The sequence below is a fragment of the Quercus suber genome, unplaced genomic scaffold (assembly GCF_002906115.3).
Source record: "Quercus suber isolate HL8 unplaced genomic scaffold, Cork oak 2.0 scaffold_631, whole genome shotgun sequence".
Lineage (NCBI taxonomy): Eukaryota > Viridiplantae > Streptophyta > Magnoliopsida > Fagales > Fagaceae > Quercus > Quercus suber.
This window is the reverse complement of record NW_027070073.1, coordinates 150,449-216,107: the sequence shown is the minus strand read 5'-3', so window position 1 is coordinate 216,107 and position 65,659 is coordinate 150,449. Positions and strand designations below refer to the sequence as shown.

General features: G+C 34.1%; 3 protein-coding genes and 1 long non-coding RNA gene across 4 annotated transcripts; 2 read left to right on the top strand and 2 right to left on the bottom strand.

Moving 5' to 3' along the window:
- Window positions 1–8,494: 8,494 nt before the first annotated feature.
- On the bottom strand, window positions 8,495–12,703 carry LOC112025717 (zinc finger CCCH domain-containing protein 30). The gene is given in 4 exon segments (XM_024058395.2): window positions 8,495–9,399; window positions 9,402–9,418; window positions 9,421–11,296; window positions 12,417–12,703. Coding segments are annotated over 3 exon segments (2,100 nt in total). The 5' UTR covers window positions 11,189–11,296; window positions 12,417–12,703; the 3' UTR covers window positions 8,495–9,084.
- Window positions 12,704–13,083: 380 nt separating this feature from the next.
- On the top strand, window positions 13,084–15,012 carry LOC136064133 (uncharacterized). Its single transcript, XR_010625807.1, has 2 exons — window positions 13,084–14,516; window positions 14,672–15,012. It is a non-coding gene; the product is annotated as an uncharacterized LOC136064133 (long non-coding RNA).
- A 2,714-nt stretch (window positions 15,013–17,726) lies between these two features.
- Window positions 17,727–23,772, top strand: LOC112008316 (adoMet-dependent rRNA methyltransferase spb1). Its single transcript, XM_024040649.2, has 11 exons — window positions 17,727–18,351; window positions 19,109–19,156; window positions 19,247–19,405; window positions 19,526–19,572; window positions 20,120–20,276; window positions 20,406–20,467; window positions 20,728–20,923; window positions 21,597–21,686; window positions 21,869–22,011; window positions 22,110–22,239; window positions 22,492–23,772. Exons 1-11 carry the CDS (start codon window positions 17,878–17,880, stop codon window positions 23,515–23,517), a joined length of 2,532 nt encoding a protein of 843 aa, XP_023896417.1. The 5' UTR covers window positions 17,727–17,877; the 3' UTR covers window positions 23,518–23,772.
- Window positions 23,773–47,283: 23,511 nt separating this feature from the next.
- Window positions 47,284–56,122, bottom strand: LOC111999310 (beta-amyrin synthase). Its single transcript, XM_065765464.1, has 15 exons — window positions 55,922–56,122; window positions 54,094–54,279; window positions 53,439–53,528; window positions 52,231–52,428; window positions 52,054–52,138; window positions 51,659–51,825; window positions 51,242–51,433; window positions 51,040–51,153; window positions 50,696–50,815; window positions 50,495–50,617; window positions 50,302–50,400; window positions 49,891–49,947; window positions 48,927–49,117; window positions 48,671–48,848; window positions 47,284–47,388 (listed from the first exon to the last, which is right to left on the bottom strand). The coding sequence occupies exons 1-15, from the start codon at window positions 56,120–56,122 to the stop codon at window positions 47,284–47,286; spliced, it is 2,106 nt and encodes a 701-aa protein (XP_065621536.1).
- Between the last annotated feature and the right edge of the window lie 9,537 nt (window positions 56,123–65,659).

Genomic DNA, 65,659 nt, shown 5'->3' with positions numbered 1-65,659 from the left:
ACAGACAAGCATCGGGGAAGGTTTAGGTAACTGTCCTTTGTGATCTTTCTATGGATTGAAGTTGTGTCCTATGAGAGGGGAAAAAAAACATACATATCTTTGACTGTTGATACAATCGTTGCAAGCTCTTATTTAACCATCTTGATTTTTTTTTCTTCAAATCATCAATAAGAGAACCTGAGGATGATAAGGTTTGAGTAACTACCTCATCCAACTTCTGTTGATTATTGAGGATTTTTGAAAGAGCTTGGTTTTATGCCACAGTATTTTCTACTTGCCAATTTAAAGCTGCTTCTGTTGACGAAACATGTCTTTTGGTTTTATCTGGGTTGGTTCCAACAGGGTTTTTGATTTTCCAAACATACTTTGTGCTAGTCTGAAGATGTTCAAAACTTTCAAGAGAAGGAAAATCATGTGAGTAGGAAGGTGAAGTTTGGTCAAACATATAACAAGATAAGGGTTTTTGTGGGTGGGTTTGACTAGTAGAAAAAGGTTGACATCTAGGTATTTGAGGAAGAACTTTCTGGTAGTATGTGATTAGTGGAGGCTTAGGGTTTTGATCATGATCTTGTTTGAATTTGATTTCTTTACTTGGAGGAGAAGAAGAGATTTTTTGCTTTCTAGTTCTAAGATAAAGAATATAATAGTCAAATTTTCCAAAGAGTTCTCCAAGGAGATCAACTTCTGGATCACCTACTTCGTATCTTTCTTTGAGGATTTGTTAAGTGGATTTTTCCTTCCTTCTTCTTGAATAATCTTCCTCAAGAGTTTCTTCTTTTCTACGTTCAGCACAATCACGAATATCCCACCATATGTGGCCAAAGGGTGATTTGCCTTTATAGCAAGGCTTTCCATCTTCACAAAATGCATTAATCTTAAGGCCATCTTCTCAAACATATATCATAGGTTGAAGCATAGCAATCTGGGTTGGAAAGACTATCACATCTTTCTTTTTTGGTGGGGCCACCAAAAACCTTGTCTCAACTTTGCCATTTTCCTTCCTGATAAAAAAAGGATTATTCGATTGGACTGGCTTAATTGCTTGGTGAAGTGTCTCAAATTTCGTAATCCATCATTCTGGGAAAAGAGAAGCCATTTGGTCTCTTGTGAGTTATCTTGGAACAAACATACACATAATGGTCATTCCTAGATCAACTTGGATCAACAAAGCATCATTAGATTGGGCCATGTCTGGGACTGCCATATCAAAGCCATGATTTTAAAGCCTGTAAGCAAGCTGATAGTGAAGTGTAGTGGCATATGTGTCTTGTACTTGAGAGGCTCTTGTAATCTGAACTTGCATCGTGAGAGCATCACAAAGGTGAGGATCTTTGAAGGGCATATTAAAGTTTGGAAAGTGTTTGACAAAAATTGTTCCGCATCTAGAGTGGTCCGAACAGTTTCTATGATTGCATTTTGATATTCCAAAAATCTAGAGTTAGGGAGTGAAATCCTAGAGGCTACAAGGAGTCCTTTTCTTTCGTGGAAAGTTAATGCCAATCTTACCACATCAAAATGAAGATATGTGTACCCTTATTTTTGCCATGGAATTACAAACTCTCTAGGAAGAGCAAGGGTAATGAAAATTTCATTTTTACTTGCTGGGATATTAAATTGATCAAACTTGAAAGTTCGGACATATTCTTTTACAGTAAAAGGGTGAGAAGGACCAATAATTTTTTTTTTATTATTTATTTTATTTTTATGGTTTTTTTGAATGAAGGTTGGCATTTATTAAACACGGTATAAGGATTTACAATAAGGAAATGAAATTTTCATTTTTACTTGCTGGAATATTGAATTGATCAAACTTGAAAGTTCGGATATATTCTTTTACAGTAAAAGGGTGAGAAGGACCAATAATTTTTTTTTAATGGTTTTTTTGAATGAAGGTTGGCGTTTATTAAACACAGTATAAGGATTTATAATAGGGAAGTCGATAATAGGAATTTTACTATCTTCAAGTACATGAGAGATTTCATACAAATAGTTTAACCTATTTGTAGTAAATGTACGGAAGTAGTTTTAGGAGTATTAGTGATTGCAGAAAATGAACTGGCCATAATAGTTTCTTCAAGAAAGAGCTGTTTACCCAAAACCTAACAGGACTAGAACGCCAACTCAAGGCTCAAATGTCCACAATGTGACAATGGGAAACTGGATTCTTTGAGACTTTTGAAAACAAACTCTTTAGTGTTCTATTTAATTATCAAGTGTAGGGTTCTGATGTGACTAATACAGAGGATCCACATATTACGGCAACTGTAAATCACAAAGCATACTAATTAAGACAATAATCAAAATATACTAATCAAAAGAGGTGGAAACTATACAGTGTAAGAAGATTATGGGAACTAATTAAGAAAATATAACGATTAAAAAATATAGAACATAATTTTCCTCAATTTTCCTCATCTTGAAAGTTTATATATATATATATATTATACTCCAGTGGGATACACGTAAACCTAGAGGTTCCAAGATCTACCTACCATACTAGAAGTTCATGATCTATCCAAGATATCTTATAATCTCGTAGGGAGAAATAATTTTGTCAAAGATTGAAACACCATTTCATTTTAGTCTTCAAGCCGTCGCCTTCAGTCTTCAAGTCTCTGGCGTAGCCATTGTCGTCAAGAGAGACTAGCTGAGATGGAAAAGAGAGAGAACAATGAAAGAGAGGAGAGCGATGTTGGTTGAGAGACAGACAAGAGAAAGAGAGGAGGGTGATTTCTTTTAATTAAAGGAAGAGAAAATTATTGTGGGAGAATAAAAAATTATATTTAAATTTTAGAAATTAGCTACAGTAGTTGCTATTGATACTTATTTATTGTAGCTATGTAAAAAAGATTTAAATAAACCAACTCGGAAGTTTGTGGTTTTGGGCTTATGTAGAGCTAAAATAGCAATTTGGGAGGTTTTACACCATCCATTGCTAATGTGGATAGAAATCTAAGAGCATTTGCAGCAATGTTGGTATAAAGCAATAATGCTATATTTTAGCTCCACTTTCATTAAAATGATGCTCCAGCAGTGGAGCAAAAGCAAAAAAATTTAGATGATTCGCTACAGTGCACATCTATAGATAGATGTGCACTGTAGCTTGGAGCTAAAAATAAAAAATCATTTTTTATTCAACCGAACCACTCGTTTCTAATTTTTTTTTTTTTCATTTATCAAACTCGGTCATTCACTCTCACTCTATTCTCACTCTCTCTCGTTCATCTCTCAAGCCTCCAAGCCTCTCAAGCTCACACCCAGACACACACAGATATACCGTCATCCTCAACTCTGGTACGGTCACCGCCATCGTCAACTCCGATACGGATCTCTTATCTCAAGCCTCTCAAGCTCACTTTCTCAACGTCGCCGGCCCGACCATCGTTAACGTCGCCGCCATTGTCAAGTTCAGACCCACGCCGCCGATCTGCCTCAGACGCACTTCGCTTCCGCCGATCCACTTCAGGTCAGTTGTCTCTGTCTTCTTCATGTGGATGCGTTGGGTTTTTTATTTGGGTATTAACATCCTCTTCGCCGATCCGCCGATCCACTTTCGGTTTTTGATTTGGATCCACTTCATGTGGATTTCTCTGTTTTTTATTTTTGATATTTGATTTTTTATTGTTGTTCTGGATTCTTGGTAATTTTGGGGAAAAAGATTTCTTGGTAATACTTGAGCATTTTCTACATCATAATCATACTATTATTGTTATTATTATTTGATTGTTTGGTGTTTCTACTCTCTGTTGTGGATGCTTGAAAGTAGAACTACCAACGAATTGCAAATTTGGATGAGATAGCATTGATGTAGGGATTTTGTTTTAATGTTTCACATCTGATTTGGGCGGATTTTGTTGGATATATTCTATTGCACAAAACTAGAAACAGAGCACACATTTCTTGTGGTCATTTTAATGTGAAATTGTTAGTTTGGTTTTGAGATGCTCAAAAATGAATTTGTTATTTTCTTTATCAGTGGGATTAAGTTATATGTCAAATTAAGTATTTATGCATAATCATGTTCTATTGTTATAATTCTAAGTATTTTAAGTTTTGATATAAATGTTAGTTTGGGAATTTTCTGTGTGTAGGGAAGTTTGCAATTTTTTTTTTCTAATTTTATGGAGTCGCATAGAGGCACTGAGTTACATAGAAACCTACCATATTTTACGGGTATCATGAATGGGGATATAGAAATTGACTCGCAATTTTTGGGAACGGCTCAAAATACTCCTTTGTTAGTTTCTGATTCCCCACCTCCACCTCAACCTCAAGTTGAAAATGCCTCTTCTGCAAAAGGAAAACGAGGCTCTAACTTTAGTGTAGAGGAAGATAAACTCCTAGTGGCAGCATGACTCAATACTAGTGTTGATGCCATAAATAGTAATGAACAAACACAAAATACATTTCGTAAAAAAGTTTGGGAGTATTTCCAGAAGTACAATACATCCGGTACTTCACGTACTGTTGTCTCCTTGCTAAGTCGTTGGGGAGCGATTAGTAAAAAGGTAAATAAGTTTGCTGGGTGTATGGCTCAAGTTAATGCACTTCATCAAAGTGGTACAACCGAAGAAGATAAGGTATAAATTATATTGCAATAGTGTTAACATATCCATTCACCAATAGTTTGAAGATATTAATTATGTTTATTTCTTTTAATTTTTTTAGATTAAAGATGCAAAGGCTTTGTTTATAGAGAAGCATGAGAAACCTTTTCTTCTTGACCATTGTTGGCTCATGTTAAAGGACCAACCAAAGTTTGTCGATCCTAGCAATGCTAAATCAAGATTATCTGTACCTCTAACTCCAGAGTCAATATCTATTGGCGAAGGGGATTGTGGGTCCGGACTTGGTGGCTCTTCCAATTTTGAGAGACTTATTGGTAGGAAGGTGGAAAAGGCCATTCGAAAGAACAAAGCCACCGAAAAAGATGTAGGGGAATATTTGAACAAGAAATTGAAATTGATTGAGGATGTAACTCGATTGGAAGAGGAGAAAATGTTTATTGAGAAAGAAAAACTTGCGGTTGAGAAGGAAAAAAATGATGAAAAACTTAAGATTGAGAAGGAAAAAATCATGATTGAGAAGAAAAAATTTGAGATAACGGAAAGGTTAGAGGAGGAGAGAATCATGATAAAAGATACAAGTGGCTTGACTGGAGCAGAAAAAGTTTTTTATGAACAACTTCAAGAGGAAATCATGGCAAAACGAAGATCATGTAATTAATGGGTTTGATTGCATTTTGGATGTAATTTAGGCTTTAATGTATTTTGTAGTGGCTTATGTAGGCCTTTATGTATTTTGGTAGTAACTTTATGTATTCAATAGTGGCTTATGTCACTTGACTTTAATCTTAAACTAGATTTATGTATTTGTGTTGTGACTTGAAGTGCAATTTAACAAAGACTTTGAAGTGCAATCTTTATTTTTTCTTTTGTTAAGTTTCATTTGGTCTTGTGATAGGCATTGATATAATTCTTTGTAGACTGAAAAATGAAACTATTATATATCTTGCTGTTATAGCCACTATCAGTGTCTTTGATCCAATTATTTCTATTCATTGAACATTCTTAGTATCATAAGCTTGGTTTTGAGATGATAGGTCTTAGAATAAATCTATGAACAATGAGCATTCATAGTATTTTTTATTTTACTTATCTTTTTAATGCTTGAGAGTAAGCACAAAATTGTGTTTGTGTTGTGACTTGTGCGTGAATTGGTTATATTCATTTTGTTGTGGCTTATATCACTTGGCTTTAATCTTGCATTTATAGTAATAATTGCTTTCCAATTGTCTTGAAGGTTGCATTCATGGATAACTATTTGGTTCGCAAGTTTCTTTTTGATGATTCAGATGAAGATGAGATCATCGAAGAATTTGTTATGGAAACATCACAACCTAAATGTCGACGTTCTATCCAACGTAATCATTTGGCGGGTCATGAGAGGCTTTTTCTGAATTATTTTGCTCCCACACCAGTATATCCACATGCTTTATTTTGTAGGAGGTTTCGGATGAAGCGTTCTCTTTTTCTCCGTATTCAATCTAAGGTAGAAGCTCATGACTCTTACTTTGTTCAAAAAATAAATAGTGCCAACAAACTTGGTTTATCTTCATTACAAAAGATAACTGCTGCACTTAGAATGCTTGCATATGGAGTATCGGGTGATTTGATAGATGAATATGTGCGAATTGGAGAAACTACTACATTAGAAAGTTTGAAAAAATTTGCACTGCGATAATTGATGTTTTCTCTGAGGAATACTTGAGAAAGCTAAACAATGAAGACATTGCTAGACTGTTAGCTCATGGAGAACGCCGAGGTTTTCCAGGTATATTAGGTTCAATTGATTGCATGCATTGGAAGTGGAAAAATTGTCCATCTGCATGAAAAGGTCAATATTGTGGTCATATCCGAACCTACTATTATTTTGGAGGCAGTAGCATCATATGATCTTTGGATATGACATGCATTTTTTGGGTTACCTGGGTCAAATAATGACATTAATGTGTTAGAGCGGTCTCATGTATTTAATGACCTTACTGAAGGACGTGCTCTTGCAGTACATTACTCAATCAATGGTCATGACTACACAATAGGATATTACCTTGCTGATGGCGTATATCCAAAGTGGACAACATTTGTTAAAACAATCCCAACTCTACAAGGATATAAGTATAAATTATTTACAGCAGGCCAAGAGGCGTGTAGGAAGGATGTTGAGCGTGCATTTGGAGTGCTTCAAGCACGTTTCGCAATTGTCCGTGGACCTGCACGATTTTTCCATCTTGAAACACTCCAAAAGATCATGAAAACGTGTATAATTCTTCATAACATGATTGTTGAAGATGAGCTGGATGATAATGAAGTGGTAGACTTGGATTATGAACAAATTGATGGAGTGGATAATCCTCCTCTACAAGTGTTACGTGAACAAAGTGATGGATTTATGTCATACATTGAGAGGCATGGACGCATTAGAGACCGAGAAATTCATTTTCAACTCCAGTCGGACCTCATTGAACATTTATGGCAATTACAAAGCGAGTCGTAGGAACTTTCTTTTTTGTATGTTGAGAAGGATGATTAATAGGAATTTGTGCGAGTGTGTGAGTTTTATTGTAATTTGATTTGAGTTATATACGTGAGTAATGTATGGACTACATTGTTCTTGTTATAATATGTGTTCTATTTTATATGTTTTTTTTATAAAGTTCATGCATTTCATAGTTCACATTATTCCAAGATTGCTTCCGGACAATTGAGACGATAACAGGCTATCATGATGATTGAAAAATTGTTTTAGTAAAAAAAAATGTATTAAGTATAATTTGGGGTTAAAAAAATTACTTGTTAACACTAAACGATTATTTGCTATCATGTGGCGGCAACGGCAGTGGTGGAAGAGTCAATGGCGGCGATAGCAGGACGGTGGCGATGGGGTGGTGGCGGCGGCGGTGGTGACGGTTACAAATAATTATGATTGTTGTTTATTATAGTAAATATATTATTTTATTGTAGTAGATATATTATTTAATTGTGATGTTTATATTATTTTATTGTGTTGAAAGTTAAAATAGATCCACTGCTGCAGCATGTGTGTTATTAATTAGATAAAATAACTTTTAGTAGAACTAAAAAGCTAAATTTTTAACTCCACTGCGGTAGATGCTTTAAGAGAATAGACAAGTATAACAAGAAGAGTAACATAAAGCCGGGAAGAAAAAAAAAATAGAAATAAAAAATGAGGCTTGTATGAACGTAAACAACAAAAATCAATATTTTTGCTTTCATAATAATACTCCATTGCCAATGGCTTTGTGGCCTAATGGCATCTCCACCCTTGTGGTGGTTCAATCCTAAAAACTTCTCACCTATTAAAAAAAGAAAAGACAACCACCACTCGCTAAGTTCTATGATTTTATGCAATACAATGAACATTTTCTAAATTAGTTGAATGAAACAATTGATTCATAGAAGTGAGATTAGAAAATGATCATCACACAAAAAGAGACATCCATTTTATCCTAATATTTATCGTCACAATCCGATCCAATATATAGGGGTAGGCTCTAATCTAATATTAAAAGCATTCACCATTCGCAACCCTCCACTTTCCACAATCCTCAACCCCACTAAATGGATTTGGAATCCACATATGCATGAGGTCCCAGGCCATCCTGATAACCCACTAATCAAATACCACTTCCAGCATAAAATAGAGAGGGATTAAGAATGTGAAACTAAAGCAAAAAGGAAACAAAAAGCAACTATATGCAAACATATATATATATATATATATATTTTTTAAAAGGGTAAAGTTTTGTTGCATATGTTTATGCAGCAATTGCTGTATACAAGATGCAGCAGCAAAAAGAAAGTGATGAGTGTCTAAGAGTCTACCCAATCATGTGTGTTACACATGATACTTGAACACATGCAGCAAAACCTTTCCCAAAAATAATGAAAGAAATATTGCAGTAACAATAGAATTTTATCTGAATGTTGCATCATTATAGGATCATAATCTCCATAAGTCTATTTGTTCCCATCTAGTGGAAACAACATTATTGTTTCCAAATTACATCAGAAACATCGTGCTTTCATCCCCCAAAATTGGACCAGACCCAAAACATTACACTACAAAAGAGATCTTCATGACCCTCTTACTTTTTCCTAGAGGTGATAATGAATAAAGGGAATAGGCATGAACATAGGATATGAGTTTCATTCTAATAGAACATGGTGCTCTTCATGGGAAAAGGACAAAAAAAAAAAAAAAAAAAAAAACAATATAGACCTAAAAATTGAAAATAATGGAAGCCAAAAAAACACCTAGCCTGGGTTCTTGTTTCTGAATATAACCCAGAGGGTTTCTCACCCTACCTAACTTACCGTTGTAATAAATAGTGAATAAATCTTCTTTAATTTTCTGTTCTTTTTTTCTCAAACATCTCCCCTGCTTTCTTCCTTTGTTACTGTTACCTTCTCACACTCACCGCCAACAAAATCTGGAAAAGGCATATGTTATTTACCAAAACCTTTTTGTTGTTAATTACCTCGGGGCTCAGTGAAAATGATTTCAATTCTGCTGAGCCACAAGATGATCAAGCTGCATTTGTTCGAGCCATGCTCCCAACACAGCATGATCAACCGATTCAATTTGAGAGTTCATATTTGAACCCTCACTGGACGATGCAGTAGCTGCAGCACTAGAAACAGGTGTTGCTAGCTTTTCTTTAATATCAGTTGGAGATTCTTTGACGAGTGACTGAACCCATGACAGATCAGGCTCCTCTCCATTGTTCCCAAGCTCAAATGAAGATGACCTACGGTGCTTACCCAATTCATCTGTACTAACAGCCCAATCTGGCTTCCCATTGGAAGATCCCATTTGGACCAAGAATTTACAGGGATCCAACAGTTGAAGCAGAGTTGGAGCCAAGTTCCCGTGAGCTGAGGCTGCGGAACTGTTGCTGCTTGTCCCGTTGAGCTAACATGGACATTCGAGAGCTCATTGGGGAGATAGGTTCCACGTTTCGGGGAGACATCCTCCCTGATGATGGAACCCCAAAAGATGCCTGCAATAAAGGGTGATCAACATTTTTAGGGGAGAAGCTTGTATTGATTGGTGATAACATGCTCTGCTGCTGCTGCTGAAATTGATTGAGAACAGCTGATTTGTGTGTCGGGGAGAAAACGGCTGATGCCAAAGCTTGATCAGAATAGCGAGGAGATAAGCTCTCAGAAGAAAATAGATCATCAAGATTTGAAGGAGTTAGGGATTTAAACCGACCAGAACGGTTCAAAGAATTAGAACTCATAGATTGTTGAGAGAGGCAAGATAACTCATTTATGAGCTGCTGTTGCTGCACGTCAAAATCTATATCAAAGTCCTCTGCCGGAATGTCTCTTGCATTAAGGGAAGATCTCAATCGACTTGACTGAAAATTGCTTCCTGGTAGATGCAAAGCCGGAACATTTGGTTGGGGCCAACCTGAGTGTGACATGCCATTAGCAGACGGAGACATGGGTGGAGTGAATGCTGAAGGAGACATGACAGATACTGATGAAGGGGAGCCTGGTAGGAGGCTCATGGCTGCAGCAAAATCCATGGCAGTAGCACCAGAAGTACTTGAGCGAGGAGAGGGAACAGCAGAACCAGTAGAGACATATAATGGCCGGAGTTCCTCAGCAGTGTGGGCAAAAAAGCAGACCCTCCTCGCACAACTGGTACCATCCTTGCAAAGCCTGGTTCGATATTGCGCAGGGTGTAGCCAGCACTCAAAAACACCATGAGCATATTCACACATATCTCCGCGTCTACAAGCCCCCTTGCGGAAATCAGGACATGGGACACAGCTGTAATGGAACTTCCTTGGATCCCTTCTTCGAGCATTTTCCCCTGGATGAACAAATGGGCACTCGGTCCAATCATGAGAGTAGGCACGTGAACAAGGCCGCACCTTGAATGAATACATTCGAAATTCATCAGTTGAATAGATGCTATTCTTGATATCTGGGAGGGATGGGTCAACAGGGTATTCTTTCTTCTCTGATGCAGAAGAAATGGAGTAATCACTGAACTTCATCTTTGTTGGTGAAGAAATAAAATCTGAAGCAGATGGGGACCCATTATCTGGCGAAGATGAAAGAGGTGAAGAATTCATACTCAAAGTGCCTGTTAAGACTGTCAGATTGTGTTCAACACAGGGCCCATTAGTTGTAAGGAGTTCTCTAAGGCTCAATTTGACATCTTGGAGCTTTGGTGGTACAACAATTAAATCAACAGGACGATGACCATTTGCATCTACCAAATTTGGATCAGCTCCTGACACTAAAAGCAATTTCACAGCATCAATGGCATTAACAGCCCCACCAGAAGCAGCACAGTGAAGGGCAGTGCTTTTATCATGACCACAGGGCCGATTGACGTCTGCGGCAGACAAAGATAGTATCAGCTTCATAACATCAATGCTGCCATATGTAGCAGCAACCATCAAAGGTGTTCTACGCTCATTAACCATCTGCTTTGAGCCCTTCTTACGGCCATACCATAGGCCAATCTCATCAATACCAGAAGGATCACGCTCAATCAATCTTTTGAATCCCTCAATGTCATTGTTAGCAGCAAGATCAAGCAAACTAGCAAAAGTATCTTCCGTTTCAACAGTCAAGTGGTTCATGTCTAAGTTAGAGGGTCTAGTTTACTCAATGGAAACAATAGCTGAAGTCGAGACACTATGGGCTTTAAAAGCTCTGATCCAGAGCACATACTTTCATTTGCAAGACATCTAATGAAAAAAAAAAAAAAAAAGACCACAACAAATAATAGTCAGAGTTTGAGTAATCATTAATTCAGTACAATAAGCTTAAAAACTTAATAAAATTATCCACAAATGAAAATCCCCAACAAAAACTGGTTGAAAGCACTTCTTCAAAAAATGATAGCTGTAAAAATTTCCGATCAGGGTCATAATAAACCAACAAAGAAAGTGTTGGGTATGTCACAATTTCTAAAAGGGTACAAGGACAATATGCAACAAATAGTCTTCAAATACAAAAACAAGTTACAATTTAGAAGAAAGGGACTCCATAAGTAAACTCAATACTAATTTTGGACAATGAAAAAGATTCTTATCAAATTTGGAGGTTTCTAAGACATAATAAGCAAATCAAATTCTTGCGTTAGAGAATCCAGGAAACGTATAGATTATGATTTCAATTTCCTATCTTAAAATCCAAACTCATTCTACACTTCATTTTCAACGGACCTATATAGCAGAAACTAAACAAGGGAAATTAAACTGCCTTGGTGTGTTGGTTATTGGGTTTTTTTTTTTTTTTTTTTACCAGGATAAATGATAAGCATGAATTCAAAAGAAAGATCACAAGCGAAAACACAACTTGAGCTTTTTAGAAAAAAAAAAAAATTATACTAGGGTTTTTCATTGGATCCCAATACTTAATAGCATCACCCCCTAGTTTCTCGGCAACCAAGCAAAGCTTAAAGAAAAGTAAAGACTTAAAAAGGCTAAAAACAAAATAACCAAAGTGTTATACAAGGTGGGTTTGAGAGAAAGAAACAATCGCCGTAACAATCGTCTTACAAATATTTTTACTAAAAAATTAAAAAACAAAAAGCATGGAATAATAATAAATCACAATCATAGCAAGTGAACATAATTATCATGAAGCAGCATAGCACGGATCAGAAAGTGTGATTGAAACTAAATCTTTGTTTATTTTAAGACAAAGCATGAAAACTACTGAAACTACTACTACTACTACTACTACTACTACTACATGTGATCATCAAAGAGACAAAGACAGAAGATCAAGGTTGAGAAACATCAAGCGAAGTCAAAAAGCAATCTAGGACTGAAAAGAGGTTCTGTTCACAGAGATTCTTACCGGTTTTTTTGTTTTTTTTTTGGTTGATAGGTTTGAACTATGAAACTAAGGCAAGTCCCATTCAGTTGAGTTGTTAAGCAGATCTAAGAGCTTCCTTCAATACCGAGTGATAAGTGGTTTGAAGCAGAATTTTATCGGACAGTGAGAGAGAGAAAGAGAGAGAGTTGTTAAGGAAAAAAAATACAAAAAGCACAAAGTGAAACAATGAGGAGAGTCCTTCTTGTTCTTCCCCTTCTTCCTTCTCCAATTCCTATGTTATGTTCTACTTTGCTTTCTCATAAAAAACAATAAAATAATATATATCACCATTTTATTTTATTTTATTAAAAAAACATAAATTAAATTGTTATTTTTAATTATATACACATTTTTGGGGTTTGATATGATCCCCTATCCAACAGAACTAACAAGAGATTTTTCACATAAAGGCAAAAACGCACTGAGGATTAGCTTGGATATTCTCGTCATGTACCCCATCTTCCCTTTTTCAATACCTAATAGTGTCTTGCCACGTAATAAAACAAGGGGTAGATAGGTCATTCTGACATATGTGGTTGATAGACACGCTGTTGTACGATGACGTGGCGCATAATCATTGGAGAATTGTTGGTTTAGTAATATTGATAGGAACTAGACGAATGGAATGGTGTTGTNATATATATATAAAAAATGATGTCAATTACACTAGATGGTTGTTTTAAAATGATAATAACTGTTTTTGCTGCTCAAGTAAATTTTTTAATTGTCATTGTAAGAAATAAGTGACATGACATATTCGTTGCCTTATTGTTTGATACTACATCTTTACAATGGAGGATATTATTAAAGAATTGGACAAAAATTACCTTGCTCTGTCAGACCTTGATTCCGAGCCTCAGAAATTTCAGTAGCATGGCATTTCTAGCAGAGGCAGATGTCGGATGGGTAGTACCATATAAAGGGTTATGCATCCAGCATCCTTTTACATTTTTTTTTTTATCAAAACTATACTGGGTGTGAGGTGTAAGTTGAAATTTTATCTTACACTGAGTTCCATGCTCAGTTAAGCTCATTGTCCCTTATCTCAGGTCTGCAAACTATTCTCAATTCATTTTGCAGACCTGACTGGTGACAAAGGTCACATGCTAAGCTTGGGGTCAGTTGACAATAGGTCTGCAAAACATCACCTACAGCTAGAGTATACATCATTTTCTTAATATGCTACTCAACTATGACATGTCATATTTCTATTTGCACTTAGACGTGCATTATCCTGTCTTTTGTTTTGGAAAACCTTAAGTTTTATTGATGTGCTTGTTTATTAACAAGCGGACATGTTTCTAACCTATTATGTTCAGAAACTCCACTTGTTATTTACCCTATCTAGGCACTCTTCTGATCACCCGAACCACTTTGATTCATTATACTAGTTAAATTGTTCCTTTCAATTTTTTTTTGGCCTAACATATCATTGTAAGATTCCGTTGGGAAATCTATTAATCATGAGCGTGTTCCAATTTGTTCATTTTCACCTCCTTGCCTCATTAACTAGCTTGTGACTTCAAGTACAAGAAGACTATGAATGTTCAGAATATGATGTTTATTGAAAGGGATCCAATCCTAATGGGAAAATTTAAAATGATTTGTCAACAGAGAGTTTTAGCATAGAGTTGTATGGAAACAACTTAATTGATCAAGTTTAGTGGCTCTGAGCTGATGTATGCCATTCTTCTGCTCCCTTTGAAGTTGGAAAGGCTTGAAAATTTCACTAGTCACTCTAGTATCTCTTTATCCACTGGAAGCATGTGAACTTGCTAGATTGATAAGCTTGTATCTCAAGTCATGAAAGCCTTTCCATGTTTTCTGGGGTTGGCTTCATGCGTTCCTTCTTGATAATTATTCATTGGATAATATTTTCTGTTTTGCTGTCATGGTTCCAGGTACTCCTTCACAAAAGCTTTCTGCATTGCTTTTGTTATGACCTTCTTTTCTATGTTTGATGTTCCGGTATTCTGGCCTATATTACTTTGTTACTGGATTGTTCTGTTTGTCCTTACGATGAGGCGCCAAATTGCACACATGATCAAATACAAATATATTCCATTCAACATTGGGAAGCAGGTGAGATTCGTATGGTTATAGTTATCCTTGTGTATTTGGGCATAACCACCTTGGAAGCCCTTTTGTTGTCATAAGCTACTGTTGCAGTAGGAGCAACTGATCTTAAAATTGACTTCTGGTGCTTGAAAATTAACCTTGTTTTTAATCTTCGACAGAAATACGGTGGCAAGAAAGCTTCTGCAAGTAGCAGTGGTTCTCGTGGAGACTGATGCTCATCTAAGTTCATGATTAGAGCAAATTTAAATTTACCAGATTGTTAAAAAAAACATTTAGGCATTGTGAAGATTTAGGATAGTACAATTTTTTACTTTGGACGTGTATCATGTTATGGATTTAAATATGCAGTCACAAATATAAGTTCAATTGCCCGACTTTATGGTGCCAGGAGTGCTGGCGTTGCGGGGAAACTTTATTTGTTTATACACATTAAGATTGAATTATGCTTTAGATCACTGTCAATGTAACTGCATGATGCAGAATATTTTTCACGTCTCTATTATTGAGAGCAGAAGATTCTTGTGCTAATAAATGTTTTGCATGTGAAATTCTTCGCAACTGGAATTGCCATCCGATGGCATATATTGCAGTTGCAACAATATGACATTGCATATTCCTATCATTCCGGTGGAATGAATAATAGTACCCTGGTTAGGTGGTAATGGAGACAGCTATACTTAAACTATCGAAAAGAAAATGATTACTTGTGCAAATAAACTCTGAAGCGTATTTTACAACTTATAATATAAGAGCATCTGTAGTAATGAAGCTTAATAGCTATATAACTCTTTTAGCTTCACCAAAACACAAAAATACATGCTACAAAAGTGGAGTCATACCTAAATTTTTCTAGCTTCTTGCTTTATGGCTGTGCACTGTATGGCTGTGCATTGTAGCAAGAAGCTAAAAAAAAAAAAATATTAAATTTCTCCCTCTTCTCTCATTAAATTTAATTCTCTCTCTCTCTCTCTCTCTCTCTCTCTCTTTGGCTTCTCTTCTTTCTTTTGTTTTTTCCTTCTCATTTTTTTTCCTCTAGCACCTCCCTCATCTCCTCTCTGCTTCACCGATTAGCTCACTAACCGCGATGGTGCTCAGGTTAATCGACCTTTAGTTTTGGTGGCTGTAGGTTGAGCGGTTTTGGCAGGCCGAGACCCCATCTCCCAAGCCCTATCGCCGATCTGTTACTCGATCCCCATCGCCGCCGAGTTTGTGCTAGATTTGTGTATGTGTGCTGAGTTTGTGTTTGTGTTTTGTACTGGGTTTGTATTTGTGTTTGTACTGGGTCGGTGGATTGTGACTTGTGGGTCGATGGTGGTGGGTTGTTGATCTATGGGTTGCTGTGGTGTGTTGGTGTGATTGTTGCCATGGTGTGATTGTCGTGGTGTGCCGTGGTGTGATTGTTGCTGCGGTGTGGTGGTTTGCTTGCTCTGTATCAGAGAAGAGAGAGACGAAAAGGAAGAGAGAGAAAAAGATAGAGATGATGATGCTGTATATGATGAATATTTAATTGTGATGTTTATATTATTTTATTGTGTTGAAAGTTAAAATAAATCCATGCTGTACATGTTTGTAAATGATTAGTAAAATAAATAAAATAGTTTTTTATAGTGCCACATAGCTAAAAAAAATAGTTTCACTGTTGTGGATGCTAAGTAGCTAGCCCAAATTACATCCACCTTTAATATAAGTAGCTAGGCCAAATTACATCAACCTTTAATAAGCTTCAGTTCTTAACTCCTCATGAAAGTTCTACCTGAGACATATTGGTTATATTAATTAATTATAGGGAAGAATCTTTTGGTATGGAGTAGGGATGGCCATGGACTAGGTTTAGGTTGGGTATATTCAAACTCACCTAAATTTTTACTTAGGGATATCAGGTTTCTAACATTCATTAAGCACTTACTTAATTAAGGGTCTATTTGGGATCCGTTTATTTTGTTAAAATTGAAAACTTTTTGCTGAAACTACTGTAGATAAAGGTAAAAGTTAGCTAAAATAGTATAGTAGTACCAATGAATAGTACCAAATAATGCAGTGGAGCTCATGAATAGTAGCAAAAATAAGTTGAATAGTAAAATAAGCTGATTTTTTAAATTTTTGCCAAACACACACTTAGGGTCGGTTTGGAATTTGCTTATTTTGTTGAAACTGAAAACTTTTTGCTAAAAGTACTGTAGATAAAGATAAAAGTTAGCTAAAATAGTATAGTAAGACCTATGAATAGTATCAAAAAATGCATTTTTTGGTATTATTTAGAGGCTCTATTATTTCAGATAATTTTTACCTTTATCTACAATACTTTTAGCAAAAAAAATTTAGTTTTAGCCAAAATAAGCGAATTCTAAACAGACATTTAATACCTAGATATTTATCCATGGATATCCAAACCTAACTCGAAACTAGTTTTTTTTTTTTTGTTTTAGTTTATTTATTTTATTTTAATTTTTAAAATGTGATTCCATCCAAACTTTTATTTTATTTAATTTTATTTAGACTCTTCAGTTTTTGCATATAATAATTCATTTGTCACAAAAATTTAAAAATTAGATGAACAAGTAATGCAAAATTAGACTTAATTGAAATCCAATTTAGAATCTAATTGGATTTGGACTCTTTGATTTTTTATACTTAATAATTCACTTGGCACAATAATTAAAATTAGATTAGAAACCTAGCGCAAAATTGAGAACCAATTGAAATTTAATAGAATTTTTTTTTTTAAAGTTTTGTCTTTTATATATATATATATATATATATAGATAAAAAAAAAGAGAGTAAACATTTATAATATATAAATAAAACTGCACAATAATTGCAGAAGACACAACTTTTATTTATAATATATAAATTCTAAACTCCAATCTAATTAAAAAAAAAAAATTTGGAGTAAACATTTTATATAATTTAATTAATGTTTGCCATCAGATAAGAGTTTGGACTCTAGATGAACTTATTTGATTAAAAAACATAAACGATGTAAAGCTAAATTTACAATTTTTATTTATTTATTTGAATATTAAAAAAAATACTTTGAAAAATATATCCAACAAAATATATAAACAAAATATTTCATCAAAGATTAAAAAAAAAAAAAAAAAAACCTAAAACAAAAGAGTTCATATGTAATGCAAACTTTTAATTAACCTTAAAAATCACTAAAACCCTCCTAGAAGTTAAATATTAATAATAATAATAAAACACTAAAACCCTAATCCAACCTTATGAAAAAGAAAAATACAAAAAACACAAAACCCTAGCTCATCATCGAGCTGTTTCTCTCTCTCTCTCTCTCTCTCTGTGAAGCCAAAACCTCAAAATCGCAACCCCAACAAGCAAATTCACAGAAACCCAATAAACCCAAATGGGTAAAGTAAAGGGAAAGCACAGGTTAGACAAGTACTACCGCTTAGCCAAAGAGCACGGCTATCGATCTCGAGCTTCATGGAAGCTAGTCCAGCTCGACTCTCGCTTCGACCTCCTCCGCTCATCGCGCTCCGTGCTCGACCTCTGCGCCGCCCCAGGCGGGTGGATGCAGGTCGCAGTGCAGCGTGTCCCCGTCGGGAGTCTCGTTCTCGGCATCGACCTCGTCCCCATAGCTCCCATTCGCGGCGCCGTGGCTATACAGCAAGATATCACCAAGTCTGAGTGTAGGTCTAGGATTAAGAAGTTGATGGAGGAACATGGGGTTGCGGCTTTTGACTTGGTTTTGCATGATGGGTCGCCGAATGTTGGTGGTGCTTGGGCTCAGGAGGCTATGAGTCAGAACGCGCTTGTTATTGATTCTGTTAGGCTGGCCACACAGTTCTTGGCTCCCAAGGCTAATTTTGTTACCAAAGTAATTTTCTTTTTTCGGTTTTTGAATTGGGTACTGGGTTTTTATCTTGTTTGTAAAAATGGGGTTGCGTTGTTTGTGTTTGTTGTACTATATTTTGGCTTTTTGATGAAATTTGTATTGAATTGGGTACTGGGTTTTGATGGATTTTTGTGTTATTTGTGGTAATGGGGTTGCTTGGGGTTAGGTTGTTGATCTGGGAATTGGGTTTTGATGGATTTTTATGCTATTGGTGGTAATGGGCAATGAGGTTGCTTTGTTTGTGTTTTTATTTCGGTTTTTTTATCAGGTTGCTGAATGGGCTATTGGGGGTTTGGGGGGATTTTTATGTTGTATTTGGAAATGGGGTTGCTGTTTTGTGTTCTTGAAATGAATATTTAAAATTAAGGGACTTTGATGATCCTTGTTTTGGGAATTGGGTTTTTGATTCCATTAGTTTGGTTGTTTTGTGGTTCATTTGTTGATGTTTGTTATATTGTTTTGGGTTGAGGGATTGGATGAACACGCATATGAATGTATTGTATTCGTTTGCAGATGTAAGTTCTGACAAACTTATGAGTGGTAACAGATTGGGGAGAGGGGGGAGGGGATTGTTGTTGAATAATGAGACTATTTGTTTTCAATTTCATTACCGTAGGTGTTCTTTTGTACAATTTGTATCATTGGATTAACCTTTAAATCAAGTTTGTGTGTCTGATGCATATGGAATGCTACTCTGTGTCTATTACATGCTGAGTGCTTGTCTATTGTATTGTATCAGGTTTTTCGGTCACAAGACTACAATTCTGTCCTCTACTGCCTCAAGCAGGTGATCTTCTGCTTCTATATTGAAATATTTTGCTTATACGCATAGAACGCTGGATTTTTTGTGCTGATATTGGAATTTTTTTTTTTGCAGTTATTTGAGAAGGTCGAGGTAGATAAACCAGCTGCTAGTCGTTCTGCATCTGCAGAGATATATCTTTTAGGTCTTAAGTACAAGGCACCTGCAAAGATTGATCCACGTCTTCTTGATGTGAAACATTTATTTGAGGGATCTATAGAACCACAGAGGAAGGTAAATCAAATAGGAACTAACATTGAAATGACTTTTCTCCAGTTACATTTTTATTTTGCTAATTTTTAGTAATTCTATTGCATATGGTCATTTTTCTCACTGAATGAATCCTTGATATAGGTGGTGGATGTACTTAGAGGAACAAAGCAAAAGAGACATCGTGACGGGTAAGCCTTCTGTATATTATGTGTTTAATTACATTTGTGAATTTCTTCGACCGGCCACATTAAAAATGTAATTTGAGCTTCAACCATTTATTTTAAAGCAAGTTGACTGCCTGTGCTTCCTTGTGTAAACAGGTTTTTTTATTCATACCTCATATTGTTAGAATTGATTACGCTCATGGATTTCCACATCCAAATAAAATAGGTTTGATCATTATTGTCTAACCTGGTTGTGGGAAAGTTTTTTGCTTGGGATATGTAATAAGAGTTTTATTGAAAACGATGATGACATGTATTTTTCGATGTTCATCAAGATTGATCGTTCATGTATGGGCATTGTGGGTTAGTTTAATTTTTGGAAAGATAACTTTTTAATGCTCTTTTGCCCTTAATGGTAAGTTAGACACCACCTGATGGGTTTTGGACCCACAACCTCACCCTCCATCTTATAGGAGAAGGAACTGCCGTTTGAGTTAGAACTCATTTGTTTTAAAAACAATAGTGATATAAATGTTTATGTTATGGTTGTTGCTAATTATGTCTAATACAGGTACGAAGATGGAGAGACACTTATAAGGAAAGTGTCTTCAGCTGTTGATTTCATTTGGTCTGATTCTCCTCTTGAGATCCTTGGTTCAGTTACTTCCATAACCTTTGATGATCCAGCTTGTTTGGCAATTAAGGACCACGCCCTAACAACGGAAGAGGTAAATTATTGTATTTTTTATTTTTTCATTCTTTTGAAGTGTTATTGTCTTGGAATGCCTTGAGAAGTTTCAACTACGATGTAGAACGCTGTCAGCAGTTTCAGCTATTTATATGCTATTGTCTGGCAGGTTAAAAGTCTTTGTGATGATCTGCGTGTTTTGGGAAAGCAAGACTTCAAGCATCTATTGAAGTAAGATTCTCCCTTATAAATGAACTCTTTGTGATTTTCTGCAATGCCAAACCTTGTCTCTAGCATTTATTGGAGTTTGAGACAAGACACTGTAGACAGATTCTTTCTGACACTTTAAAATTGTAGCTTATGTAATGTGCTTTATTAGCATTCTTGCTGCTGTCGTTGGTTTGTATAGTTGTAAATTAGCCTCTCTGTTTCTAAGAGCATTATTGCTTATACATCAAGTAATATGTTGTCAATACTGTTTCTTAATGCAGGTGGCGTATGCATATAAGAAAGGCTCTATCTCCTATAGCAAAGGCTAAGTCTACTACTACTACAGATATTGAAAATGAGAATAAGGAGGATGTAGATGAAGATGATAAGATACTTAATGAAATGGAGGAGCTGACATATGCTATGGAGCGCAAGAAGAAAAGAGAAAAGAAGCTTCTTGCAAGAAGAAAAGCCAAGGTTTGTAGCCTTGTTCAAGTCTCTCTATCTTTCTCTCTCTCTGAGTGTTAAGACAAATGAATGCACACTGTCATAGAACTTGGTGTTAAAGCATATTAGGGTAGTAAATGAAATCTAGACACAGTACATTTAAAAATCTAAGCATTTTTCTTGTAAATTTGCTGAAGAGATGAATATTACATGGGTTTTTATTATAGGTTCAATCAATTTTTTGGAAATCAGTTTAATCAATCTTGATAAGAAAAGAAGCTTAAAATGTAATCTTTTATTTGGTTAAGATATTTCTTGCATAATAGCTGGGTACTCCCTCTCCTTTTCTTTTTTTTTTTTTTTGGGGGGGGGGGAATAAATTTTATCTTGTTAAGAAAAAAGATTGTATGCTTAGAGGTTATACAACAGCCTCTACCTGCTTCTAAGTAAATTCACACCGTCTTTGCTCTCTCTCTTCTGGAATTCATTAACTAGAACTCCCTAAATATGTGTTGTTCCAAACTCTTAAATTGCTCTAATTTCAATGTTGATATTTCAAATTTCCATAGCTATTTTATTTTGGTTTTGAAAGATTGCTAAAAATTCTGCTTCACTGTTATTCCAAAACATAGAATGCCCACTTTCTTGCCTGTTAGGAAATCTTCTGGCTGAGTTCTTTCTTCATTTCCTTTACATGTGGCAGGACAAGGCGCGGAAGGCAACTGGGATGCAAAAAGATGTAACGGAAGATAGTTATGTTGATCTTGAGTTGTTTTCTCTTTCTTCCATCAAGGTATGCATTCAACCTATGTCTTGGCTTTGGAAACAGGGAATTCAATGTCTGGTTTCCTAACCAGGATATCTCCATAATCTCAAGCCACACTCTGTATGGGCCATTGTTTCTCCAAACCTAATAACTTATTGTTACTTCATTCTTCTCTAGTTTATTTGTTGTGATAATTTGATGTTCTTCAGGGTAAGAAAGATCTGGTAGCTGTGGACTCGAATGAACATGATGATGAAAATGGTGACTTGAGGGATAGTGATAATGAGGATGTAAATGATGAAACACATGCACATTCATCCAGTGATATTGACTCTGAAGAAGAACGAAGAAGGTTCTTTCTTCTATCCATTATAACTAATGCTAAATTTGAGGAATACTATTGCTGATATCGTATTTATATTTCACTAAATGATGGTTCTCTGATATTAGATATGATGAACAAATGGAAGAGTTTCTTGATGAGGCTTATGATCGATTTGTGGCAAAAAAGGAGGGAAGTACAAAGCAGCGTAAGCGTGCAAAAAAAGAAGCCCAATCTGAAGATGCCAAACTTTTGGAGGTATGGAGCTCCTGTATTTCGAATATAGTGGAAATTTCAGTTTCTGATTTCTGCAAGATCTTTTCCCTTCCAAGTATTTCTCATGTTCTTTTCCTTCCTTCTTAGTATGTAGGTCATGGGTGATTTAAAATTGTGCCTAGTTATAATTCACAACTATTATTTTGTTGTGGAAATGCAGTATTGAGTCATAGAATAACTTTTGTTGTACAATTGTTTGTGCTTATAGATTTAGTTCTCCTTTTGTTGGTGCAGAGCGGTGACGGTGATGATATTATTCAGTCAGATTATGATTCAGACAGAGATCAGAATGATCAAGAGAAGAATCCTCTCATGGTACCGCTTGATGAAGAAGTGGCAACTCAAGAGGAGATTACAAACAAGTGGTTCAGTCAGGATATCTTTGCTGAAGCTGTAGAACAGGGAGATTTGGAGGATGATAGTGATCATGAAATGCAGATAGATAGGCAGGAGGAAAAACTTTCTGTCCCAAAAAAGCCAAAGGAAAAGGCAGCAAACCACACTGCAGGGTTTGAACGCCCTAAAAAAAAAGCTTCTAAGGCAGATGATGATTTTGAGATAGTCCCTGCCCCTGATACAGATTCAAGCGATGACTCATCCTCAGATGAATCTGATTTTGATGATCCTTCTAAAAAAGCTGAGATATTAGCTTGTGCAAAGAAGATGCTGCGGAAAAAGCATAGGGAGCAGATTCTTGATGATGCCTACAACAAGCACATGTTTGATGATAAGGGCTTGCCTGAATGGTTTGTGGATGATGAAAAGAGGCACCGGCAACCAATTAAGCCTGTGACCAAGGAGGAGATGGCTGCAATGAGAGCACAATTCAAAGAAATTGATGCCCGGCCTGCAAAGAAAGTGGCAGAGGCCAAAGCTCGGAAGAAGCGGGTTGCCCAGAGGAAGCTTGAGAAGGTACGCAAGAAGGCAAACGTGATATCTGACCAAGCAGACATCTCTGATCGCTCAAAGAGCAAGCAAATTGAACAGCTATATAAGAAAGCTATGCCCAAAAGACCTAAAAAGGAAGTAGTTGTTGCAAAGAAAGGAGTTCAAGTGAAGGTTGGCAAGGGGAAAGTCCTTGTTGATCGGCGGATGAAAAAAGATTTGAGGAGCCATGGCAGTGGTAAGGGAGGGAAAGGCAGGAAGGGAAAGAACGCCAAGACTCAGAAAGGAAAAGGATCTCATAAAGGAAAAGGATCAGCAAAGAAGGGAGGAAAGGAGGGTGGGAGCAAAGGAAGAAAGATGGGCATGCATAACTGAGCTTAGCTAACTTCAGAGAGAAGTTGGTTGCTGCTGCTGACTTGGCCTCAATGTAGGTTTTAAATTTTTGATGTACTTGCCTTATTGTTTTAGTTCTTCATGTTTTGCCCCCATTTTTGTTTAATTTTGTTTATTGGATTTAATGGAACAGGCCTTGAATTATGAGGGAAAGTTGTTTTGAATTCTGAGTGAAAACTGTGTAGACATCAAGGTCCAAACCAATTCTTTTAGCAAAGATGCTAAAGGCTTTCTTTCTTTCTCTTACTTTATATAAATATATATATATATATATATTTTGTAGAGATTGGAAATAAGAATATCATCAGCTTTCTATTGTCCTATAATCTGCATTTATTTGGTGCGTTTTACTAAATTGTTAAATCTGAGTATCACCAGCACTTGTTAAAACTGAGCATTACTAACACTTCTGCAGAAGTCTGAACAATTGATTTCTTTTTACACCATATCGAGTTAAGAAGATGGTGCTGAAATCTAAACCAGTTTTATGTCTTATATAATATGTATTATACTATTAGCTCATTAACTGGCATAAAATAATAGCACAGCTCCATAGGAAACAACATGAACAAAGGACTGTGAGACTTGAGATTTATTCTTACCACCGAAGTATTATAGCATCTCGCTGTTTGATGAATATCAAAGGATAACTTCTACCCAGGTCTAAGGAAAATACACCATTATGGTTTTTGTTTTCTTCGATTTTGTTTTCCGCATGAAGACGTAGCTGCATAGCTGACGTCCCCTCAATAGCCAACCCTACGGTGGTTGGCTTCACATGTATTTTGGCTTGGAGTTAATAAAAGTTTTTCTATCGTGGAGTTAGAAAAAAAAAAAAAAATACTCCACCTAATAAATGATATTTAAACAACTAAAACGAATATTTTTCAGTATAGCATTTTCTAATAAAAAGTATGATATAAATACAAATTCTATGACTAGAGTATGATATAAATTCAAATTTCTTATATCACTAGAGATAGCTTCAAGTTAAACCTGGTGTAACTCTTTAGAGTTATATCTTTTCTAAACCATTAGATTTAAGTAGATCCAATGGTTAAAAAAAGACCCTTATTATTACAAATATTTTCATTAAAATCTCATTAATTACCATCATTTATTACCTTCTACACCTATTTCTAAACCCAATAAAATTTTATGTCTGGCTCTCTCTCTCTCTCTCTCTCCTCTACCATTGTTCCACCTACATATGTTGCCGGCAGGAAAAAAAAAAAAAAAAAACACCAAGCCGATCACTGTTTCTTTGCATACAAAACGATCCATATCTGTTAAATTTGGATCAAGCATCCAAATCGAGGAGAACTTCTATTTTTTATTTCTAAAAAAAAAAAAAACCAGCTGAAAATAGGATAAATCTAAATTTTCTTACTTCTAATTATTATTATTTTTCCGAACTAGTACTCATTATTTCAGTAAATTCAGATTCTTTGGTTGCCAAGTGCCAACAGGCGAATGAACATGGGGGAAATTATAGCCCTCAACAAACAAAAACTACTAATACCCTTATAGTCAGACATGAATTCTAGACATCTATGACTCTATACTACGTTAGAATCAAAGTCTGCAGAGACATTAGTAAAAGAGAAGACAGAGTTCAGGTCAGAAATGAATCCAACTAAGTTAGAATCAAAGACTGCAAATAGACTAGGTAAAAGGGCACATGAATACAACGGCGTCTATGCAATGTTAGACTGATATGGTCATAATAATAATTTAAATTTTAAACAGAGTACTCACAAAAATAGAAACAGTGTTCGGCTTTTTTTTTTTTTGCTGGCAACTTGTGGAGGTGGAACAATAGTAGAGGAGCAATGGAGGAGGAGGAGATAGAGAGAGAGAGAGAAACGTAGAAAGAGAGAGTCAGACGTCAAATTTTATTGGGTTTAAAGATATGTGTAAAATATAATAAATGAGGATAATTAATAAGATTCTAATAAAAATATTTGTAATAATGAGGGTCTTTTTTTAACCGTTGGATTTACTTAAATCCAATGGTTTAGAAAAGATGTAACTCTAAAGAGTTACACCAGGTGTAACTTGAACCCATCTCATATCACTATTAGGAAATCTAATTCTTGTGATTATAAATTCTCAAGAATTTAAACTTGCGAGATTTGAAATACTCAACATTCGAGCATGCTTAATTAGAAATTTTAAACCTTTGATGTGTATTCCTTTGACTACTTAATTAATGTTTATTTTTCTCATCAAAAAAAGATTCAATGTTTATTTAAAGCCCCATGACATTCATCTTTGCAAGGTAAAAAACACTAGTAGAAAATTATATATGTAATGTATACATATATCCAATGTTAATAAGACTTTTCTACCCAGAGAAAGGAGGAAGAAATTCATGGGCCGACTTTGTTGATATGTATTTTCTACCTAAAAATTTGGGTCGTTTTAAGGGAATACTTCGGCGTAATTGGGTCGATCTAAGTTTTTACTTTTCAGTCTCCGTTCTAATTTGCGTAAACTAACCAAAGATACTAGTTCGGCGAGTCAGAAAATTTGGTCAAATTGTGTGATTTTAGAACTTGGTGCTAGACAAAATGCATATATAACAAAATCAGTTCAACTTATGACATGATTTTATTTTAAAGTTGACCCAGAATCCAATTGAATAAGTTCTCTGGTTTGTTAAACACCCCGCTAAACTTTGAAAAAATTGACTTGTAATTGATACGTCTCTTAGTACGTTGTCTGGGGTTTGATAACATGATTATATATATTTCACCGCTACCAAGTTATTAGTTGGGGTTTAATTTGTTGAAACAATAACTCTAGAGATACAAATATGTTCACAAAAATATATTTCACAATTACCGATGTAGTAAGTTGTTAACGATAGATAATAGAGTAATGCTTGTAATGGACTTAGATAAGCGAGGTGAGACTAGAACTTTAGATAAGGGAGTGGTTATTGTATGAACTATATATTTATATATATTTAAATTCAAAACAAAAAATACTAAGATTTAAAACTAATTAATCCATGAAAAATAAAAATTGCATGCATTTAGTGTTAACAAAATATAAACAAATGAATATTCTTAATACATTTCTTATCAACCATCTATTAAAATTGAATTAGACAAGTTTTAAATCCTAAAAATCCTATATGATCGATTATGTATTAAGGTTGCCTTTGGTTCAATGTAAATCGAATTCCGAGTGTAAAATGAATGCAGGAGAAAGTAAATTCCCGTAAGGAAAATAAAATCCGAGTGTTTAGTTCTGCAATGGAAAATAGTCTAGAAAACGTTTTTCGGTGTTTGGTAACATTTTGAAAATGCTATTTTCCTACAAATTTTTCACATTTTCTCAGCCATTTTCTTAGCTTCTAAACAAATTTTATAACAGAAAAATTCTCACATTTTCTTAGGATCCAAATAAATATTATTATAGAGAATCAAAATATATAAACAATAAAAGAAACAAAAATCAAAAATCAAAATCACAAGACCAATCGAGAGAGAGAGAGAGAGAGAGAGAGAGATTAAGTGACACAGAGAGAGAGAGAGAGAGAGAGAGAGAGAGAGAGAGAGAGATCGGTTCGTGGTGGCTCGATCTATGAGTGGGTCACTCACTGGGTGGTTCGATCTAGGAGTGGGTTGCGCACACGGTGGACAAATTGGCTCAAGGGTGGGTTGCTCATGGCGGTTCGATTGGCTTAGGGGTGGGTCGTTTACTAGGTTATGGACTCATCGTGGTTCGATCTATTTTCTGGTGGCTACCCTGAGAACGAGGGATGGATCGGCGAAGGATGAGGACAAGGGATGGGTCGGCAGAGTACCCTCTCCTTGCTCGGCTTGAGGGATGGGTCTTCTTTCTTTGGGTGTGAGTCCGGCGAGGATGTGCTTCAGGTGGAGTGATCTAGGCAGAGGGGGCAGCACGATCTGGGCTGGCCTTTGCTTGGTTGGGCTGGGCGGCTAGAGCTTGGCGTCAAATTGTGTGTGTGGAGTTGAGGTTGGTGTGTGGCTGGAGCTGAAATGAGGTTGGTGTGTGTGTGAGGAGTGTGTGAGTCCAGAAATGATTTGAAGGTAAAACATAAGCGTAATTCATTTTTCGGGTCAAAGGGCTTATTTTATGGTCAAAGTTTATGATTTTTCGGAAAACTCTATTTTACATGTGCACCCAAACACACTACTGGGTGTAAAATATTTTCCGGAAATCATTTACACCTAAAACAAACATAGCCTAAATATTTTTTAGCGGTTTCCCTTTTAATTTACAAATTCAAAGGATCATTATTTATATATATATATATATACATTGCAAAATACAATTTTATTAATATTCATGGTTGAAAATTTCCGATTCGTAGTTGCAATAAAAACATTGAAAAAGTAAGTATGAGTACAATAACTCCATAAATAAGTTGATAGATTGTTGATTTTCTACTCTTTACTAAAAATAATTGATGAATAAAAAATATATAGTTTCTTTGGATTATTACTATCATACTCATCAAAATTTTGAGGGGGAAAAAAAAACCTAATATGAAATATATTGATAAAAAAAGAGGAAATATATTATTAAAAAAACATTGCTTGAAAGTCATTAGCTTCTTATTTCTTGGTTTACCCTTAATTAATCCTGATTAGGAGATGATGTTTTGAATACTAAACGATTTTGGCCGCATGAAACACGTACAAAAGACTTAAAAAATATTTTTTAAATGTTTTATGTTAAAAGGATTTTTTTTTTTTTGGTTGTTGTTATGGTTGTTGGAGGAGGGCCATGCATGGCCAATGCTTATGGACTAGTCGACCATTTCATTTTTGTTTATTTATTTTTACGATCCATTTGAGTCCAGTGAATTTAGGTAATCAAAATTTTAAATATATATATATATATATTGTATATATATATATATATATATATTTATATATATGTATGTATGTTATAAAATTTGTTATTAATTTTATTTTGAGATGATAGGGGACATATATTATTAAAAAATTTGGAGGTGACCCCTTGGTTTGAAATGGTTTTATCACTGCAAGTAAGAACGAATAAAAAAAATTATCAATTTAAGTATTTTAAAAGAAAATTTCTTAAACAATTGTGTTGCCTGTAACGTACATATTTGTATCTACAACATTTTACATATTTGTTTAATTTATAATGTAAGATTTATTTTGCTAGTTCAATGTAAACCTATAATTATTTAATTATATATTGTAAATATAGTGTAGTCTAGTAAAAAAATATTATGTTTCGTGAGTATACACTAATCCCTTTCATAACTGTGAGTCTTACGTTGCGTGTTGTGAGCGGGTGAGTGTACACACTTGAAACATGATATACACACTCTTTCTCTAGTCTAAGTCTAATGCATTTATGTTGTTAAATTGGCTTGGGAAAGTGGCATGAGTTAAATAATATTATGTGTCAGGTATATATGCTAACTCTCTCATAAATGTGGGTCTTACATTGCATGTGCGGGTGGGTGTATACACTCGAAACATTATATACATTATTTCTAATCTAAGACTAATGCATTTATGTTATTAAATTGGCTTAAGAATCAAAAACACATCTTTAAGTTATCAAATAGTTAGCCAAGTGCTCTCGTGTGCTCGTGCACGTAGAAGCAGGTGTTAGTCTTGTAGCTCTTGCAAGAGTTAGAGTGGCCTTCCTTGGGTGAGGCTGGGGGTGGGGTTGGTAGGTAGTCACACCTGTTGTTAGAGTGGCTAAAGGAGGAAGCATACAATGTAAGAAGAGCTTGAAGTGTTATGGAGGAAATTATCCTTCATTGAGGAGGAGGATGAAGGAATTGAACTTGGAAGCAGTAGTACCAAAACTGCAAAAGAGATAGGAAAAAACTGCGCTGTCATGAAGATAATGACCCATAGAAGCATAAGATTAGATGCACTGAGAAAGAACTTAAGGATGTTGTAGAAAACAAACAAGAGAGTTAACTTTTCTGAGTTAGAGGTGGATTTGTTTCTGGTGGAGTTTGGAGATGGGAAAGATAAGAAGAAAGTGTTGGATATGTGTCCATGGAGCTATGAGAAACAGCTAGTGCTAATCCAAGACTTTGAAGGAGAGTTAACCCTATGGAGATTGAGCTAAAATGGTCACCTTTTTGGATTCAGATTTTCAATCTACCTTTAAAGTGTAGAACAAGGGAAATTGGGTGGGCGATTGGCTCCATGATGGGGACAGTCATGGAGGTCGATGTTCCCAAATCAGGAGTTCACTAGGGCAAATGCCTTCGGGTGAGGGTCCGTATTGATGTCACAAAAGACTCATTCGAGACAAACGAGTTACCATTGAAGGAGGAGAGTATAGGTGGGTTAACTCTAAATATGAGAGACTTCCTAACTTTTGTTATCATTGTGGCCTGCTTAACCATGCACTAAAAGAATGTCCAGAATCACCATAGATGCCTAACTGGTGGAGGGCTACCTATAATATGGGGCTTGGTTGAGAGGAGAACCAAGTAGAACGAGCTCGAAAGACCTATTCAAGCATGGTTGGGAAGGAGACCAAGAAGGCAGAGACTAGGTAGCCGAAGCTAAGCCAGAGAAGACAATAGTGCCGCCCCGCGTGCTTGGGGAAAAGGAAGAGGTGGGTAGGGATCACGTGATTAAGCTGACTTCTCAAGGTGGCAGTAGCTCAACCTGGGAGGAATTAAAGTCAAGTGCTCCAAAATATCTGATAGAGAAGTTGCATGAAAGTGGTAAGGTCAATAGGTCGGGGGGAAAGACAAAAGAGCAGGTATCCCCGTTGAGTGAAAATTCATTAGTCCTAACACAACCCAGGCCGAACCTATAAAAGACTTGCAATGGGAAAAAGCAACACGTTAGGTGCAAGAGCCAAATTTTGAGTTTGTGATGGCGCCAAACCCAGGTTTAAATGACAAGGAAGGAAGCCTAATCAAGTTAGAGAGTGGGCAAGGCGCAATGGCAATGAGTTTTGATCTGAAACTTGATTGGACCGAGGAAAAGTTGGGCCCTAAAAGTGGGCACTAGAAACGCTTGGCAAGAGGGATGAAAGTGGATCCAACCCACGATGAAACAAGCCCAATTAATCAGAAACGTGAGGGCCCAACCCCGTTAAAAGAGTTGGACCGGAATGTTTGTGTTTAGAAAAGAAGAAAGGGCACGAAACAAAGCAGTTCAACACTAGAGGAAGTAAAGGAAAGGGATGGCGGTGAGGTAGTGGCTGCGATGCAGCACCACCAAGCCCCATGAGTATTATAGCATGGAACTGATGGAGATTAGGGTCCTCCTTAGTGGTTTGAACCTTTACCGACGAGGTGAGAGCAAAAGACCCACTTTTGGTATTTCTTGCAAAGACTAAGGCTGGTACGAGCAGGATTATAGGGATTCAGGCCAAACTGGAGTATATGCAAGGCATTGTAGTGCAAAGTGATGGGCGAAGTGGCGGCTTGGAATTATTGTGGAGAGAAGGCATTGAGGTAAGCTTCAAAAGCTACTCTAATTCCCATATTGATGTGATTATACGCGAAGAACCAACATCAAGTCCATGGCGTGCTACGGGCTTCTATGGCCAACTCGAAACTGAAAAAAGAAATATTTCTTGGCAACTGTTGGAAGCTTTGAAAGTTCAGTGTGACCTTTCGTGGATTGTATTTGGGGATTTCAACGAAATCGTGTGCAATAATGAAATGTCAGGGGGTTTGGACAGAGATGCTAGGCAGATGAAGGGGTTTTGAGATTGTTTAAGTAGGTGTGGGTTGTTTAACTTGGGCTTTGTGGGACAACGATTCACATGGTGTAATGGTCGCCTAGGCAATCAAAGTAAGAAGCTCTGCTTGGACAGGATGGTAGCAAATGAGGCTTGGATAAGGAAGTTCTCGGAAGCTTGTGTTCATCATTTCTCTATGTCTATATTGGACCATTGGCTGTTGGCTCTTTCCCTCAAGCGAAGCCAGCCAAGAATTTAGGTGAAGAAGCGGTTCTTTTTTAGGGTTATGTGGACAAGGGAGGAAGGATGCAAGGAAGTGGTGGAGTTGGCTTGGGATCCATTTCGGGGTGACCCGAAGATTAAAATCACGGATAGATTGAAAAGCTGTCAGGAACAATTGAAAAGGTGGAATTGGAAGGTTTTTGACAATGTAAACAACGTACTCAAACAAAAGCAAGGTAAGCTTCAACTACTAGAAGCCATTGAATGCACTCATGAGAAGGCTAAGGAGATTTGAAAGTTGAAACTTGAGATCAATGAGACTTTGACAAGAGAGAGGAAATCATGTGGAACCAGAGGTCTACAGAACTTTGGATCAAATGGGGTGATCGAAATACAAAGTTTTTTCATGTTACTACCAGTTAAAGGTGCCGAAGAAACAGAATTGTGGGTTTGCAGATTTGGAGGGGGTGTGGCAAGAAGACTAGGGAAGGATTGAAGGAATAATCATGGAGTATTTTGATACTATTTTTAAGTCGGACTATCCAACCAACTTTTAAGCTAGTTTGAGTTCAATCACTACCTGAGTCGCCACTGAGATGAATGAGGGGCTGTTGACAGAGTACAAGGTAGAGGAAGTATGGCGAGCTCTCAAACAAATGCACTCCACAAAAGCTCCAAGCTCGGATGATATGTCTCCTATATTCTATCAAAAATATTGGGATATAGTAGGCTCGGATGTTATAAAATGTGTGTTGAATGCACTTAATTTTGGTGTGATGCCTAGTGATCTCAATGAAACCTTTATCTACCTTATTCCTTAAGTCAAATCACCCTAGAAAATCACTGAATTCAGACCCATAAGCTTAAAAAAAAAAAAAAAAAAATCCTCAGCAGCCGCCCCAGTTGACTAATAATAAAAGTGAAAGAAAATAAATCGTATTCAAGTGTGGAAGTATTGTGTACAACACTCGGACTGAAAGTGTGGGTCTGAGTTATACGAAAGTCATCTGAATTTTGTTGTGAAACTATCGTGAATGTACCATCCAAGGAAGTGGCCTAACGCCTAACGGTGAAAAACCCCCGTGACCTATTACCTTGCGATGTGAATAGCAATACATCAATTCGGGTGGTATTTTTCAAGTTACGCCATGCATAACAGAGTTTAGGCACACACTTAAAAGTCTCATATTTCATTAAATTATTAATAAAATAATTGGAGACACAACATCATTCTTTTACAATGAATAAATTAATAAGTATGCAAAAAAAGAAAGTTATAAGAGCACTTACATCTAAGTGTATGATAGAAAAATATGTAAATTTTATACATTTTTGCCTAAAAATACTAACACTAGTTAGTATATAATTGTTTAAATGTATAAGTTTATTAAGATAATCATGTAAATTTATATTGACATTTTTTATTTTGTATTTAGTTTTTTTATTTCTTTCTTTATGTATCTTAAGAATAAAGAAATATAGCAAATGGTAGTAATGGTATGTAAAGAAAGAAAAACAAGAAAATTTGATATTTTATTGAAATGTAGTGTTAAATGAATATAATTTTTTTTTTTTTGAGAAGAGAATATAATTTAATGTAAAGAGTTTTAAAAAATGAGCATATAAAGTATAAAAAATAAATTCTTACGTTAAAAAAGAGAAACAATTTTGCAGAAGCGGATTTGTGATGTAAACTTTGTCACGAAATGGTTGTGAAAAAATATTTTACAAATGGACCTTGTGATCTGAAGAGAGTGGAAAATCGTAGACGTACGTTTTTCAACGCAAATGGACAAAATATGACATTGACGTGTGCTTTTGAGAAGGGAAAAGTTTGATGTTGGGTTGAGTTGGGTCCAGAAGTGTTGTTCCTTTCATGACTTGCGGGCTCAGAGAAAGAAAGTCCCAAAGGGCAAACTTAAAACATCTATCGTATTTTGTTCCAGTGCATCTCTGCGTTCTTTATTTTTCTTTCTCTTTCCATGAAACCAAAAATATATGGTGAATCTCTTCCCAGCTTCTCTCTTTTTTTCTTTTTTCGTTTCCCTTTTGTATGTAGCTGTTATTGAATATTGGCTATATTAATTGAATTATATATTTTAAAATAAAATCCAATTCATTCTCTCGATTCTTACTTCAATAATCAAATTAGTACCTCAATTATACTTAAAAAAAAAAAATTTAGTTAGTCACTTTGTAAAAATGAATCAATCTGATTATTCTTTGTTTATTAAAAATTTAACTGAAAACATTCACAAGATAGGTCATTTAATATATCCTGTTGTTTGATAAATATCATTTTTTAAAAGGATTAAATGGTTATATTTCTTAACAAATTTTATAGAAGGACCAATTTGATGTATTTTGATAAAGTAGGGTTATTCTTTCCATTTTTCTTTTTAATAAACAAAGAATAACCAGATTTTTATATAGCACTCCATTCATACTGATTACTGAGTTATAGTCATTTCATATTTTGTATTATTATCCACAACGCTTTCGAGTTTCGATGAATCAAATTAATTTGAAACACTTTCTCAAAATAATAATAATAATAATAATAATAATTTGAAACACATATCTAAACCTTCTCTCTCTCTCTCTCTCTCTCTCTCAATTAAACAGAGAGACAAAAGTTAAACTCATTTAGTTGTTTGATTTTAATAAGCTTGTTCTATCATTGTTTGGATTGACTCATTAAGTTTGTTAATTAATGGTCCAATAATGGGTTTACCAAAACAATTATAATCAAATTGAAAAATGGGTTGATGGAATTTATCTCCTATTAAGATTTTATTACCTATTTGACTTTTGGTTTGTGTAGAAGTTAAGTTTTTTTTTTTTTGGGAGTTTTATAGATGTGAAATGAAAGTCTATTTCTTGTTAATTAAAATATGTATTATTTGTTGTAATTAATAGTATTTCTTATCCACCCAATAATAAATTTTGAAAACTAAAAAAAAAAAAAAGAGGCAGTACTCTAATTGTGTGTTTGGATGAAATAGATTATTAATTGTGTAGATTTTACAAATGATGGGATTTACTTCTGCATCATTTTAAGTTAGATGTGAAAAATGAGTTGGGTTAATTGGGTCAAAGTAAAAAAAGAGTCATCTTAAATGGGTTAGAAACAAGGTTGGGTCGGGTTTTGGTCAACCCGTATTTTTTCACATGAAATTTTTGATAAGTTTTGCAATAAATTATTTGATGTGAACAAATTATTGTAATCAGGTATTGTAATTAGGTGGGTGTATAACTTACCAATAAAAAAAAAAGAATTGTAATTGTTTCATGACTAACGAATTGAATGATTTGAAGTGTGGGCAGAAAGCCATAAACTAGAAATTATTATGATTAAGAGAACATCATTTTAAAAGTGGGTGTGTAAGTAAAGCATTATAAATTGTGCATACGCAGAGACGACTTTACATTAAAGCCAGGGTGGTCACAATACCACCCTAACCTAGACAAAAATTATTATTATATGTAAATTTTAAAAATGTTATGATTTTTTTACCTTTAAAAAAAATTTGTGACCACCTTAAATTTTGTTAGGCACAACATAATTACTAAATTAGGTAGAAATTAAAAAAAAAAAAAAAGTATACATCAAACACCTAAGACATGAAAACAGCCAAGTTATGGTTGTGTGTCTAGGAACAATACAAATCATAAGCATTAATGTTGGCAAAACAAACAAAACTTAAGAGTGTCTGTATGTGCAAGTTAGATTTGAGCTTATATAAGAGAGTAGATAGGCTATCTAACAATACATCTCAATGAAAAAGCTCACGAGTGACAAAGATGCAAGTTTTGACATCGTAATGTCTAGAGAAAAAGAAAGTGTTTGCAAGAATGTAAAATAGACAAAGGATGTACATGGAAAATCCTAAGAAAGGGATGAAAAATCACAGTTTGAGTAAGAGAGAATCACTCTTGCTTTGTTCAGCTTGTATTATGTGGGGGAAAAGGGGTATCTCTTGTACAATAAGGTTGTTCTTCCTCAAAAGAGAGACCTTGTTTTCTACTTTACTTCCTTATCAAATTTCTACTCTTTTCTCGAAAGATTTACTTAGGTTCTTGCCCTAATAGTCCAGCTACATGTTCCTCTTGTAGTCTAAGGAATATGGTTGAGTAAAAAGACAGGTGTCAAGTCATCATTTCCTTATTTTATACCTTACTACAACTAAAGTACTATTTGGTGGCTGGAGGAGAGAGAACGCCAACATCAGGTCTGTGGCATGGAGGTAGGTGACTTTTCCACTGCATAAGGAACAATTCTTGACCAATGAAAGGAACATCAGAGGTGCTGAAGATGATACACGTGTCCCTGAAGTGGTCCAACATACACTCAGCCAATAAGGGGTGTTTTTATAGTTGCTGACCTTAGGAGCCACAATCTTCCTTTTTGTGAGCGCTTGAGTACCCACGTCAGATGTATATCTTACTTCCTTCCCAAGGCAGTCACGCCTTTGGCACGAGCCAAGGATAATATCTTGTAGCCAATGTTTCCTCTCCTTTGCTCACAGTCACTCCACGTGTAAGGTCCAGATCCAGCCACATTGACACTCTCCCATGCCCTGGCTAGTGTACTATATGGTGTCTTAAATGAACCATTTTTTTAAGAAGTTTTTAAATTTGAGTTAGGTCATAGATCAACTCATTTTTAATTTGAGTAAAAAATTTCAAGTTCGAATCAAATCCAATTTTTTCATGTCTATTTTAAATCCCATCAATCACAATTTTTATTGTTTGGATGTAATGCTAAAAAAAAAAAATTATGGCATCGTAAACTTTCTTTATTTTCCATATCAATCATCAATCATCACACAAATAGTGTTAATGTGTAACACACTAACACTCCAATGGGTGCCATCTTGAAGGTTATACTTGCCAACCTAGTGGATTTGATAGTTGTATGTGGTTTCGAAGCTTGAAAATTTTTCTAAGACATCGAAGCTATCAGGTTGCTAGCATAATTTGATACTTGATGAGGTACTTAATTCCTAAAATATTACTAGTCTTTGATGTTTTGATATGAAATACATATAAAATCATTTTTAAGCCTCTTAGGTTGTGCATATATCCTTGGAATAAAGGTCTCAAATTTTGGGGTACAACCTAAAACTCAAATTTTGTTCTTCAAAGTTAAACCCAACTTTTTATACCATGGGAATTTCAATTTAGGGCATTTTTATTAGATTCAATTTAGGGCATTTTCAACTTTGATTAGCTTAACTTTTGGAACCCGTTCAAGTTGGGTAAGTTGAACCAACTACTCGCCTCCACATTAAAAGTGAAGAAGACTAATAGCGAGTCTTGGAAAGGTGCTTGAGTCAACATACTTGCAAAAATTTAAAGAAATGGAATTTCCAACCAAGAATAGAGATTTATGATTTAGAATAAACAAAATGTGGGTAAATTTGAAGCGATTTAATAAGGGAGAAAAAGGACTCTCTATTTGTGCTTCTAAACACAAGAAAGCTTATTATGGCATCTATTGAATGTATTAAACAAAAATATTTGTGTAAAAATGGATGAGGAGTTTGAAGTTTTTGTGAGATACATGATGATGTTTGTTGCTATTTTCTAGAGTTTCTTAGGCTTTTGTAACAGTTTAGAGATATTGCCAAGATGCTATAGTGAAGGAAAAAAAAAATGCTTTAGATAGTTGATAATTAGAAAGGTTGAAAAATTAAGTCTAGGGTTGTCCAAGGGTCAAGTCAGATCGGGTTTGGGCTTGACCCGTACTCGACTCAATTGGGTCAGGTGACTAAGAATTGTACCCATACTCGATAAAACATTGTTGGGGGCATTTTTTTGTCGCCCATATGATGTTAGGGGATTCAAGACTGAGACTCGACTTTAGGCTTGAAATATGGCCCAAAGGCTATCGGTGAAGTGTAAAAGATCCATTTTGCTCAAAGTCTGGGTTGCATTCAACAAATATTATAATAAAGCCCCAAAATACCTCCTGCAAAGATAAGCTAGCACAAAGGATGACCCACCACAAAGAGTGCTTAAATAATAGTCCAATGGCAAATAAGAAAAACATCTAGTAGCAAATGTTTGGAAAATCAATAAATGTATTTGCATAGTAAAAATTATGCATTTATTTCATAGTTGGTTAATATAAAAGTGGGCCCGTTATAACAAGTACACAAGAGAAAAAATGGTTTAGTAGTGAATATGACAGTCCTCTAGCGGTAGTCATCTGACAGGTTAATAAGTGTGTTTACTGTTAGGATTAGTGCCCTTAAATCCTATTATATGATGCTATGTATGACATTATGTATGACTTAATGTTGTAATTAATATAGTTGTTTTTATTATTGAACGGTTTTTAGACCCCTTAACATAACCAGATTAACCTAGTTAATTAGGCAAGTGATTAACTTAGTCAAATTATACAAATCTAGGTTATCATAATCAAACAATCATATCAAGTATATAACAGCGAAAATATAAATAACACAAAGATATGATGACTTAGAAAACCACATGGTAAAAACTTGGGGAGGATTTAACTTAACTATCCTTAAGGTAAACTTGAATCTACCATCTTGAAAGAATCGAAGTTCATACAATAAGATTTACAAGCCCCCACGTTTAACTTCTTATTGCTACCCACGAGTAGAACTTACTGACACGACCACGTGTAAGCTCCAAGACCACGGACTCCTTCTTTCTTGGATTCTCTAGCAAGTACAAGCACCTACACTTGTTTTTCTTTAAGTTTCAATGGCAGCAACTGAGTTGATCATCAAGGTGTAGATACATCTCCTCCTTGAAAACCGTAAGTTTTGTGTAAAGGAAAGCTCCTCTAGATCTCACAAGAGATTTACACAAAACAACAATATGAGCAACATCCAAAACGTGGCTAGGGGTTTGCCTTACATACCTAGGGCAAAAGCATAAAACTCTAAACATTTTAGGAGTTAGGGCTGAGTTGGAATTTTGCAGAAAAAATGCATCTGACCCGATTTTCGATTGATCAAGCCTAAGGTTCAATCGATCGAACTAGGCCGAGAAGCACTATTAATTCCTGCATCATCTTGTTCCAACTTTACATAAATAATACAACTTTGAGCAAGTCTAAACAAGACTAAACAACTTGTTTTGATCATGGTTTGCCAACAATACATATTAGAGTTCTAAATACATTAAATTCTAAATCTTTAGAACCCAACAATTATTATCTAAAATAATGGCAACATGAATATTTAGACATTATCATATAGTCCATGAGATGCATAGTATGTGATTTAGTCATAGAAAATATAAGTCACAAGTTCTTTGTAAATTCAAAATTTTAGTTCATAGACGATGATGAAATTGAGCATTTCATCTGCGAAGACTATAACATATTAACTAAGATTATTTGTCTTGATCATGGAAGTGGAGACTTCTAATTAATATGTTGATGTGTTTTAAGAGTTAAGACATATTGAACTAAACTGTCGTGAGATTTATCATTATCCTAACGACTGTCAAATGAATAATAAATCTCATGACTTCTATTTACATGAACTCTTAATCTTGAGAGAATAATGGACTTGATCATGAAGTGTAGGTTGCTTTAATATATCAGGAGTGAGATCTAAAATCATGATTAAAACCTCACTATGTTGGGCAGCCACATTTAGTGTTGATGGAACATATATTTTTTAGATGAAATTTATAATCTCTTAACGGAGATATAAAATATTCTCTTGAGATAAGTTTAATGGGTTTGGTTATTCAGAGTTGTTAGGTTCTAAAGATTTAGGAATTTATGTATTTAGAACTCTAATGTGTAATGTTGGCAAACTATGATCAAAACATTATGTTTAGTCTTGTTTAGGCTTGCTCAAAGTAGTGTCTTTCATGTAAAGTTGGAATTGAGAGGCTGCAAATGCATTGATGCATTTCGGCTTGGCTCGATCGATCGAAAGAAAGACTCGATCGATCGAATCTCGGGCATAATGCTTTTTTGTAGAATTTTTCAACTCAGCCCTAACTCATTAAATGTTTTGGGTTTTCTGTTTTTATCCTAGGTATAAAAGGCAAAACCCTAGCCACGTTTTTAGAGTTATTCCTGTTGTACTGTTGCTCATACTTTTCTGTTTTGTGTAAATCTCTTGTGAGATCTAGAGGAGCTTTCCTTTACACAAATTTTAGGGTTTTCAAGGTAGAGATAGTATTAACATCTTGATGATTAACTCGGTTGCTGCCATTAGAGTTTAAAGAATAACAAGCGTGGGTGCTTGTAGCTGATTGGAGAATTTAAGAAAGAAGGAGTCCATGGATTCAAAGCTTAAACGTGATCGTGTCAGTAAGTTCTACTGGTGGGTAGCATTATGAAGTCAAGCGGGGAGCTTGTAAGTCCTTTTGTATGAATTTCGATTCTTTCGCATAGTGGATTCAGGTTTATCTTGAGGATAGCTAGGTCAAATCTTCCTCAGGTTTTTACCGTATTATTTCTTGGGTGATCATATTATCGTGTCTTTTATATTTTCGCTGCTTTATATTCTTGATATGATTGTGTGATTGTGATAACTTAGATTTGCATAAATTGACTAAGTTAATCACTTGGCTAATTAACTAGATTAATCTGGTTGGTTTAAGGGGTCTAAAACTGTTCAAGTGGTATTAGAGCAGGTAACTCTCTTGTTATAGATCTTTTGATCTTTGAGCTGATCCTTGACCCCTGTTGTCATGGAGCATGGACACTCTCTTGTTGTTCCTCTTCACTTTGATGGGAATAACTATGCTTATTGGAAAGTAAGGATGAAGGCATTCCTGAAATCTATTGATGAGAGGGTTTGGAATTTCGTTGAGTACGGATGGGAGAAGCCCACTACTCTTGTGAGTGAGTGACAAACTTCTCAAAAAGAAGCAGTTGGTTTTAATAGCAAAGCTATTAATGCCATCTTTAATGTTGTTTCTATGGAGGAATTTAAGAGAATCTTGAATGTTGAGGTTGCTCATACTGTTTGGAAAATCCTCTAGACTGTGCATGAAGGCACAAAGGCAGTTAAGATTAATAAATTGCAACAATTGACTTCTAGATTTGAAAGCATTAGAATGTCTGATGATGAATCTTTTGATGAATTCTATACTAAATTGAATGATATTGTTAATTCTACTTTTAATTTGGGTGAAATCTATGATCAACCTAAAATTATTAGAAAGATTCTTAGATCTTTAACTGAAGACTTTAGACCCAAAGTGACTGTCATTACTGAAAGCAAGGATGTGGACACCGTCCCTGTTGATGAGCTTGTAGGATCTCTTCAGTCCTATGAGTCTGACCTACCCAAAGCAAATAAATCCAAATCAGTGGCTCTTAAGTCTGTTGATGATGTTGATATTGGTGGATTTGATGATGAGCTCTTTGCTACAGAGATTGCGTATCTTGCTAAGAACTTTAGAAACTTTCTTAGAAATAACAACGAAAGGTAAGAGGTACAAACACTGTTGAACCTAGAAACTTTAGGAAGAATGATCCCACTAAGGTTAATAACTTTGAAAAACCTAGAGAAAAAGTTGGTCAATCTTCAAACAATTCTTTGGGTACTCAGTGTTTTGGCTGTCAAGGGTATGATCATGTTAAATCTGAATGTCCTACATTCTTGAGGTCTAAGGGTAAAACTATGGTTGTAACTCTTAGTGATAATGAGGTTTCTGATGATGAGTCTAGATGTGACAAGGATGAAAACTTCATTGCTTTCACTGCTACTGTTGTAGTGAATGAAAGTATATCTGTTGAAGAGAACCCTTCTAATGGGGAACTCTCTGAGGATGCAGATCTTCAAGAGGCCTATAATAAACTTTGCACTGCAAAGGATGCTATGAATGTTGAACTTGGCTTGAAGAAAATTGAATCTCTTGAGCTTGATAAGAAAAATTTGCTTGTTAAATTGTTTGATGCTAATGATCTTTTGAACAATGTGAAATCTGAGAATATGCTCTTGCTTGATAAAGTTAAAATTTTGGAACATGATTTATCTATTGCTAGATTTGCTAGTTCTAAACTTGATCAAATGCTGAATGTTCAAAAGTATCATTTTGACAAATCTGGTTTATGATATGTTGAAAGCATCTCTGTGTCTGCACCTACTTCCACGAACTTTGTTCCTTCATCTTCTTTTGAACCTTCTGTGAGTGAGGTTGTGAGTGAAACTGTTAAACCCCCTGTGAGTGAGGTTGTCAAATTTGTAGAAGTTTCACCTCCTAGGAAGATTAGGGTTGATCTAAAAGAGTTTAAACCTAAGGAGTCTACCCTTTTTAAGGATAAGATACATGGTAAACCTGCTTGGGTTTGTCATTATTGTGGAAAGTCTGGACACATTCATCCTAACTGTTACAAGTTTCAAGTCGCTAAGAGAGCAAACAAACCAAAAGTGCTTGTACCTCAAGCACAAGATCCTATGACATTCATTGGTGAATTGGTAAAGGCGTTGAACTTTTATTTCAATCCTAGAGTTGGAAATCACTCGAATGTGAATAAGAACTCCAATGCTTATGGTGTATCTAAACGGTTTTGGATGCAAAAGACTCGATCTAATTGAGTCTTTCTGACACGGTCCTTGTGCTTCATTGCTCATTCCTCTGTGACCATTGTTCTTTGGTGTTTGTATTTTTGTGTTTTTTTCTAGGACTTGCGTTGCATTACATTCATGCATTTCATTCTAGGATTTATTTGTTTTCTCTTTTCAAATAAAAAATAAAAAAATAAAAAAAAGGGATAAAGCAAAAATTTGTTTGGCACTATTTTTCTTGGCTTTTGAAAACAAGGTTGGTCAATTTATTTACACATAACATGTCTTGTGTACCTTGTTTAGCTTTGATGAGCTTATTTATTGCACTTGACTAGTTGAAACTTTGTAATGCATGTTGTGTGGGAAAGATGTTTGTGGTGTTTATCACTTGATCTTAATCTTGAAGTCATATGTTATTTGACTGCTGGACTTGATCCTTTTAAGAAAGGCATAAATAACCATCTCACCATTATTCACTAACCAATCATGAACGCCTTAGTGCATATCATAAGATTTTGTGCTCGAGAAAGTGTAGAACATGCATAAAAAGAAGATAAGGTGTAGCCTTAATTAATTGCTTAATACTTAAAATTAGTGTGTACTATTAGGCTTGATGCCATTTTACATAATTAAAATTTGTGTGTACTATTAGGTTTGATGCCAATTCACATAATTATGAGGCAAAATTCAAGAAACTTACATGATTGCAAGCTTATGTTCTAGGAGATGTGAGAGTTATATGATGTAACTCTTTTGGTGATAGTCTCTTTTAAATTCTGTGTGATGAATTTTGTAGACTTTATGATTGATTTCTATTCACATATCATCTCACATGTATCTCAAGTTTTTACTAGTTGCACACACTACACAAGTTACTCTTTGCTAAACACTGTACATGTTATTGTGTGTGTTTTTGGTCTGACCAACCAAGTTTGAAAATACCTTGAGTATTATGCAAAACATTTTTTTGCTTGAGAACTTAAAGGGAGAATGGCCGAAATTTTCTTTGGAGAAACTGGAATTAAAACTTGGGTTTTTGAAAAGGCATTCTATCTCATACTCATGCATTTTGTTCACCAATTCTAATGTTTTGAGGAGTTTGTGTCAAAAAGTGTTTGTTTTTTTTCAAAAACTGTGATTTTTCTCAAAAATTATGTGAAGCCTCTGCCTGTTTCGATCGATCCATTCTGTTTTTCGATCGATCGAAATTGTGATGAAAATGTACTTAAAAAGTTTTATAAGTCTCGGGTTTCTTCGATCGATCGAAAGTAATTTTTGATCAATCGAAGATCGTGAATCAGGTTTTTTAAAAACTTAGCTTTGACTTGTTTAAATCACTTTTTCAAAAAGTTTTTCAAACCTTTTTCTCTCTCTCCGACTTGGCATCTTCAATTTTTTGTCGTTTTCCTCCGAATCTTTTGCGAGGTTTTTGTCATCTCAAGCCAGTAAGACTATTTTGCCTTTCCTTTTGAGTTTATTTTCATGTTTTCATGCATTTTTCATGCATTATACGTTCAAATTTTTGAATTATTCATTTTTGGGGTTTTTGTTAATTCAAGCCCTATTTTGTGAAATTGATCAATGGGTTTTGTGGGGACATGATATAAACATGATATTGATAGTTTAATTTGATCAATTTTGGTTTTTGAGAAAAATTAAAATTCTAGGGCTTGTATTGAATCCGAATTGGGGATTTTGTTCAATTAGGTAGAAATTTATGTAATGGGCTTGTTCTTTTGATGTGATTAGGCATTATAATCTGTGTGTTGTGTTATATAATGCTCAATTCATCAAATCTGTTTTAAAACATTCAAGTGGTTTTTCAAATTTTTAGGGTTTTTGGTAGAAACTCTATGCTCAAGCCAATTTTGTGCAATTGAACTTAATTTGAATTTTGTTTGCTGCATTAGTACATGCATCATGACATTTTGATTGTTCATGCATCATATAGATTTTTGTTCTATATTTTTTTGTGCTAACTTGCAGTCTACCCTTGGTTTTTATGTTATTTTGGTTTTCTCTTTATGTCTTTGTCTTTTCCTTAGCACTTTGCCTAGGAAGACTAGGGCTCGTAGGTCTATTCCCTCACCTACTCCTTCCTCTCCCTCCTTTGACTGAGAGAAGTTTTTGAGTGAGAAAAACCAAGAGATTTTTGAGAAACTGAACCTTAGGAGAAAGATTTGGGCTGAGCATTCTGTTCTTTTAGATAAGCTTGATCTTGCCATTAGGGCAAATTTTGAGCATCGGGGCTGGTTACCTTTGCTGGATGTTTCTGATCCTTCTCCTCCAGCTACCTTGATTAGAGAGTTCTTTTCGAACATCTCTATCTGCATCTATGATTCCAACACTTTAGTAAAGAGTTGGATACGAGGCGTAGAGTACACCATTACTCCTACGGTAGTGGCTGATGCTCTAGGGGTACCTTTGGTCCAGCACCCAGTCTACCCTTATGATGAGTCTCCTCTGTTGAGTGATGTCATGTCTTACATCACTGGGTCTTCTATCCAGTGGAGTTTTGATCTTAGGATCACCTCTGTTGAGCTATCTGAGTTGCACTATATCTTCTTTAGGATAGCTTGTCATTCGATATGGCCCATTTCTCATCTACACACCATTCCTCTCAAGCGGTGTGTCTTTTTGTATGCTCTTGTCATTGATGCTCCTATCAGTTTTTCCCATTTGTTTTTTTGTTCTTTGAACGAAGTTTATAGGAGTTCATCTTCTTCTCATGCTCTTATTTATCCTATTTTTATTCATAGGATTTTGCTTTATCTTGATCTTGGTGGTTTCCCTTTCTTTGAGCCCGTTCATGTGATTACTCCCATAGATGCGTCTTTTCTTAGACAGAAGGCTGCTCATTTTCGACCTGGCTCTAAACACCCTAGGTTTGAGCCTTCTGGTAGCGCACCTCTTCCTTCTTCTTCTACAGGTCCTGCTGGTGAGGATGTTCCTGATCCTGTTGGTGATGCTGCTGCTACTGCTGTTTCTTCACCTCCTTCGGATGACTTTGATATTCGTCGTACCTTAGAAACTGTCATGACCGTTCAGGCGGCTCATAGTCAGATTTTGGTGGACTTGCTTGACGAGATTCGTGCTCTACGAGCTGACGTAGCACATCTTCGTTCACCCTCACCACCTCCTTTTGATGATGGTGTGTGATTGTCCTTTGGCATTCCATCACAAAAAGGGGGAGTAGAGTTTTGTCACTGTAGAGGAGCTTTTGTAGTTAGGAGGAGAGTTTTTTTTTTTTTGAGGNATAATAATAATAATATTATTATTATTATTATTTATTATTATTATAGTACAAATATCTTTGATAGAAAGTAAAATATTAAACTCTCTATACTTGATTATGTAGGAATATGTACCACTTGAAGGAAACCGGTCAAATTTGGTACAGACTGCATGGGCAATGATGGGTCTTATTCATGCTGGACAGGTTAGTCTGTTGTTCAAAAATGGATCATTACATATTGATATTGTGTTATGATATGTTTTTCTTGAATAATTCTAATAAATATTTTCTTACTTGTAATAGGCTAAAATAGACCCGATACCGCTTCACCGCGCCGCAAAGTTGATAATCAATTCTCAAATGGAAGATGGAGATTTTCCTCAACAGGTGTCTTCTTATATGTCATAGCTTCAAATAACAAAAGAAGTAAAAAAATACTAACAAGAAAAATGAAAATTGACATGAACACAAAGTTCATTTTTGCACTATGGAGAACAATTTTACCCTTGTCTAGTAAACTGTTCAATAGTTTGCCCAGAAACCCAAGTGAACGGTTTTAGACCTCTTAAACCAACTAGATTAACCTAGTTAATTAGCCAAATGATTAACTTAGTTAATTTATGCAAATCTAGATTATCACAATCACACAATCATATCAAGAATATAAAGCAGCGGAAATATAAATAACACAATGATATGATCACCCAGGAAACCACACGGTAAAAACCTGGAGAGGATTTGACCTAGTTATCCTCAAGGTAAACCTGAATCCACTATGAAAGAATCGAAATTCATACAAAAGGACTTACAAGCTCCCTTCTTGACTTCCTAATGCTACCCACCAGTAGAATTACTGACATACCACGTACAAGCTCTGAATCCACGGACTCCTTCTTTCTTGGATTCTCCAATCAGCTACAAGCGCTGACGCTTGTTATTCTTTAAACTCCAATGGCAGCAACCGAGTTGATCATCAAGATGTTGATACTATCTCTACCTTGAAAACCCTAAGCTTTGTGTAAAGGAAAGCTCCTCTAGATCTCACAAGAGATTTACACAAAACAGAAAAGTATGAGCAACAATACAACAGATGCAACTCTAAAAAACGTGGCTAAGGTTTTGCCTTTTATACCTAGGGCAAAAATAGAAAACCCAAAACGTTTAATGAGTTAGGGCTGAGCTGGAAATTTCTGCAGAAAAGCATTCTGCCCGAGATTCGATCGATCGAGTCTTTCTTTCGATCGATCAAGTCAGGCCAAAATGCACCAATGCATCTGCAGCCTCTCGATTCCAACTTTATATAAAAGACACAACTTTGAGCAAGCCTAAACAAGACTAAACAACCTATTTTGATCATGGTTTGCCAACAATACAAATTAGAGTTCTAAATACACAAATTCCTAAATCTTTAGAACCTAACAAACTCTCCTTTGGCAATTCGTGACAAAACACAAACACAAAACTCAAAGTTTACAAGTAAAAGCCCTTTACATAAATAATGCTCATAAACACAAATTCAATCGTAACTACTATCCATCAATTGCAAGTGTAGACAGCAGCTCAGTTGAATCTACCTGTATATTCCTAAAACACTCAACAAACGCATAAACACATGTGTGACAGAAAACAGTAAATAAACAGGTATAACATTCTTGTATGATTAACACAACACATAATAAAGACAAATATCAATGAATAATCTCATGAATATGAACCAATAAAATAAAAGTAAATCCAAAGAAACAAGAATCATGTATATATCATGTATATCAAAAACAATGTTACTCCCCTAACATGAATAGCCCCAAAAATGATATACAAAGTGAAGCACCTAGATACAATCTAAAAACTCTATATTATTATTATTATTAATGGAAGTGTTTGCATTTAATTTTGTAAAATTTTTGTTGCGCTACCTCATCAATGACATTTTACCATTTTTCTTTTATTTATTTATCAATTTTTCTTCTATTTTTTTTAAATATATTAAATATGAAAAATATTAAAATATTAAATTTACAAATCCAATCATTTCATTTTGAAAACTATTGAGTTACTAATTTTACAATTCCAAGCATAAGCAACTTAAACAATCCATTTATCTATGTAGAATTCACCATCTCGCTTAAGTGCTTCACCATCACGCTTAAGTGCTTCACCACAACTCTGTCCTCGGTTGATTTCCGGCCACTAATTTGGTCATTGGAGCAGGAGTTGTTAGATCCTAGTAGCTGTCTTCTAGCTAGGGACAGACCTAGCTAGATTCGAGCTTAAGGGGAGGGAGAAAGGCTGTCAATTATAAATTAGAACCCCATTTTTTTTTTAAAGATATTTTAAAATATGTAAATTCATATATCTATTTTATAAGCCACAAGTTCATATATTTAACTTAATAATATATTGCACAAGAAACGTTTAGATTCCTATCACACCTCATTAATATATATATATATATATATATAAAGATAGAAAAATGTAGGAAAAAGAAAGATGTGGAGAAGTGAATCCCACGTGTAGATCTTGTAGATGACTCTTGGACAAAACAAAATATTAAAAATCTCATAAGTGTGTTAAGTAAAGTTGGAGACACATAAAGTCCCACAACTTTTATCGTAGTTCGCCATGTGGTAAGTTGTAAATAGTAAAAGTCAAATGGTGGATCCATACCTCCACGACTTACAATTTGTCACATGGCGAATTATAATAAAAGTTGTGAGAGTTTACATATTCCTAGCATTACTTATTCGTGTTTGACATTTTTGAACAAAAGCTTAAAAGTAGATACAAGGAAGGTAAAAAATCTTTGGAGAAAACGAAAAGACAATGTGCTGGTGGAGAATTCGTAGCAAAAAGAAGAAGAAAATAATAGAGGAGGATTGCAGCGAGGTGGTGGAGATATCGAAGCCAAAGAAGAAGAAGAAAATAGAGGAGGATTTCTGCTATTCAAACATCAAACATCAACCATTACAATATGATAGTGCAGACAAGAAGAAGCACAAGGATTCAGATAAAAAATTTTGGGCTGATTTGATATGGGAGGCAAAGTTGCATGCGAATATCTAACTTCACGCATATAACTACAAATTCTTTTTTATTCCTTATGGTCAAGAGGCGCCCCCACATGGTTCCGTCCTTGCTTCTAGCATTCATCCATGATCCATCGACAACCGTACATAGGATTATCCTAGTGTAAGTTATAATATATATATATATATATACACACACGGACACACCTTACTTAGGTTTTATTGGAATAGTAAAGTTGTAATCACGAAAAGGCTTTCAGCTATGAACCTACGTTGTCAGGCTAAAGTGTAAACCATGATAATTCCTTTCATGCTTTTGATATCTTTCATTCTACATGTATTTTTTTAGTTTCATATTTATAATTTGACATATATAATGAAAGCTATTAATTATTGAAAGATGAAGAATAAAAAGGCTTACAACATAATCCATTTTGAAACATTACCTTGTTTGGGCAAGAAAGATAGCTCTCTCCCCAACCACCATTATTTTTTTGTGTTCTGAGTAGAAAGCCAACTGCTTTGCGCATGGTAGGACAATTGTGGTAAGTCTTACCAACTGCAGCCAATCCACATAGTGCAAACCATGTACCATAGATAAAACAAATTCCCCAACTTCCATACCTGTGGCAAAGATTCATCATGTAATTAATTTGTAATAATTCAAACATATCTAGTGAATTGTTAGGCGATCGAACATACCATGAACCATCAGGCAGTTGTGTGTTTTCAATGTAGCTAATACCATTTCGAATGGAACCATCAATCTCTTCCATCCTATGCCCTGGGTGCAACTTCTTAAACAAAACCAAAGCTTGGATTGTTGATGCAGTGCACTCAACATACTCATGCTCAACAACAATATCCTCCAAGAATTCTATGGGATTAAATAGCTGAGAGAGGGAAAAAGAAATGCAGAGAGAGTAAAACTTCCACAAATATATATTACCACAAAAACCTACGCTTATTGCCAAAATTTCTGGGTTAGCTATGGATTCATAATAGACTAGTCAAGATCGCCACTTATATTCTCTTCTGTCATTCTATTCTTCATACTTTCTAGTATATTTTTAATTGACATGTTGAGTTTTACTACTTCTATTTGTTGGTTTAGCGTTGGAAAATCCACGACAATATGATGACTATTTCAATAGTCTCTGAAATCTCAACTACATCTTGATTGATCGACATATGCCAGTTGATTGATTTTGGTTGGATGAGAATTCGATTAGGAATTTTGATTCTCTTGAAGGCCCATTAAGTTGTACCATTTAATTCTAAATAGTAAAAACTTTCTTGGGGTAGATGATACCCTCGGTGTGTGTGTGTTTTTTTTTTGTTTCATTTGGATTTGTCCGTAGGTTTTTCATTAACCAAAAATCCATTAATTATCATAATTCATTAATCTAATAAGTTGGGTTAAGATTGTTACAAAAATGCTACCCTTTTTGTTCTTTCGACTTCAATCAATCTACTTTTTCTCATTGGTCCATTAAGCACTTTCTTTTGAATATTACCAAATCACGTAAAGTGACTCTAACATCCTTCACCAATAGGCCAACTCTACTGATGAAAAGCTATTAAGTGTCAATTTATTGACATAGATAATTTAAAAGTATTTCCAAAAGAATATTTCAACATGATTCCAATACGTTAAGGTACTGACGTCTAACCAATCCCCGGCTCTTGCAGGCTCCCAGGCTGGCAAACCACCATTTTTACTCTGCATGACATGAACATAGTGAAATACTAAGAAAGAAACAAGCCACCCAAAATAAATAAATAAATAAAAAAAGAAAAATGTTATACAAAGTTCCTTCAGAGTGAGTTTCACAATGCTATGAGTGTAAATTATTTTTTATAACAGTAGCAAATAGTGAAAGCTAAAGACAATTTTGGATAAGAAGCTTTAAGAAAAACAAATCCCTCTAGATTTGGATAAGTAATTTCTTGTTATTGACACTTTTGGGTCAAGAATAACTAAACGCAACCTAAACTACCTATTCGTGCCTATACATGCAAAATAAGTATTCATAAAAATACAATGCTAGGGAAAGTTAATCCTCACGGACCTCACCTGTAAGGAAAGTAGAATATTTACAGAATCAAACAACCTCTCAAGTTCCATTTTTTCACCAACAACCTCTGACGGCATTGTTGAGAAAAGCAAGCAGCACTGTGAAGCAAATAAAAATTTGATGACAAAAAAAAGTGATTACGGACAAAGAGTAACACTAGATTTCAATCAAGCACTAAATGGAGCTAGTTACCTTCAAACTGTGAGCGGTGCAATCAGAAACTTGTAATCCATGATCTTGATCAGAAAAAGTCCAAGATCCTTTTGAAATGTGACGATACATACTTTTAAAGTCTCCAGAAGGATTGTCCCTGACCTTTACAATTTTTAAGGGGGATATGATAACTCTGAATCAATACTGGATAATGACATTTTTAAGAATCTAAAATAAAACCTGAGATTTTTTTATGAAGTCATGTCCTCTTGCCAATACCGGTCCAATTTCATTAATGAGATCACTAGCAAGAAGAGCTTGAATAGTGAAGCTAGTATCCCACAATTGACTACCAAAACTCTGCATACAAATGGCGTAAATCATAGTCAGTTATTCCTTTATTTCTTGCAATGTCCTTCAACACATAAGTCCAAATATATATGTGTATGCTGGTTACATAACTAGCTCTATAAAGAAATTTTTTTAAGTAATATCATCATTAAGAGTTCAATATAAACTCAAATATGGATCTACAAAAGATAGGTAATAGATCCACAATTTGTTTGCAAAACATGTGTACTAACATGCATCTTGATTCCATCTTCAGCAATCCATATGAATTCTTTCACCCTAGCGAGATGTTTCTTGAAATAATCCCCATTCGGATCTTCAACCCAACAAGCAAGCATACATATCGCCTGTTAAGTGCAAGTGGCATTAGGAGTAATTTTGTATTGACCAAATTAGCCATGTCTACTGCTTTTCTTGAATATGGAATCACATTACCTTTTCCACGACTCCAATGGTAATGTATCGACTGATCTCGTCTTCATAATGAATATGTTTCATTGTAACTTGAAGAGCTTTCTCTCTGACTAACTTATTGAAGGGCCAACGAGTAAGAAGAGGCTCAGTCAATATGTATAGACTATCCCATAGCATATCTTGTATCCAAGGATGGGGATAGTAGAGATCCTCCTGTAGTTATAGTTTAGCAAAATCAATGCATATGAGGAAAATTTGAAAATCCTATATGCCAATCCACAAGCAATCAGCACTGTCAAATCACTAAGGCCTACTTTCGTTCCTACTCAACGGGTGGTCAATTTCAATTCAAACATGAGTTTTATTCACACAAATTGAATTCATGGATTTACCTCAACTAGGTTTATTAATCATGAGCAAAAAATTAAGTAAACTCACCTTTGCGCATAGATGACGCATTTTTCTCCAATTAATTTCACTGTAAGGTTGAGTGTAGAGTTCCTCCCTTAATTGAAGAATAAGAGGTGTGATTGGCCCTACAAATCTTTTTCCATATAAGTATGAAAAAGGCATGTACACCAACCGACAATAGATCCACATTTTGGCTGCATTTAGGCACCAAACAGTTGACAAGCTATAAGTACTATGCATTTATTCAATGTAGTTAGTTTTTGTATGAGAAAAGTAAAACCTCTATAGTGACAGAGGCATGCTAACATTGTTTCAACCTTGCATTAATTTATTTCATAAGCATTGCATTATGCAATAAAGATCTAAAATATAGCAGAATTCTTAGGATGTTTAATGAATAAGTAGTTAGATATTGTATAAACCTGGATGCAAGGGAAGAAATGAAGGAAGGAGCCAAAATTCTGGGGGCATTGGGTTGCTTCCAATCCATTCAAACACACCCAGTATCTGCAATGTGACTAGATTCTAATTTACAATGCCAATTATTTTTAGTATATAACTCTAATGTGATGTGAATCTTGGTAAAGAAATTGTCATACCGAAAGCCAGGACTTTCCCCAAGAAGGTATGTGTGTTACACTACCATGATCAAGGATCCACTTTTGTGCTCTTGCACAAGCATTGTCCTTACCACCATCAGGTCCTTCCCCAAGTATACGCATACAAATGTAGCTGAGAGCTGTGCAAAACATGATGCTATGGCCTTCTATGTGAAGTCCCCATCCACCATCTTCATTCTAAAATATGATAAATTTATATCATAATTGATAGACATGAAGTTTGAACTAGAAAAAAAAGGAAGAAAGTAACAAATCTATATAATATCTAAAAGCTAAAGATTAGCATTTATTATTGCTATATTCCTTTGAATCACATTAATGTAGCATTTTGGTCCATTTCGTCCCATTCCTTCCACTTCGGTTAATTCGGTTCACTTCAATCTATTTGGCCTATTTTGGTTCACTTCAATCCATTTGAGTCCATTTCAATCTCCTTCGATCCATTTTAGTGCACTTTGTTTATTCAATCCATTTTGGACTAATTGAACCTCAAATTAATTCTCTTTGTAGTTGACATTTTCAGTTTTGGGCTCAAAATTTTTTTTTTCCTCTTAATTTTTGGGATAAAAAGTATGAAATTTTATTCTATTTTGGTCAAACTCTTTAGTTTTGGCCTAAAAAGTACAAAATAGGCATTAGAAATTAGATATGGGCCCTAAAAAAGCAATAAAAATGATAAATATTTAAAAGATTGCCTTAAAATTCTAGTTTCATTAATATATGCATTATACTTATATTTGAAAAAAAAAAATACTACAATTCTAAACTTATATAATAATTTAAAATTAATGTAATATGTTACATGCGTTCCATGGAATTGATGTGTACATTTTAAAAAAACAAATCTTGATATGGTTAAATTAGTCAGTTGATTATGATATATTTTTAAACAAGTCATTTTAATAACATCTTCTTCTTTTATATAAAAAATATTATAAATTTGTAATTTAAATATTTTTATTAAATTACATTTTTCATATATATATATATATATATTGTTGAACACAAAATACATTATATGTTCCATAATATAAAACTTATAAAAATATAAAATACTTTTAAATAATACATGCATTATTTTAACCTACAAATTTTACATTATAATCTTATAAAATAATTATATTACATTTTCTCATACATTGCGTGGTTTTGCAATTAGTTCATGTAAAACTTCAAAGAATACGTACCTGATGATTATACAAGTAACGAAGGATTTCTTTTTGATACTCAATGGGGAACACAGTATTAAGATGTCCAGTAATGTAGAAACATATTACCTGCAATTTTTGTGTGGAAATTAAGCATAAAATCAAATTAGTTTCACTGACAAGCATGTTATCATTGACCAATTATAGTATATTCTATCTTAGAAGATATTTATTTTATTTTATTTTATACAATATAGAAATTCTACTCTAGTATAATTTAAATATATATGTGTGTGAAACTCCATTTTAAAGACTTGAATCCCAGCCTTTGCCCCCTCCTCCCTCCTCACAAGAATTTTGTACTTATGGAGTGACTATTACATCAAAAGTGCACGGTGGTTTAGAAGATATTTCTAAATAATTTGCAAATTAGAAGACATACATCCATAAATACCCTTAGCAATAGCTGTTATTTTGCAAAAGATTTATTTTTGTATCATAGAAAGCTCTCCTAATATATGTTTTTTTTTTTTTTTTTTTTTATTTAAAGAAACAATTGCCAAAAGAATATCTATATTTTTAAAATGATAATTTTAGAAAATGATTGCCAAAAAAATATCTATATTTTTAAAACAATTGCCAAAACAATATCATGGTCAGAATTTTGGAAAATGATAATTAAAATGCAACTCACAAAGGGAGGGAGGAAGAACATGGGACCATCATTTTCAGCAGGCCAATGGCCATCACTAGATTGCAAGGCTGCAAAAAAACTGATAGCCCTCCTCAATGCAGTTGTGGCCTTTTCATATGTGATTTCCTCTCCATCCTCAATATTTACCGGCGGAATTGTTTGTTTGAAGTTTTTCTCTCTCAAAAACTGCAATCATTTGAACAAATTAAAGAAAGGAGGATTTGTCGACAATTTCTATCTTAATAGATCTCAATTTGTATTGGCAGGTTGTGTTTGTTTGTGTCAAAAATAGAATATTATACTATATAGTTTGGTGAATCCTAACCCAAAACCATTAAATTATCATTTCAAGCCACTCAAATCTAACATGACCCATTTATAAAACAAGTTAATATGACATGACCAATTTCTACTTGTCTAGTAACATGTTGCATTGGATTAACATATATACAACCCATTTAATGAATATGACCAAAATTATTAAAATATTTTTGTATTTTGTATATGTATAAATTGTAACAATTACAACAACCAAAAAAAAAAAAAAAATCCATACAAATTCTATTTTATAATTACATAGTTAAAGTACTAATACAATCGAAAGTTCTTATTTTTACAAATTGAAGTTCCAACCAAATTTTAAAATACACAATTTAAGAAGATATAATGAAATGAGAGTTTCCTTTGTCTTGAGTAAAAAGATTAGGGACTATACAGAGTCAATTAAGAAATTATCGATATAACATTTAAATTATTTTAATCACTTCAAATTAATATTATATTAAAATGACATGTATTTATATGGGTTAAATAGCTTCATATTATGTTGAATATTGCCTCAAATTTCTAATTAGTTTAGGTTTGGGTTTCCTTGATGTAGAAAGAAAGATTTGTTCTTGGTGTAGAAGACAAGAAATTTACTTGGTGCCAAAAACAATGATTCTCTTTGACATAGAAGGAAAAGTATTCCTTATTGCAGAAGTAATGGGCATTCCTTGTCTATTGAGGATTACATTTGGAGCCTTATAAATAGACATCATTGCAAAGAGTCTAGTGACTTTTGCCCAGGGTTCCTCCCATATGGGGAGAGGTGCAGGGCTCTTAGATAAGCATGAGTGAGTTTCTTTGAAAAGAAGTTTGGTAGATTTTTGAGGTTGAAAGATTATCTAGTTGTGTGTTGAGAGTTTTTTTTTTTTTTAGTGTGAGAGATATTGGGTGTATTGGGACTTTGGGTTTTTGCGTTTACGTTGATGAGATTTGTGAATGTTGTTTGTGTGAATTGTGACAGTTGATTAATGTCGTTGTAATTCATATCATTGATATACAGTAGATATTTTAGTTGGAGTTGAACGTGGAAGTAAGCATAGAATTAGCCGAACTACTTTAAACATCATTGTCTCTTGTGAATATTTTATTTTATTGTTCTTGTGAATACACTTTCCCTAGCTCCAAATCATAATAATTGATATTAAAGTTTCCCCTATTGCACAACATATTAAAATGGGTCAACTTATCTTGACATGAATAATGAACTAGGTGATTTTTGGTTGATTAAGGGTCAGGTATGTTATTCAGCATAAAAAAAAAAAAGGGGTCAGGTATGTTAGTACGAAAATTGACCAACTTATTAATCTTGTCAAAGCAAATTTATTTATACTAAATACTAACTTGTACTTGTAAAAAAATAAATAAATAAACTTTTCACCATGTCAAGTATTGCTACCCATAATAGTTACGAGTAGTGACAGAAAAATCACTACTACTTTTACTGTAGAGAAAACAATATTGGTGCAGATGGAGGAGGTAGAGAGGAGAGGTAGGAGGGTACCTGCATTCGCCAGAGAAGATCACTACTGGCCTTGACTTGATGTCGATTCTTATAGAAATTTTGACGAGCCTCTTCAACCTCAGCTCGCTCTTCTGGTGTACCGGCCTCAGGGTCAAACACCCATGTTTGTCTTCCGGTAAAGTTATTTGTACTAAAGAGGCAAGGGTCATTGCTGCCCTCTCCTATCTTCAATCTCCACATTCTTTTTTAGCTTCAATCAAATTGCACAAAGCTACTACTGAGCAGTGATGATAACAATACCAATCTATTTTCTTCTTCCATGCATGTAACAATATATATATATATATATATTATTATTTTTTGTGATGAACTGGAAGATTTTATTCACAAAACCAAAACAAGAAGCAGTTCAAAAGGGACAGGTGCTGTTCCTCGAAAATGACTCGATGCTGATTGTTTGGTGTCATACATAACTCAATAATCAATTTGGATGCTAAAATCAAACACTTCGTGGGTTACTACCACATCAAGAACTACAACAATAATGACTTATCTCACTACAAAGTGTGTGTCTATTTTTTATGAACTATGTTTTGAATACAGAAGCGCTTTCCTTTTCATGGTCAGCTGTGCTGTACCAAATAAAATAGATAATGACATAATTAATGACCTTCCCCTTCTATATTAGTAGTGTTTTGTAGGGGTGGCAATTCGTGTTCGCGTGTCGGATTCGTGTCGTGTCAACTCATGAGTATCCAATTATATAAGTCAACACTAACCCGATATGTTTAATAAACGGGTCAAAATTCCTCAACTCTAACACAACCCATTTATTAAACAGGTTAATCGTGTCAACTTATTTATTAAATATTTTCAAAATGAAAAGAAAAAAAAATTTGTGAAAAAACAAACAAAAAAATATTTTTAATATAAAATTTAGAACTAAAGAGTAATTGCATCACAAATAGTTATTCAAAATTAAAGCATATCTTAATATCACAAATAATCAATCACTATATGTCAAAGAAAATAAACCACAACAATTAATAAGTTTATATATCTAGGGTTTGAAAAATATATTGGTAAAATGTCATTTAATTAAACGGGTCAAACAGATTTCATATGTTAAACACTAACCCAACCCATTTATTAAACGGGTCAGTCATGTCAACCCAAATATGACACGAACTCATTAAAACTCAACCCATAACCTACTAATTTTGTGTCATGTCATGTCGGGTTCGAGGGTCGTGTCCAATTTTGCCACCCCTAGTGTTTTGTGTGCGTTGGTGTGTGTGTGTTTTTTTTTTAAAGGTTAAAATGGCATAATTTTTTTGGATGAGAAATGTTATGTCCACAAATATTTTCATAGCACTTTTATAATATGAAAAAAAAAAAATTATAAGTGACATATTGTTACAGGTTGTTATTAGTAGACAAAAAAGTAATTTCAGTTGTAGGTTCAAATTAGAGTCAATAACAACTTATAACCTATTATTTTTTGTAAAAGTGTTTTGAAAATATTGTGAAAATAACACTTATTTTAACATAATGTACAACTGTGTCACATGCATGGACAGAGCCATGGTTGTACTTAGGGGGTTGGGGGGGGAGGGCAGTGGCACCCCAAATTTTTTTAAAAAAATTATTATATATATGGGTACTAATTTTAACAATTTTGTTTTATAAAATTACACTTTTGCCCCTTAAAAATATTATTGATTCTTTTAATAGTATGATTATAGTAAAAAAAAAATTCTATAATACTTTTATAAACCGGTAAGACACCAAATTCTTATTGGTTCACATTTGGCCATCACTTATTATCAGCAATTTGTAAAAAATTTGTAGTTCAAACATTTTCCTTATTTTAAAGACCATTTAAAATTTATAAGTCTAAAATTTAAAAAAGAAATATACAACCCCAAAAAATTAGTACAACAACAAAAATTACCAATAGTAAAACTAAAAATAAATAAAAAATTAAGCCCAGTCAACCAATTTTACTTAAATCAAACAATCTAACCCTTTAAAAAATTTTAAACAACTAGCAGCTAAACTACTAAGTAGCAGCAAAGTGGAGGCTGAAGTCACTACACAACCAATAGTAAAGCTGCCCCTCCCCTAACTCTAAGTTTTAACTTCGTCCCTAATCACATGGTGCATGCCAACACATCAAACACTTTGCATATTCAAATTACCATGACTATATATGTTGTATCATTAAAATTACAAATCTCCTTATGATCTAAAGCCTCACTTATCAATAATTAATTCATTGGTTTGATTATTAAAAAAATCATTAACTTATATGTGCAAATTAATTACTTACTTTCTTAATATGTACACAATTAACTTTATATATATATATATATATATATAATAAAAAAAGAAGACTAAAATACAATGGGTCTTGAAAGTTTAGCAATTGAGTATTTGTCGTCCCTAAAGTTTCAAATGAGTATTAAATTATTAACTTCTACGTATAAATTAATTACTTTACCTTTCTTGTTACGTCCAAAAGTAACTTTATATTAAAAAAAAGACTAAAATACAATGGGTCTTTGAAGGTTAGCAAGTGAGTACTTTTGGTCCTTAAAGTTTCAAATGAGTATTATTAATTTCTAAAATTTTAAAATTGAGCATTATTAGTTCTTCTAGTAATTCTTGTTAACCTCTTTGCCTTGACTATGGAGCATTAATGTGACTTTTATAGGTGACGTGGCAACATTTTTAATATTAAAAAAAATCCACAACAATATTGCCACATCAAAAAATTCATGACCCAATCCCAAAAGAAGCCTATGTGAATTTAAAGAAATAATAATAAAATCTATGCCACGTCACCTTAAAAGAAGTGTCACATCATTGCTTCGTTAGCACATAAGTAAAGAGACTTAAATGGAAGTTAACAAAGGACCAATAACACAGTTTTTATACTTTAGAGACCAATAACACTGATTTAAAAGTTCAGGGAGCCAATAATGTATTTTGACCTTTAAAAAATGTATATCATTTAATAGAGTATATATATATGTATATATATATATATCTATATATTTGGATATTGTGAAAGATATGTTGAATTCAATTGCCTAGAATTCACGTACGACAGGATTCCCTTTCAATATTAAGGGAACGAGATCTGTTCCTCCAACTTGGAAGAAACTTCAGCATAAAGTTTGTGGTTGTTTATTCAATATTCTCTCCTTTTGCTACTTCGAAAAGAATCCTACGATAGGAAAATAAATCACTTCCTTAACTAGAGAAAGATAAATAACACAAATAACATAGAATTCAACTTTAACTAAAAAAAGAAATACGGTAACCAAATTGGACTTGTATGGTAAAAATATACTAGATTACCAAATTAAATCAATACAAAAAATTTTAAATTAGCATATATTCAATAGTAACAAAATATGAATAAAACAAATACTCAAAAGAACCATTTCTCAATACATGTATATTCAATCATCTATCAAAATAAAACTTGACCTAATTTTAAAATCCAAAAAACTATTTTTGATTGATTTTTCTTTAAATTTCACAATACCCTTTCAATTAATTTACATAATTAAAGAGAGTTAAAAAATTATTTTCCCTTATATTGCAATTCTTAGTTTTGACAATATTTATGATTATAGAAGTGATATATTACAATTAAATTTTCCCATAATTTATATAGTGGGGAAGAGGGAAGGCAAGGTGGAATTCGAACCATAGACAGAGAGCACTAAAAAAAATACCATTACTATTGGGTTGTCACTTGAACCTTGCCTAATATCCTTCTTTACGTTTTCCCATATAAAAATAAAATAAAGTAACATAAAAAAACAATAACAACACTAGTCAAAAGTTAACTGTGTAAACAATGTGAATTGTTCTAACGTCGCCATGTGAACTAACCCTCGTACTCCATAACATAGTACTGAAATTTTCTTGATAACATAGTACTGAAATTTTCTTGTTTGTTATCTTCCATATTTGGGCCAAAAAATAGCATTTGCCCATTTCGCCCAAAACAAGTAGCAAAATGCTTATATTCTGAAACTATTTAACCATATGCTCCTGTTTTAAACTCGATTTTCTAAAAATTGAGTTTCAATGAAAAAACTCAATTTTTAGAAAATCGAGTTAAAGGTAAAAAACTTATAAAAAAATAAAAAATAAAATTTACATGGAACTCGAGTTCCATGTAACATTTTGCAAGTAACTCGATTTTCATTAAATCAAGTTTTTCATTGAAACTCGATTTTTTTTAAAATCGAATTTCAAAACAGTGGCATATGGCTAAAGGGGAAAATGGCTCGAGTTCCATATTTGGATAAGCATCACGCATGCAATTGTGAGAAAAAATGATTAAGAAGGTAAAGTGGTGAAAAGATTAAAAATTAAAAGTTTTCATCAAAGGGTTGATATTAAAAATTAGTCTTTGAACCTTTAATTTTGGTCATAAAAAAATGGTATTTTATAGTGCAATAACTAAGTCTATTGCACCAAATCTCAATCCTTCATATCTCAGTGTTTGGAAGTAAAATATTGCAATCGTCAATGAATTTTTTCTAAATACAAGATAGAAATTATACTTTAACTTAATCTAAGTGTATATGTGTGTGAAGTTCTCTCCTAAAGACTTTAACTTAGGCCTCTACATCCCATAAGTACTTATACTTGTGAAGTGACCATCACACTAAGAGTATGCGATAATGTCAATAAATTTGACTATAGGAAGGTTTGTGCATGCATCTCAAGTTGCGTACCATGTAATTACCACCCCAAGTATCAATATACTGGGCTTTAAAAAATACTTAAAAGATTGCAAGTTTGTCCTTTTTTTTTTTTAATATATATTCAAATGATTATGTGTTTGGCTATTTTACAATTTTCTGTTTTGGACTCACATTAAACCTACAATTACACGGTGCAATGGCGGGATTCAAACAAAATATAATAAAATAAAACTAAAAATTTAAATAATAATAATAATAAAAAGTCTGGCTGCAAGAGAAAAAACTCAATAAGTAATAGAGACGAATCTAGTTCTTAGGTGAGCTTGTGACTCAAAAACAAATTTCATGATTTAAAACAAAAAGTAATGGTCCCAGCAAAGAATTCTTATATATTTGGCAAATTGTTCTAAAAAAATAAAAATAAAAATCAAACTTAAAAAGACTATCTCACTTTTTTTTATTGTGCAAACCTGTTTTTTGAGAACCACTCTGAGCACAGCAGTAACGAATCGATAGCGGGTTTTGCGGTTGCTACCTGGGTTACAACTTACAACATGTAAATGGGATAGTTTCTGGAGAGGTTTCAAATGGGCTTGGATCTGTTGTGCTGTACTGGGTATAAATAACGATTTCTGAGAAGAGAAGAGTCTCCACTAAACAACAATTTTTTTTTGTTTTTTGTGTTCCTCATTTAAAACATTTTTTTTAAAAAAAATAAATAAAAGTTGGAGACGTGTTTGAAAACCTATTTTATGCTATTTTCAAAACTATTTAAACAATTTTTTCCTTATAAACACAAAAAAGTTATGGGCTCTGACACGTAGTTTATGTTTAACAAGCTTGTCTGCTAGCTTTATTGTTATAACTTTTAGAGTAATACTACATATACAAATTATTTTATAATATTTTAATAAATTGTTAGTGTAGTTTTAGTAAATTTTAAATAATCATTAATAAACATAAACATGACATTAGTGGTGGACTCATATTAAAACTAATAAGAATTTGTCACATCAATAGTTTATAAAAATATTATAAAATAATTTGTAACTATAACATTACTCTAACTTTTAAGCCAACTTAATGACGGGTACTATTCTAATAAGTGAAACGTCACTTTAACATAAATTTATAATTTTTTCTTTATTATTTATCATTGCATATTTCAAAATTGTAACAAAAATAATAATATAAAAGTTTGGTCTATGAACTTTCTATTTATTGAGCGTTTCTTTTACAAGATGACACTTCACATAACGTGATAATATGTATATTTGTGTGGTCGGTGAACCATCAGTTTCACCAACGTTAAAATTTACTGCACGTCTTTTTTTCTAAAAAGCCGTTTTTTAAGGAAAAGTCTGATGACACAATTTTTGTACATAATTTTATACATAATTTGTTCACGTGGCAAGTTGTGGTTGGTGGAAGGGTAGTAGTGGGTCACTCCTTCACCAATTACAACTCACCACGTGGGCGAGTTATGTACAAAATTGTGTACATAGTTGTGGCACTACAACTACTCGTTTTTTAAACAGTTTTTTCACTTTCCAAACACACAAATGTCAACACGCAAATCATCTCAGACACACTTTACCATAATTTAATAACACGTGGCAGTGAACCATGACTTTCACTTACGTTAAAATTGACGTTTCACAAAGCCATGTTTTTAAACAGTTTTCCCACTTTACAAACACACAAATGTCAGCACTCGAGCGCAATCTAAGCTCAATTACTTGTCTCAGCAGTACCCACGAACTAGTACGAAAAATTGAATAAAAGAACGTATGATAAACATTCAGTTCTGCCAGCCCACAATTTTTCAAATACGTTGTTACTTCATTAATTGAACTTGACCTACCTTAAAACAAAATAGGAAGGTGTACTAAAAATGTGGAAATGAATAGGATTACAATATTTTTATCTATGATAGATTATACTATTCACCAAATATTGCAAAATGAACTCCACATCCGATACTTATCTACTGTTAAAACTTTCTTAACATGCTACAATATCATTCAAATTTAAAGTAGCCTTATTTATCAGGTCTCCTCAAAAGCTCTCTCACGCTGTCCTGAAATCAAATCTCCTACTAAATCAGTCGTCGTATAACTATCTAATAGCGCTAGAAGTTTTTTTTTTTTTTTTTTTTTTTTTTTTTTTGAGAACAATAGAGCTAGAAGTTAGACTTAACAAAGTTAAGGGAAAACCGACATGTTGGCCCGGTGATTCTCATTATGGCTTGAGTGGATCTAGAGACTTCACCTGCATTGATCGTGGAAGTAACAATCCTTTAGTGGTGGGTGTTTTCCTAGCCACCTTAGGATTTCTTTTTAGTATTTAAATACATTGTAGACCCTAAGGCCGTCAATATTATTCACATTAATAAAATTCAAAGTTTTTTTTTTTTTTTTATTGTTTTCTTTGATGGATTCTAAACCTATTACCTTATGAATTTAAAGAGCCTCTCGTGAATTTGAAGTTATCTCTTAGAAGCAAACATATTTTGTTTCTTGTAGGAATTCTGCTGCATTAATGGGTTAACCAGATTTTGTAATGGCTTGTGGTGGTGGGTGGGTGGGTGGGTGGTGCAATCGTACAAGGTTGTGGTGGGGGATGGGTGGTGTTGTGGGTTGGCTTTTGTGTGAGAAACAAGAATATAGGAAGTTTCTAAGATTATATATATATATATATATATTTAAATTGTGGTGAATGGTAAAATAAAGAATGGGATGTAAGTATGTGGTTATGGTGGTAATATAAAATAAATAAAGTGACTTTTGGTGATGCAAAATACATTTTTTTAATAAATTTTTCTTTTTTGGCTGTTGGGTTTTGAAATGAAATGCTCTAATGCCATATTGGAGGATTTGAGGACTAACTGATGTGATCGAATGAGCAAGGGCACAAAGCCAGCGATCAGGGGCGTAGCTAGGAATTTTTACATGGGGGGCCAATTCGAACCATGAACGTTGAAATCGACGATGATGAGTATCATTGTTGTATGGATAGTCTATATTTTTAGGTTGATATGGACCTTTGAGATAAACTCGTCGGATTTCATCTTGTTTGTTGATAAGGAATTCACATATTTGTTTACGTGATCCTGGATCACGATCTATCTCTTTAGTTTGAATTCTTGAACATTTGAAGGGGTCAGGGTGTTCATCAGGCATTGAAGTATCAACATTTGTTTCTACAGCCACAGGTGTCCTAATTTCTAAATTGCTAATATCTTTATTCTTAAAGAATGCATCAATTGTTTTTTGTTTGCTCATAATTTTTTTAACTTTAAGAATATGACTCAAAAATTAACCTAAAAAGAAGTTTAAAAAATAATATTTTAATTAGAAATTTTTACTTAGTTATATGGATGTCATTCATACTCAAGAAAAAAAAAATTCACTATAATTTAAACATACAACCCATTTTTAATACGAATTTAATTAATAATAACAACTCAAACAAAAAAAAAAAATTAAACACACAAGTATTGGTACACAACATAAACCAAACAATTTAACAACACCCACAGCCACAGCCACATCCACAGCCACATGATATCTAACTAATCTAAAATAGGTAATAAATCAAAACAATTTTATCTTAGAAACTTTGTCTTCACAAAGTGCAAAGATTGGTCACCCTTGTGGCAATGCCTACTACCTCTACCTAACTGCCTCAAACTTTAGATCTTCCCTTCAAGACTCATCACAAACACTCTCCCCATGCATTCAATCATATATTTCTCTAAAAATCTATGAAATTATAAAGAGCATGTGAATATTTAGGTGTAGATAGTTGAGAAAAAAAAAAAAAAAAAAAAGACACTAAAAAGAGATGAATGTCTAATGCTTAAGAAAGAGAAGAAAACTCACCAGTAACCAAGTAGTCACCAAGTTCCAAAACTAAAACTGATGAAGAAAGAAAAATTTGGTTAGGATTTTTTTTTTCCCCCCTGGCTGTGAGTACAGAGGACTGGAGTTTTGGGGGCTGGTAGGTAGGCAACAGTACCAGTACAAATGAAAGTGTATCAAAGAAGACAAAACAAAAGAATAAGAAGTAAAGAAAGGGATTTCGTGGGTCAATGGGTGGATTTTTTTAGATGAAGGGAAAGTGAAGTTTTGTTTTTAGTGTTTAGACTTGAGTGGGTCAGCTTGTTTTATTTGGAGCACACAAGGTGATAAGACCTAAAACTAAAACTAGGCTTGAGAGAATATTTGAGCTAGACTTGGGAGAATAGTTGAAAATTGGGCATGGGGGGCCCGCTGTCCAATATTAGGGGGCCCAATTTTTTTTTCTACCTACTCTAATGAAATTATTTTTTATTTATCTATTTATTTTTTTTTGCAAGGGCTCGGGCCCCCTAAGCCACTACGTGGTTCCACCCCTGCCAGCGGTAAGGATTGGGTCTAGTGCAAAAGAGCGCTAAACCCGTTAGGATGTTGAAACATGACAAATACGTGACTCTGCATTTCAACAAGTACAATGCACAAGTCAGTTCCCAAAGCCAATATAGAAGAAATCATGGGTATACATCCCTTAGTGCTGGAGGACAAGAATTCTTTTTTTGTTTTTTCTAAGTTGGTGGACAATAATTCATATCTAGTCCAATTCGAGAGCTTGTTTGTTTTTGTGGATATTTTGACTTTAAAAGTCAAGTAGGAAAATTCATTGATTTTTATATTTGATTGATATCCTCTGTTTAGCTCATATGTGAGAGGAGAGAAAAGGGAGAATAAACGTGTATGATTAAATGAAAATTAAAGTTACAAGCCATGCTCTATCCAACGTCATTTTCACCTCCACAAACAATATCTTCTTCCTTATTTTTAACTAGAAAACATTGCATCAGGAGCTGGCATAAAACCAGTGTTTTACGCTAGCCAATAATACATTGTTAATACATTGTAACGTGGAAAAATTAAGTTCACAATTAAACACCTCTCCAAACAGACTCCAAACCCATCATTTCTTGTAAGGAAAAGGAAAAAAAAATATAATAATGGAAACACTTCAGCTCACAAACCCAAACGAG

Coding starts and splice junctions, on each gene's coding strand:
- LOC112008316 (XM_024040649.2), top strand. CDS start 17,878: ATGGGTAAAGTAAAGGGAAAGCACAGGTTAGACAAGTACTACCGCTTA. Junction 20,277..20,405: donor ACGCCCTAACAACGGAAGAG/GTAAATTATTGT, acceptor ATTGTCTGGCAG/GTTAAAAGTCTTTGTGATGA. Junction 20,924..21,596: donor TTGCAAGAAGAAAAGCCAAG/GTTTGTAGCCTT, acceptor TACATGTGGCAG/GACAAGGCGCGGAAGGCAAC.
- LOC111999310 (XM_065765464.1), bottom strand. CDS start 56,122: ATGTGGAGATTGAAGATAGGAGAGGGCAGCAATGACCCTTGCCTCTTT. Junction 53,529..54,093: donor TGTTCTTCCTCCCTCCCTTT/GTGAGTTGCATT, acceptor CAAAAATTGCAG/GTAATATGTTTCTACATTAC. Junction 49,948..50,301: donor ATATTCTACTTTCCTTACAG/GTGAGGTCCGTG, acceptor CATGTCATGCAG/AGTAAAAATGGTGGTTTGCC.